At 37.7% G+C, this 71,662-nt stretch overlaps 5 protein-coding genes, 3 long non-coding RNA genes and 2 pseudogenes across 13 annotated transcripts in view; 6 read left to right on the top strand and 4 right to left on the bottom strand.

Moving 5' to 3' along the window:
- Positions 1-233: 233 nt before the first annotated feature.
- LOC126631648 (uncharacterized) lies at positions 234-4,000 on the top strand. The gene is made up of 3 exons (XM_050301805.1): positions 234-419; positions 1,223-1,453; positions 3,748-4,000. The coding sequence occupies exons 1-3, from the start codon at positions 402-404 to the stop codon at positions 3,793-3,795; spliced, it is 297 nt and encodes a 98-aa protein (XP_050157762.1). The 5' UTR covers positions 234-401; the 3' UTR covers positions 3,796-4,000.
- Positions 4,001-15,334: 11,334 nt separating this feature from the next.
- On the bottom strand, positions 15,335-16,564 carry LOC126632039 (uncharacterized). Its single transcript, XR_007626558.1, has 2 exons — positions 16,489-16,564; positions 15,335-15,631 (listed from the first exon to the last, which is right to left on the bottom strand). It is a non-coding gene; the product is annotated as an uncharacterized LOC126632039 (long non-coding RNA).
- Positions 16,565-16,580: 16 nt separating this feature from the next.
- On the bottom strand, positions 16,581-19,219 carry LOC126632094 (uncharacterized). Its single transcript, XR_007626575.1, has 2 exons — positions 19,188-19,219; positions 16,581-16,629 (listed from the first exon to the last, which is right to left on the bottom strand). It is a non-coding gene; the product is annotated as an uncharacterized LOC126632094 (long non-coding RNA).
- On the bottom strand, positions 16,581-21,657 carry LOC126631921 (zinc finger BED domain-containing protein RICESLEEPER 1-like). Of its 2 annotated transcripts, XR_007626535.1 has the most exons (3): positions 21,569-21,657; positions 16,850-17,220; positions 16,581-16,753 (listed from the first exon to the last, which is right to left on the bottom strand). XR_007626535.1 is itself a non-coding variant. In XM_050302163.1 (2 exons), the coding sequence occupies exon 1, from the start codon at positions 18,387-18,389 to the stop codon at positions 17,223-17,225; it is 1,167 nt and encodes a 388-aa protein (XP_050158120.1). In that variant the 5' UTR covers positions 18,390-18,899; the 3' UTR covers positions 16,581-16,753; positions 16,850-17,222. The 2 variants fall into 2 exon arrangements, 1 of the variants encoding a protein (XP_050158120.1); XM_050302163.1 differs by lacking the exon at positions 21,569-21,657 and having other exon boundaries at positions 16,850-18,899.
- Positions 21,658-23,347: 1,690 nt separating this feature from the next.
- Positions 23,348-28,352, top strand: LOC126631737 (UBP1-associated protein 2A-like). 3 transcript variants are annotated; one of them, XM_050301978.1, is made up of 2 exons: positions 23,348-24,968; positions 27,876-28,352. In XM_050301978.1, the coding sequence occupies exon 1, from the start codon at positions 23,491-23,493 to the stop codon at positions 24,955-24,957; it is 1,467 nt and encodes a 488-aa protein (XP_050157935.1). In that variant the 5' UTR covers positions 23,348-23,490; the 3' UTR covers positions 24,958-24,968; positions 27,876-28,352. The 3 variants fall into 3 exon arrangements, with proteins under 3 accessions (XP_050157935.1, XP_050158012.1, XP_050157865.1); XM_050302055.1 differs by lacking the exon at positions 27,876-28,352 and adding an exon at positions 26,564-27,868; XM_050301908.1 differs by lacking the exon at positions 27,876-28,352 and adding an exon at positions 26,011-26,348 and having other exon boundaries at positions 23,349-24,968.
- Positions 28,353-31,507: 3,155 nt separating this feature from the next.
- LOC126632148 (ABC transporter F family member 5-like) lies at positions 31,508-38,840 on the top strand (annotated as a pseudogene).
- Positions 38,841-47,339: 8,499 nt separating this feature from the next.
- LOC126632206 (uncharacterized) lies at positions 47,340-48,421 on the top strand. Of its 2 annotated transcripts, none has more exons than XM_050302535.1 (2): positions 47,340-47,788; positions 48,000-48,421. In XM_050302535.1, the coding sequence occupies exons 1-2, from the start codon at positions 47,517-47,519 to the stop codon at positions 48,235-48,237; spliced, it is 510 nt and encodes a 169-aa protein (XP_050158492.1). In that variant the 5' UTR covers positions 47,340-47,516; the 3' UTR covers positions 48,238-48,421. The 2 variants fall into 2 exon arrangements, with proteins under 2 accessions (XP_050158492.1, XP_050158580.1); XM_050302623.1 differs by having other exon boundaries at positions 48,006-48,421.
- Positions 48,422-49,202: 781 nt separating this feature from the next.
- Positions 49,203-49,562, bottom strand: LOC126632311 (uncharacterized protein At5g64816-like; annotated as a pseudogene).
- Positions 49,563-68,908: 19,346 nt separating this feature from the next.
- The window catches only part of LOC126632390 (probable ATP synthase 24 kDa subunit, mitochondrial), a 5,221-nt gene continuing 2,467 nt past the window's right edge, over positions 68,909-71,662 (top strand). Inside the window, exons 1-4 of one of the 2 annotated variants that reach the window (XM_050302817.1) lie at positions 68,909-69,067; positions 69,486-69,579; positions 69,836-69,980; positions 71,056-71,166. In XM_050302817.1, coding sequence (XP_050158774.1) covers positions 69,029-69,067; positions 69,486-69,579; positions 69,836-69,980; positions 71,056-71,166 — 389 coding nt within the window. In that variant the 5' untranslated portion in view covers positions 68,909-69,028. The remainder of the gene's footprint in view (positions 69,068-69,485; positions 69,580-69,835; positions 69,981-71,055; positions 71,167-71,662) is intronic. The other variant, XM_050302891.1, reaches the window with a different exon arrangement.
- LOC126632515 (uncharacterized) lies at positions 69,987-70,962 on the top strand. Its single transcript, XR_007626736.1, has 2 exons — positions 69,987-70,401; positions 70,596-70,962. It is a non-coding gene; the product is annotated as an uncharacterized LOC126632515 (long non-coding RNA).

Consider the following 71,662-nt stretch of genomic DNA (forward strand, 5'->3'; position numbering starts at 1 on the left):
CGACCCGATTCATTATCATGTCGATCCAAAAACCTGTTAATTTCGTATCGTGTCGTGTCGTGTCGTGTCGAGTTATCGAATCGTGTTAAGAATTGCCAGCCTACTAGTGCGTCAGGAAAGTGGCATTTATGTAAATGACAGACAAGAATAGGGCTAGTATCGTAAACGCATTTACAGCATGTCTGATTTGTCTGCCGTGTTGTCTTGGTACTCTTAAAGGTTTGATACACATCAGAAACACGCACACTCCGCTCTCCTCTGCTTTCCCTCTCACCAAAGCTCTCAACTTTTCTTGGTTTTCTAGTATATTTTTAATTATTTTCCGTTGTATTATTTTACATATCTTGAAAATTATAAAGGTGGAAAAGTTTTTGTGAGGATCTGAGACGAGTCTTTATCTCATGGAGGATCGTAAGGAGGTGTTTCTCTTCTTCTCTTTTTCTCTATTCGTTGTTTGGTTTCTGGGAAAATTATAAACTGTGGGAAGAAGTAAAGGATTGTTCGGGTGTGTGCATATTTAGGTTCGTTTTTCTTGCAGGAGGAGAAACTGAGAAAAACCCAAGTGGCCAATTTTCTTGACTTGTGTAAATAGCTCTGCTGTGGATTCAGAAACATAGTATGTTCTGTTTTCCTGCGTTTTCTGGGTAGCCAAACAGAGCATAAACGTTTTTTGGGCTTTGATTTTTTGTTGCCAAGGAATTGGGGGTTGTTTTGAAATTTGTTTAATTGGTTGATTAGCTTGAAATTGCTGAGAAAATTAATGAGATCTATGAATATGGTTTTAGTTAATTAATTAAGTAGTTATCGGACCATTTTCCTTGTGCTTAATTCTGGTAAAAATAACTTGGGAGTTGAATTGGTTTTTGAGGTTTCATGCTTAGAAACAGTCAAATTTATCACATTAACCAAAATCTTATAAAGTCCGCCATCCGTTGGCTTGGTCTTCCACAACTCTTTCTCGTTATTCACTTCAATAAATGGCTAAATTTTCACCTGGGTGTGATTGAATCTTTATATCATGTTTCCCTCAACCCACACAGCCTTTAATTTATGGCTCTTCAAGCCACTTTTGGTCTTACCTACGAGTGGGCGATGAGCATTACCACCGCCACATTAGTTATCGTTTGATGAGTTTGATCCAATCCATTTGCTACTCAAATCTCAAAATTTAAGCTCCTCGAACGTGAATCGATTAACTAGTTTGTTTGTTTATTGAATGCAGAAAAATGCACCATGGTTATCAGTGCCACAATTCGGGGACTGGGATCAGAAGGGGCAAGTGCCAGACTATTCTCTTGATTTCTCAAAAATAAGGGAAGTGAGGAAGCAAAACAAGAGAGATGTTTCGAGAGCCAGTCTTGGAAATGAAGAAGAGCTCATTGCCTCAAACACTGCTAAAGTGGGTGCTGTTCACAATGAACCCCATTACCATCAGACCCCCCACTCTCCAACTGTATGCTTCCTTTCCCTTTCCCCTTCTTCAATTTTATTTTATTTATTTTTGTATGGTATTTAAACATGCATTTTTTCTTTTTCTTTTCTTTTTTTTGTCAAACGATAGATTTTATTAGCTTAGATGTTAAATTAGCCACCAATGGGTTCAAACCAACGCCATCATACAAGCCTCAACTCTTTTCAACTACTGCATATATGTTAGGAATATATTCCATTCTGAGAGAGTTGAAAAAGCACTATCTCGTTAAAAGGTTCTATACATTCACCATTTCTCAAGACATTTTTTTAGACAAAGATCTCGTTTTTTCCTCTTTTTGGATGGTAAATATTTCTCAAAACATGGATTGTGAATCAAACGCATGTTTGAATTGAAATTAAGATACTGATGCAAGTTCTTTCCTTCTGAATCAGACAAATTCATATTTAAAAGAGGTTGACAATAAGTTTTTTCAAAATTGACTATACGTGGTAAATGGCCACTTGCATTAACCATGCAATTATTGAATATACAAATAGCAGGAGGAGGAGTTGGTGTCGTTACGAATTATGAGCAGTATAAAGTTATGATAGAGGCATGCATATGCTATTTCTGCATACTGAAAGGATGTGTGGGGATTGGGGAGTGGACTACCCTTTTATTAAACCAGTTGAGCCGGCAATGTAGGTGAGTCGGTAGCAACTGTCTAATATAGTATTGACTTTTCATTTACAACTTTTCTTCAATAGTGTACATAGTAACGACTGGCACGAGAAATGAATGATTAAGATTGATTCATCTGAAGAATTTTTGGTTTTGTAGTTATTATATTTAAAGAAGAAAATCACCAGATTTGGTTAAGGAGGAGAAATTTTTCAATTTGACCGGTACACGGGGTGGTACACCACGTATCACTATACAAATTGTGGGATATGTGTGCTAAAAAGTTAATAACTTAAAAAATAAAATTTCCCACCATTTCTATTAAAACACATGGTGTACCACTTGTATTCTCGTCACCACTAAAAACTTCTCGTCAAGGAGGTTCATTCTGTTTATTTTGAAAGTGATCATAATCATTAACACTAGAAGAAGCGATGATTAGCGCAAATGGCGCCTTTGTGGTAATCATTTTTTATTCTGTAGTTGATGATTTCATGACCACTTTTAGAATTAATGTTTCAAACTTCATCCCAATTTTCATACTTTTAAAATGATTGTTTTCCCATGAGGATTACTTAGAATGGATATTATTTTTTATTTTTCTTGGGGGTTTAATACAGGGTAGAAAACTAAATCATCTAAGGTCAGGATTAGAGACCATGTACACCTACTAACCAAAAAAAAATGAAAAATACAAAAACTTATTTTGTGTTTGACGGTCGCACTGTCACATGATCTTTGACAGGTCACAAGAGTAAAGCTTTTATTTCATTTGGTTTTTATTATAAGCAGGGGGCATGATTTGAACTCTAAATGCAGTGGGTTGAAGAGGAAAGTTCTAACCACCCCAGCAATCCACAAATCATTTTTAATATACATAAAATTGCTGGGATAACCCCATTAATATAGATAATATAGAATGTTGTTAGTAAATGTATTAAGGTTACACACATTCGATCATAAAAGTGGTTGCACATGCATGAGATGCTCTACCTCTAACATATTAAAATAACAGCTCATTGTTCTGTGTGTTGGAAAAAGAATTGAATGAGTGATCCAAGGGGAGATATTTACACTCAAGTCCAAGTGGTGCACATGCACCAGCTGTTTTAGGCCATATGAATTATTGTAGCACGAATATCGTACCTGATCATATCTAAACAAAGAAAATATGTGTTACTTAGTACTACGGTTTAGTGGTGTTCCTCTTCACTTGTAAGTGAGAGGTCTCAGGTTTGATTCTCGCTATAGGCGAATTTGAATCATATTCTTGCTAGCCTATTGTGAGGTTAAGCTCATCCCCTCTCCCTTTTAATGCAGATAATATTGTTTGTTAAAAAAATAAAAATAAAGAAAAGGTAGAGTAATCAAATTAGTGTGTAAATAATTATTGTGGATCCAACTTTTATAAGTCGGGCCCTAGTAAGTACTAAAGTAGTGATGGTGAAAGGAAGGGATTTGACTCAGCTACTTGATGATCAAGTGCCCTTTTCACTTATGATGTTTGGATTTGAAACTTTCTTTTTAGAGGGATATATCATAGATGGGAACGGGATTACAAATTTTGGTCCTGGTTATTGTTCACAAATTCAGTCTTTCATTTGGTTTTGTTCCGTTGTCGTGTTTTTATATTTGTTTTCTTCTCTGAACAGGCTCGACGGAGTATTTTCAGCTACTTCAACTGTTGTGTGAAGGCCTGATAATGTCTGTGCCCGGGGGATCACCTCTACTGCTGCTCCTAAGCCTTGTTATGTCTTTCATTGGTTTGTACTTGATAAGTAGTATTCGGTTCTTTTTCTTACCCTCACTTACACGCTTCATTTGACGAAATACGACGATAACGACGATGCTTATGATGTATTATCGGATTCGGTGATTGGTATTTATCTGATATTGCTTTGCTCATGTTTCCGCTCGCGGCATCTATTATAATGTCGTAATGCTGCCTTGTCCTCTAAAGCAAACCTGGCGCTTCTGATGCAAGATTTCTTTCTTTGCTGCTTTTACTGCTCTACTAATCTTCTGTTAAATTTTAGGGTTTAGAGAATCTTGAAAACGACTTAACATTAACAGAGTATCACGACTTGCATTTTTCGTGTTTATGTCTAATGTAATAATTTGATAGTGGAAGAAGGCCAGCTTTACAAAGGGGGTCCTAAAGGTAAAACCATCATCAGTTTTAACATTACAAATTACAATCACACGATTTATATATTGTGAATTGGGGAGGGAATGAAAAATAAGCCAAAGTTTTCATGCAAATACCTTCTTTTTCGAATCCTTTTTTATTTTACTTTTTTGTTTGTAATAAAAAAATTAAATTGTTGGGATAAATTTTCTAACGTTGTGGTCTATGTTATATAGGGAGACAGAGGGTGAGGCAATATAGAGAGAGAATGGATACATTGTAGAATGTTTGGGGATTGTTGTGATTTTCCTTTATGTCAGTGCCTTTAGTTATAGTAAATCAAGAGAATAGGAATAACTTGTCGTCCAAATAAGTACAATACTATAGGAAAAGAATCACTAGAATAATGGATTATAGAAACCAAATTTATTTAGGGTAAACACATTCACAATTACATAATATTTATAACACTCACTCTCTTAAGTGTGTAAATACTCAAGTAGATGCAATATCAGGTTCGACAAAGTTGAGAAAGTCCACTCGTCAACACTAATCTAGGAACGCACTAGTCTCAAACATAGACCTTGGATATGGAAATAAGTCTCACAAAACTCAACTATGGTAAAACCCAATATGGGACAAAAACCAATACCCTAAGGAAAACGGTGAGTTGGATGCAAAGCCAATTTAAACACCAATGGGACGTACACAAGAGTATGACCAGCCATGATGGGTGCCTCGTTAAAACCTAGTCATGTAGCAAAAACCCAAAGGGAAACATGCTCCTAAGCGTAGGAAAAAAGAGTACATTAAGATCAAATGAGTATACTTCGAGATACTTCCCTTGAGTTTGACACAATTCCAAAGAGAACTAACAATGTTACAACACAGAAAGTTTACACATACCAATTCCTTGTACAAGCTTCTGAAAAGTAAACTTTGGCAATGACTTAGTGAAAAGGACGGCCACTTGAGAACGGATTTGATTGACTTCAATGTTCTAATGTTCTTGTTGCTGATGAGAGAAAAAGAACTTCATCACAATATACTTGGTGTTGTCTCCTTTGATGTATCCCTTCTTAAGATGTTTGATACATGCTGCGTTATCTTCATAAATCGTTGTAAGGATGTCAACGACGGAAGAGAATTTGCAGGTGCTTTGAATATGTCCCACAATTACTCTCAACCAAAAGCACTTCTGAGTGGCATCATGTAGGGAGAGTATTTCAGAATGGCTTGAAGAAGTCGCAATTATGGTCTGTTTGGTTGATCTCTGAGATATTGCAGTGTCTTCAACGGTAAAGATGTAATGCGTTTGAGGACGTACCTTGTGCAGATCAGACATATACCATGTGTTAGCATAACCAACAAGGTAAGAATTAACCCAAGAATCGAGGGGGTGGCGACTCTACTCGAGGATTTATACGGATAGAACAAACTCAAATATGTAGTACCTTCGAGGTAATGGAAAACATCTTTAACACTTGTCCATTGTCTGCGTGTCAGTTCATTATTGTATCTCACTTAAAGATTCACAGTGAAGGATATGTTTGGTCTAGTAAGTATAATAATATGCCAATTGTACTAAGGTAAGGAACTTCTGGTTTCAAGACCTCTTCCTCATCACCTTTAGGACAGGAAGAATCTCGTTTTGCATCTAGTGTTCGAACAACCATATGAGTACTCGAAGATTTTGCTTTAACCTCATCAAAATGATGCAACACCTTCAGGTATAGTTCGACTGATGAACAAGAATACTGTAACGACCCAAAATTCTTAATTGGAAGCTAAATTCGGTGATAGGCCAAAAAAAATTAGAATCATGGTTAATCTTTACGCTATTAACCGTAATAAATTTCTTTCCTTAAAAGAAATCCAGCACAAGAATAAATTTGGGTTATTTTATGGCTGCATTTAACCGTCTTGTTAGACTGCTTACGTACCCTACGCAGGGATCAAGTCATTCGTAGTTCACCAACACAATGTTAATCCATTTTCTAAATTATTCAAGTGACTACCAATCACAAATCTAGGTTCAAACAAAGGAATCACACCAAATGCATATCATACATGGATTCAGAATATCGAAATTAGCCTAAAAAGACAGCATCAGCCCTTTGGCCAAGGGCTGCCGCACGTGGTGGTTTTTGGCAACCGAAAACCCACTTTTTCGATTAACTCCAAATTCCACCAAAATTTACAGGAAGATAGAGCTCAACAAGAGGAACAAGTTTTATACCTTCCACGAAGACCAAAAGTGGACGGAAGATGGTCAATTTGTTGATAAGGCCAATGGGTGCCCAAAGTTTCCCGGCATCAATTTATCGGCTACAGTGATCCGACGGGGGCAAAGTTGGTCTGGATTTACTCCTGGGATGATGGGCTACAAGACCCAAGTGGTGGAGTTAGCCATTGCTTGGCAGATTCACCAGAAAAAGGAAAAGGGTGGCCGGAGCACCATTGTGTTTCATTGGGTTTTGTGGCCTCACACCTCCACATACGGTGATTAATCAAGGTGGTTCTTGGTTGGGTTTTGTAGAGGGAAGTGAGAGCTTCAAGATGGTGGTCGTGGTGTCGAAAAATCCATCGGAGTTGGCCATAATCGACGTCAGAAAATAAGATGTTGTGGGAGTCAACTAGGTCGCGAATTGGGTTGGGGTTTCTGGGCCTTTTGGGTTAGTTTCCTGAAACTTCCTAATTTGGCTGACTAATTATAGAGACTTACTACTAATAGTAAGTCCAAGTGTCTAAAAGGTCTTACTACTTCCGAGGCTCATAACTTCTTCATTCTAACTCGGAATTAAGATCCGTTTGCACCTACGCGCTCATAAGGTCGTCCTCTATTCAAATATATATCAAGAATTACAATAAAATATATGAGGATAAAATACATCCTCGTATAATTACACTAACCAAATAGGGCATTTTCATCATTCCCCACTTAATGAAAAATTATACGACATAATTAATTCTTAATCCGAAAGCGGGATTTCACATTTTCCCCATTCGAATTTCATAACCATAAATCGATCTATTTCTGATTTCATCCACCTAAACAATAAATGAATCCACATAATTTCTAAATATTCAGAGTATTACAAATACCTTTTGAACGATGCTCAATCTCCAGGCCAAGACAATATCGAGTTTTCTCTAGATTTGTCATCTCCAATTCCAACTTCAAGTGCGTGGTGATTCTCTCGAGCTCTTCTAGAGTCTCAATGAGGTTCATGTCATCAACATAAATTGCAACAACCGCAAATCTGATATGTGACTTTTTAATGAACACACAATGGCATAGGTTGTTGTTCATATATCTCTGACTAGTCAAATACTCACTCAAATGGTTATACCACATCAATTCGCATTGCTTCAATCCATAGAGTGAACTCCTCGAAAGGGTGTTCCATGGTCTGAAACTATTTGATCCAGTGAATGGAAGTTCTTCTGAAATTTTCATGTTGATTTTCATATTAAGATCTCATCAAGATATGCAGTTACCACGTTCATTAGTTGCATGTCCAGTTTTTCGAAAACTACCATACTGACAAGATAGTGAAACACTATCACATCCATGACTGGCTAATAAGCTTGGTTATAGTCAATTCCAGAACGTTGAGAAAATCCTTGAGCAACAAGGTGAGCCTTGTATCACACGATGTGATTCTTCTCATTACGCTTTCTTATGCAAACTCACTTGTAGCCTTCACATGTGGAAGTGTAGGAACTACAAGTCCAAACACCTTGCATTTTGCAAGTGAATCAAGTTTGACCTGGATTGATTGTTTCTAGTTTGACCAATCGGTTCGACGTAGACATTGATCAACGAAACAGGGTTTTATGTCATCACACTGCATGCTTTCAATAACTACTGCATATTTTATCGCATCGTTGATTATCATTTCATTCCATACCTATATATCATCCAAGCTAGCATAAAGAACCAATATCTCTCGATTGTTTAGAGGTGGATTCATTTTTTCTAGGACATTTTCGTCATCTAGGATGAGTAGGCGATGGTCAAATTCACGCCATTTTCACTAGCATGTGTCGAGGATTTCCTCTTTTGAGGTTATGAATCCTTTAAACCAACTGGTCTACCACATTCTGGGTGGGAGCACTTGATTGGCTAGCCTCCAAGGTGTTAGGCACGTCCGCGAGGTGGGGCAATCCACTTAAAGAATTCATGGCATCCTTCTAGAATATGAGTTCGACGTTCGTACGCTACGTCAATCTTTGTTGGCATATTTGTAGCTTGTATATGTGATCTCGTCACTTTCGCTAGATCGATAAAAGATCTAGCAAGCGTTGAAGATCTAGGATTCTTTGCACTTTAGTTTTAGATTGTGCAGTACGAGGATCCAAATGAGACTTAGTGGGAGTCATCTATGATAATTCACGTCGTTATTCCAAAACAGTGAAGTTCTTATCTCTCCTTAACAACAGGAAGACTGCCTTATAAAAGTGACAATTCGCGTAACGAGTGTCAAAGAGATTGCATGTTAAAGGTTCTAAGTAATGAACTATTGAATGAGAATCATATCTGACATAGATTCACATCTTCTCTAAGGATCCATGTTGGTACGTAAAAGCGGCACATGAACAACACAACCAAAGACGTACATATGTGAGATGTCGATCTCGTATCTAGTGACCAACTGAAGCGTAAAATAACGTTGAGTCGTGACGGGCCTTAGAGGGACAAGCATTGTTGTATGAAGTATTGCATGGCCTCATGAAGAAATCAAAAGTTTGGTGCACATGACCAAAGTCCGAGCGATTAATAGAAGGTGTTTAATGAACACTTCTGTTTGGCCATTTTGGGTATGAACATGGGGTATATGATGTTCAACTTCAATCCCAATGGACATGCAATAGTCAACGAAGGTTTTCTATGTGGATTCTCTAGCATTATCCAGTCGAATCCACTTAATCAGATAATCAAGGTGGTGAGCCCTTAGCTTAAAATTTTGAGCTAGGAGTTTAAAGAATGCAGAATTTTTGTGGACAAGAGACATGTGTGACCAACTTGTAAAATCATCAACCAATACCATAAAATATCTAAGTAGCCGGCATGGAGGTTGAATCAGTCCACAAATGTCCCTTTGATCCTTTGAAGAAAGGTTGGAGGATCCGTGAGGATCTTGTTTTGGGATGGTTTATAATTAACTTACCCAATGAACAAGTTTGACATAAGAAATCTTGAGGGATGTAGCCTAATTTTCTGGTTAGGGGATGCCCATGTGTGACTTTGAGAATACAGCGCATTAAACTATGTCCATGATGTCTCAATCATGTAAAAAAATTGGCACAAATCAAAATTTAAAGTTCATTATGATTCTAAATTTAGGATACTAAATTACTAACTTTATACTAGCAAGCTATTTAAATTACATGGAACCAAAACTCAAAACCAACAAAATAAATTACAAATTTATTTTCAATTGACTTGCAATTTAGTAGTTCAAACTTCAAATTTCTAGTTGTTGATGAAGATTGGCCATATGGGCCCGTTCTCCTTATTGATAGTTAGCCCCTTGTAGAAGATTGACCTCTTCCCCTTGATATAGTAGTTATAGATCTGGTTGTATTACAACAAAGGTGTTAAACTCAGAAGTCTACAAGCAGGAGACTTAGTCTTGAGAGAAGTCTTCCAAAACACCAAAGTCACAGGAAAATGAAAACTCGGGGCAAACTGGGAAAGCCCGTGCAAGGTTGCAAGAGTAGGGGGCAACATAACTTACCACTTAAGATCATATGGATGGAACCCCAATCACCAAAACGTGAAACATTACCAAACTCAGAAAGTACTATCCATAAGTGCGTCACATGAACAACACGCGATTTGATTCCTTCCCAGGATATGTAGGCAGTCCTCTCTAGAACCAATGGCAACACCACCGTTTGTGGGAAGACAAGTCCATGGAGAACTTATCTCTTTACACCCCTTCATAGGCTTATCGTCAAAAGTAATCTCTGGTGTAATTTTTTACATCACATCATCTTTTCTTTAGAACTACACCAGTGATTCGATTCTCCATCTCTAAGATATGCAGGCAATCCTTCTTGGATTCAATCACACCCCATTGTCAATCAATTTTGGTCATGAATATCAAGTATCTATTTGTCTAAAATACATGTTCTTTCTTTATTTTTCAATGATGCAGGGAATGCCCTACTCGTTCAAAAATAGGGTTCAACTTTGAAAAACTTGACATGAACACAAGTCTAAAAAGTTCAAAGTTACATTGTTAGATGAACCTTCTTTAACCTCATCCGTTTAGAACGGTTAACAGCTTGGGAGACTTGAAGTGTAAAAGCACGGTAATGATTGGCGGGCTATGGGCACATGACGCCTTGACCTAGAAGTCAAATGCACCATTCGGCCTTCGAAAAGTTTAAACAACGATTGGTGTACTTTTTCTTGATACTATGTGTTTCGATGGTCATGAATTTCGTAGTGATTTTAGCACTGACATCCCAACGGGCGTGCCAAAATGTTAACCATAAGAACTACCAAGACTACATGGCGTGCAAGCCAAGTAACTAATGAGCTTACTACTTCATTCGGTTGAATGCGGGGCATGCCAACTTGATGATCGAGCTCAATTAGTGAGTAAATGAATGTGGTGGTGGTGGTGACGAACGCGATATTGACTTCTGTGTATTATGATTATGGTTGAGGAAGGAACTCACCTCGGCCTCTGGGTTCTAAAGCATGAAGACAAGGCTGCTAGTTTCTTCGAAGTTCATGAATTGTCGGCGTCAGGTTCGCCTCCCTAATTATATTTATGCAAATATAAGTACGCCGAACCGGTACCTAACTGTACGGACACAAATACTCAAAAGAGTTAAGCATCTTGATTGTAAATGTGGTTCGGTCGTCTGAATGTCAAACTCTGAAATGTACTTGCAAATATTCAATCATAAAACAAACTTGACTTTCGATGTGCCGAGCGAGGCAACCTAGTAACACCTCACTTCACGGAGAAGGCTAATGAAGTGACCTCTTCTAATAAGGACTCAAAGACTCCTTACTGGCCGAGACTTGGATAAATAACCAGCTGAACTTGAAGCAGTGTTGTTAAGACTAATTGAAGGTGCTCATCTGTCGCCTGATTCTACGGCTCCAGTGCTATTAAGACTAACTTAAGGTGTTGTCGGTTATCAACCACAGTGCTGTTAAGACTAACTAAAAGTGTGCTCGATGAGGTTAAGACGGTTAGTGTTTTCTCAAGAATGAGAGATTTCGCGTAAAGCGAAGGTTTGCACAGGGCAGATTTGTTTGTGTGTTTGGAGATGCTTTGAACGTTGGACATCCTCTCTTATTGATAGTAGTAACTTTCCTGGTATTGAGGTAGAATCCTACCATGACTAAATTTCATCGGCATCTTTCTCCTTATCAGAACTGGACTGCGAACATTCCTACCAACCCTAGGATTCTGAATCTGTCCGTCTTTCAATATTCAATCCATTTCCTTATCCTAACCAAATTCCTCAAGAATTCAAAGGATATTCTCACTACCTTGCTTTTCGAGGTCTCCTAGTAGAATCAAACCTTAAGTCTCCAAAACCATCTCGAAAATCCAAGTATCCTTTATTAACTTGAACTCGGCCGGAGCATTATGGACTAGGCTGAGATATCTCATCATGGGCCGATCAAATAGCTTACTCGGCCTAAATCCATTAATTTGGGCCTAAACAATTTGGTAAACTTGTAAAAACAATTTGGTAAACTTGTAAAATCAATTTTTTTTTTTTTTTAACAATTGGGGTAAAAGAAAGCTAAAAAGCCAAAGCAGTAAAACCCAGCTTGGGAAAACTAGCTTTTTGTCACAATACACAAGTGAAAAGTGCCATTAGATGATTTCTTCAAAATGGCAACCTTACCCTCCTTTTCTCCTTCATCCCAGTTCTAGACTCCACCTTCTTTTCTCTAGTCTGAGTGATTGCTCTCCAACACCATGCTACCCAGATTCGCTACCCCATCCTTTCCATCTCTTCCTGTTACCCAAATTCGCCACCCTATCTCTCTCCTAGTCCCCACCAAATATAAGATCCTAACCCATTCCCTTCTAGGTGATAACCCAAATCCCACCCACCCATCCACCACCCCACCTCCTAAAATATGCAACACTCTGGAAGAGGGAGCAGATACAACGGCTATGAGAGGGACTGGCAACTGCAATCTCTCTTCTGATCTCGTCAATGACATATATGAGAGGGATTGGATCGCTGGTTGATACGACGACTACGAGATTGAGGGCTGGGCAAAATGAGCTGATATAAAGGGCAATACAGGCAGGGACTGAGGCGTGGTTATGAGGATTGCAGATTCTCGACAACATATTCGTATGCAGGGGAAGTGCAATCAGCAAAGCCACGATGTCGAAGTGCAGACTTGCATGATGGCAGTTGCTTTGTTGGCTAGATAAAGAAGATGGAGGAGATGAAAATGAAGAAGATGAAGAAAGACAAAAAATGAAAAAAAAAAGATGAAGATGGAGAAAATAAGGGAGATGACACTTCTAGAGAGAGATTATTAATAAAATATAAATAATAAATAAAAATTATTATTATATTTCATCTAACACTATACCCTTTTTAGTCTTTTAAGGGGGCGTTTGTTTGCCCTCACTAACTGTCACTAGACTAGACTGGACTAACTATTAGTCCAGTCTGGTGTTTGTTATCATCCAGGACTAGTGTTAATGAGACTAGCCCGGACTTGCCTACACTAAAGGCTTCACTAAAGGTTCCTAGCGAGAGTCCCCCGAAACCATGGGACTAGCTAAGAACTCTCCCTGCTCTCTGTTTCACTCCCTCTTTCTTCTCTCCTCGCCCTGAACTTAAACCCAGAATCAGGCAAATTCGCTACTCCCTGCGCGCATCTCGTGTTTATCACCGATCTCGCAGTCGAGAGGCAATACTTCTCCTCTGTTCAGATCCTCGGCTTGCTCGACCTCTGCTCGACCGCGCCTCATCCGCCACAACACTGTCACCAAATTTCATGACGCCCACCAAAACCCAGACACTGATCAGCCAAAACCCAGAAAACAAAAATCAATTACAAAACCCATATTCTATTTTTCAAAAATGCTCAAGTTGTGAAAATGGTGGAGTTTGACGATAATAGTGAAAAGGAATGGTGTTTAATGGTCTGCAATTTCAACATCCAAAAATGGCTTTTTTTATAATAGTGAAAATGAATGGATTTTGACGATGAAGGGGAAAGTACAGAGAGTTAGAGGGAGTTGGAAAAGCAGGAGAAAAAGATGGAGAGCTTTCGGGGGTATGAGACTTTTCTAGATAAAGGGGAAAAAAGAAAAAGAAAAAAAATGTAAAAGATAAGAATTAATTATTATTTTTATTATTTTAGTTATTTAGTTCGATACTGCACCAAACGCTTCACTAAGTTAGTCCAGCTTAGTCTATTCTAAGCCAGTCCAACTTAGTCTCTGAAGCTATTCCAGTCGGAGATAGTCCGGTACAACAAACGCCCCCTAAAAGTTTACCAAACACTTGGAAAACTGTTTTTTTTTAAAAGCACTTTTATTAAAAAGTTTATCAAACACTCAACTGCTTTATTTTACAACTGTTTATTCTCACAGCACATCAAAATCAATTTTTATTTAAACACAGCAATACCAACTAGCCCTAAGGGTTGATCAAACTAGTCTTTGTTAAATTTCTAATTTTGGGGATTAACAGGTATAATAGTTCTTTCTTGATTTTTAATTGATAAATGGTATTTTATTAATATATAGTACAAGCTAACTACATTATTTTTAGGGAAATTTTATTGGAACTCATTCAACCTCTTTCTACACCCAAAACAAAAAATATTTTCTTAAAATTCCTAATTCACCCTTTGATTAAAACTGAAAAAAAGAAATAAACAAAACTGAAATCTCTTTCCACACCCAGTGGTTCTCTTCCACCTCAAACCCCACAGAAGATTCACCGGCGATTCTCCATGGAAACTTCAATTCAAATTCTTTTAGCATCATAACCGCCTTATATGGCACCGGAACGGAGTATGGATCTGGATACAGTCGAAAGCCCGAGTATAAGGCACCGAAACCAGGGTATGGACATGGGTACGAGAGAAAGCCCGAGTACGAGGCACCAGAGTCCGAATATGGATCTGGGTACGGTCAAAAGCCTAAGTTTGAACACCGCCAGCTGAATTCGGATCTGGGAATGGTCAGAAGCCGAGCTACGGTGAGGAATCTGGTTATGGCGATAAACCGCCGAGAAGCCGAGCTATGGTGAGGAAGGTGGTTATGGAGAAAAGCCATCGAGAAGGCCAAGCTATGGGCGGCCTAGTTATGAGACGCCAGAAAGCGAGGAGAGGCCGAGCTATGGGAGGACTGAGTTTGAGAAGCCGGGTTACGGCGAAGAGCCGCCGAGGAGGACTAGCTATGGAGATGAGCCGCCACCCCCGAGGCCAAGCTATGGGAGGCCTGGCTACGAGGGTTTATGTTCTTTTAATTTATTTTTACTTTTTAAATAATGTCAGGGCAACATGGAGAGTTTAATGGCAAAAATATTTAAGTTGGGTTTGAAGATAAGATAGTTGGGTGTAAATAAAATTTCCATTATTTTTAACCTATTGTAAACTTAAGTTCACTACTTCCAGTAAATAATATTAGTTCTGGAAAAAAAAAATTACATAGCATAAGATAAAGAACAAGAAGGCTGAAAATATTTTGTAACTTCTGACAAAAAAAAATACATATATTTTGTAACTTCTAGCAAATTAAGTTTTTTTAATGGAATAAATTAACCTTAAATTAGAGTATTTGGTGATTGAAGGATACCTAACTGTAGGGGTGGTTCGGTATGGGATACCATACCGAAACCGTTATCCCGATTCCCATACCAAAATTTTCGGGAATCCCAATTTCAATACCGATCCCAAACCAAATTTTCGGGAATCCCGAAATAGTTTCGGGATTTCGGGACAAATCGGGAATCCCAAAATAATTTTGGGCTTTTGGGCTTTTGGACAAAAAAAGCTAATATTGGTCCAATTGGACAAAAACCTAATATTGGGTCGAAGGGGCTTTTGGGCTTTGAGTGTTACAAGCTACAAAAATACACAGATACGAACATGAAACCTCCGATTAACAAACTATAGCTTTCTCCGCAGTTAATAGTTACTTATGTGTATCTAAAGACCAAAAATCAATTACGATAAACAAGATAAGACATTTTATGAACAGAAAATCGAGGTCAAGATTTATTCCTAAGGAAACGCCATCACATAATAAACTTTTCCTTAGAAGAGAGAGAGAACCGAGTAGTCAATTGTTGCAAACAACACAAGAAGCCGGTATCAACACTAGTGCTTGTCCTTGGGAATATCCTTTGGTGGAACCTTTGATTCCAGTTCCTTGGTGATTCTGAGAGAAAATCCATGAAGTCGTATTAAGATGCAAGACCACTAACAAAAATATACGAAAGCAGAGTACATTATTTCCATGATAATAAACATAAAACGGCATATCACAATTCATCAAGTCCTCAAGATCACACTTAAAAAATATCCCTACGCAATCATCAATGTCCACTGTCCAAGTTTGGCTGGACAATGATTTGTACACTGCACCAGTGTTTGATAACAAATCATTCTTGGTTTATCTTAAAAACCATGGACACAAAGAATAAAACCAAGTAATACGATAAATGAAAGTCTTTTATGATCTGCCCTTCTATTTGAGGGCTGATTCCAAATTATAGAAACTAATGCCCTGCTCCAACCAAAAGATCGAGACTAGGGTAATACTGAAAAGCTAAGATAAGAGAGAAAAGGCATTGGAGATAGTATCATTTGAAAGATGCCTAGTCATTTAGGTAACACAGTACATCTAAGGCTTCCAAAAGTTAACCCTTCAAACCCCCACCAAACACACATCTCTTATACAGAAGGCCAATTTTCACACCATTACTTGCTAACTTACTAAACCATCCTCTTTTCCAACATCAAGACAAAACAAACGAGAATGGTACATGATAACATCATAAATATCTGAATATAAAGCATATCAGGTGTAGCAATCTGCTGAACGTTAACACTTATCCATGTTAAGAGTGAGACAGGGTTAAGCTGAACCATTTTCAAGAAACATATAGAATTCAAACGAACTGCCAAATTAAATTTTGACTAAGTTGAGTAGCTACTTGCACACTTACAAACAATTTCATAGTTAACATATTTTACAGAAAAACAAAACGAAAAAAAGAATGAGAGGAGGATTACTTGGGCGATTCTTCCTCAAACTTGTAACACTCAAAGTTTCAAGTTTATGAAGATTGTTGACCTCTTTGGCCCCTTCTTATTAGCACTTGTAATTTTCCCCTTGATGTTGATGGTTGAGCCCTTCCCCTTACAATGGGTGGTCTTGGTCGTGGAGGTAGTGATTGATTTTGACGTTGTTGAACTTGTACTTGAGGTGGTCGAGGAGGTGGAGGTGGCATTTCATTTTCTTGTGTTGTATTCTCCTCACCTCCCAAATTAGCCATGTCTAAAACAATAAACCACAAATCATTTACATTGAATTATAGTCTAATAGATAATAAATACTAAGAAAATAAAAGATGAAATTAAATTGTTTACTTACTTCTTTCTAAGCGTTCAAGCTCCTCATAGAAACATAATTCGTCAAGGGTAGGCTCCTTGTAGAAACAAAATTCTTTTCCTCTAAGCCAATCACTAGTACACACTAAAGCCTCAACCGTTTTAGGTGTTAAGGAAGCTCTAAAAGGATCAACAACTCTCCCACCAAGACTAAAGGCATTCTCACTAGCAACGGTGCTACTAGGAAGGGCCAATACATCCTTAGCAACTTTACTAAGAATTGGTTATTGACCACAATTTCCTTTCCACCAATCCAAAAGATTGAAACCCTCATATGTTAGGCTTTGATGTGGATCATTGAAGTACATATCCACTTCATTGGCTATCTCATTTTGTTGTGCCTCCGCTCTCTTTCTTTAGATCTTCTTTGCCATCCTTGAAGCAACATTAATATCTACCATCACACTCCCCGCCCCATCATCTAGTACAACACTTGATCTTTGCTCCATATTTGAGGTAGCACTACTATTAGTACTACTACCACTACTACTACTAAGGACCACTCCCTCCTTATATGCATTATACAACTTGGTTACATAACCTTTAACCCTTACTTTCTCCTCCCTTATTTTGTCACATCCATAGCCGAGCTCTTCTAGATTTGTCTCCAACATATCAAATTTGTACCTCGGGTCGAGTGATTGGGCCACAAAGAGAATAGGATTCACCTTTTCAATGTCACCCGAATATTTGTCAAACTTGAGCTTCATTGAGGTAGCCACACTTTGCAAAGTGGCATTAGAGGCGTTTGAAATTTGTTCTTCTATCTCCACTTGCAAGGCAATCACTGTGCTAAGTATTAAGTGTGACGTTGGAGTAAGGGTTGCACTCAATGTCAAGGTGGCATCATAAATTTTTTTGAGAAAGTGAGCAAAACTCACCGACCTTTCCCAATCATCCACCTCCGGAGGACCCACCCGCTTGGCCTTTCTTGTCACCCCATCAACCTCTTTCGAGACCTCCTCTTTAAAGTAAGCAATGAAAGAGTCACACTCAAAGGCCATCTTAGAGAACACTTCTTTAAACTTGAAAGCACTATTAAGCATTTGATATGTGGCATTCCACCTTGTGACAACATCAAAAGGGATACTTGACATCCTATCAAATCTCAACAAGACACAATATTCCCTAAAAGACTCCAACCTTGCCGGGGATGAGTGTATAAACTTCACACAATTTCTTATGGCATTAATCTCCCTACTAAGCTCCGTCATTCCATCCTTAACTATCAAATTGAGGATGTGACAAGCGCACCTCATGTGCAAGTGAGCCTCATCAAGTAAAAGAGTACCATTTGACTTGAGTCTTCTTTTCATGTATGCAATAGCGATGTCATTTGCACTAGCATTGTCAACGGCAATGCTAAACACCTTGTCTATGCCCCAATCATTCAAGCAAACCTCTAGACATCTTCCAATATCATCACCCTTATGAGAAGTAACTTGGACAAAGTTTAGGATCCTCTTGTGTAACCCCCAATTAGTGTCCAAAAAATGAGCCGTGATGACCATGTAGTTTATCATTTGAATTGAGGTCCAAGTGTCGGTTGTAATACTCACTCTCAACCCCTCAATCACACTTTTTATTTTTGCCTTCTCTTCAGCATACAACTCCAAAACCGCTGCCGCTACCTTATGCCTATTAGGAAGTTTGTACTTTGGATTCAAGTCACGAATAAAATCTCAAAAGTCTTCTTGATCAACCACCCTAAAAGGCATCTCCGCTATTATAATCCACCTCACACATCTCCTATCAAGTCTTTTTTTATTGAAAGTGTGAGTGACAACCGGACCTCCCATCCTCGCTTGTGTCAATGTAGGTTGGTTCGGATCCACATTCTCAAAGAGACTAGAACCCGGGCATTTCCTCAAATGCTTAAGAATTCCCGTTGTCCCATGAGTTATAGGGTGTGCCGGTACTAAGAGTTTGCAATGCTTGCATTCGGCCATGTAAGATTTCTCCCCATTATTATCGGTGATCGTTACCCTCTTAGCATCATTCCACACCGGACTTGGACCCTTTCTCCTATTGCCCTTTTTTCGAGGAGGACCATCCCATTGTCTCACTACTTCTACTTCTTCTACTTCCTCTTCCCCCTCTTCCCCCTCTTCTTCTATTTGTTCTAATGAAATATCCTCCTCCACATCCAGATCATCATCCCAACAATCTTCATAATAATCATTATGCAAATAATCTTGAGGTGAGGGAGTGCCTAGTTGAAGGGTACCACTAGGTTGAGTTTGTTTTCGTTTTCCTAATACCGAGACCATATGTGTACTAGATTGGTTACTAGATCCGTCCATCCTAACAAATAAAATAACAATGCACATTAATATATCACAACCACAGTTCATGACACGCCCCGACCCTGATATTCCCTGAATATCAGGACCGACACGTGCTGGCCGACACCCGGGGGTGACGAAAGCCATTAATTGATACAAAAGCTAAGAATAAGAAATAAATAAGGGTTAGAAATTTGAAATACAAAGAGTTAAAAGTTTTAGGAACGTGCTCAGAGCATACAACTAAACCTAATCACTAAAAAGAATTAAGATAAAATTTAATGAATAGAGGAGTGGGTCCTACATCGAGAGGATCCAAAGATGCTGCTGCGGAAGTGTCTCCACGCCGGGATTAAGTGCCTTGATTCTAAGTCCTGAATGGGGGCGCAAAACAAAGGTGAGTGGACCAAGTTATATATATATAATAATAAAACAGTTATCAAGATACTAACCCCCAAAGTTTATATAAATGAAAACTACTAGCATAAGTAAGTGATGGATTTAAATCAAAATCCTAGCATGCCAAATATCTCAAAAATCATATATAGCGGAATATCATCGCAGAAATCAAAACAATAAACGTATCATAAATCGTCTCGTAAACGCGATGTGCTGCTAGAAAGATCACTGAATAAATGTAACTCCCGGCCCAATGCCTGCACCTCAGTCTCTGTGCCCGTAGCCAGAGATAACTCCCTCCCGGCCCAATGCCTGTCTCCGTGTCCCTCAGCCTTTCGCTAGGGATTATTTCTCCCGGCCTACATGCCAACACCAGATCCTCGCCCCAGGCGGCATAGTGTCCACTAGGTACGCACAAAATGTTACGCCTCTCGTAAATACCACTTCATAGCGTAGGTTACCGAATATCGTCTACGCTATAAAGAGGGTTCAAAATCATGTTCTAGCATCCTATCGTCACCTATCAGATAGTCTACAAGATCATGGTTTTTATAGAAAATAGATATATTAAAATATAGCTCAATATAGGCTAACAATTAATTCTTCACCAAAACACGAGACGATAAACAATATATTTAATCAACAGGCTTCACATAAATCAAATTATAAATCAGTAGGCATGCTAATCATTTATGCAATTTAATTATCAAATCATGCAAATTTTAGAAAGGGTCCACTCACAAATATTCCTTAGCAGCAGAGTCGCACGAATAAGGACATAGAATTTCTCCACTAGCAATATTACCTAAGCACAAGAATATAATTAATAAATAAAAGGATTTTTTAAAAGATTGGGTTTGAATTAATTTAAATAAGGGATTTTGGGATTGGATGGGTTTAGGGTTTTTTTTTTAATGGGTTTTGGGAACCTAGGCCTTTAGGATTAAAAGGGTATGGAAAGGGGGTTTGGGCTTAAGCCCAAACATATAACTTAAACACACACACCCACACACACACACAGGCACAAGGCCCTCGGGCCTCACTACCTAAAACAGGGCTTTAAGCCCTTGGTTGCAAACCGGCCCAAGGCCCCATTGTTGTTGGGCTAAACATAAAACGGGCTGGAGGCCCGCGGAAGGAAATGAGAAGGCCGGAGGCCTGGCGCGGGGGAAGAAGAAGGCCGGAGCTGCTACAGCTCCGGTCACCAGAAAACTGGAGCTTCAAGCTCCGATCTAGGTACGAACGTGAAGAACAAGGAGAGAGGAAGAGATTTATACCTTCCAAATGTCGTAACTCGGTCGGAGGTGACCGGGAAAGTCCTCGGGGTGTACGGGTTCACCGGAAAAGTGGGTGTGCTCACCCACGACCGTTCTGAAGCAAAAACCTACGTAACAAGGTAAGGTTCAAGCTTCTAAATCACAACCAAACCAAGAACTAGGTACGAGAGTGAGATTTGAGACCTACCCGACGGGAAAAATGGAGAAAACTCGCCGGAGCTTTGCTCCGTGCCGTCGGTCTCGCAGTGCAGGGGGAGTTCGGGACTTGCTGCAAGCCTCACCTGAGGGTGGTATGGCCTTCGCGAGTCCAGGAGGATAGAGAGAGAGGTGCGAGAGGTTGAGAGGGAGAGAGATGCACGGGAGAGTTGAGAGGGACAGAGTACAGAGAGAGACAAGAAGAAAAGAGAAGTCCCGGGGGTGAGGGAAGAGAGAGAGGGAAAAGAAGGGGTTTGGATGATTGACACGTGGCAAATGGGGGTGGAAATATCAAATTTTCAGATTATTTGGGGGTGGGTTGTAACAGTTCAGCATATATCCAAATTCCAAACAATAAATAAAATAAATGGCTCAAAAATCTGAGCAGATTCTCACAAAGATATAAGTAGCCCCACCCCCACAATCTGAGCAGATTCTCAAAAACCAGCATGTTTCTAAACTAGGAGAATATAAGTAGCCCCACCCCCACAAAGATAATACAAACATGAAAGTTGGAACCTACAAACAAGAGTTTTCAACACTTACTTGTAGCGCTTGTATGCTAAACCTTTAAAAGCTGCTCGAGAATAAATGATTCAAGAAAAACAACCTAAAGAATAATAATTCAAGAAAATAATTAGTAGAGAATCATAGTAGACTAACATGCTTAACATATATTGTGTTTTCAAACCAATATGGATACAATGCTTAACATGCTTCATGGATACAGATAGAGCCGAATTCACCAAACCAAGTGGGTCAAAGTAAAATCTCAATGCCTATAGTAAGTTCAAAGTTTACTTCTTTCCCAAATACTCTTCGGATTGGCTACTGATGTTTTTAACCATTTACCCAATTGAAATTAGAAATTATACATCTAGTAAAAGCAATAACAGCTATAACATCAACAACCAAAAGTAAGAAAATTCGTCAAAGAATGGAAATAGTACAAAGAAGTCAGCATCTTATTTGTCAATTAGCTAACTAACAGTTAATTATGTGATTAGGCTATAATGGAATCAGGAAAGCTGATCATCTAAAACATTTTGACTGAACTAAACTAACAAAATCGTTAGCAGTTAAAACTTTAAACCATTTGAAAACTTCAAAGCAGAATCTACCAACAAAAAAAAGACTCTATAACTGACTATCTGTTTACTAATCTCATGACAAAATTCATCATAACTCACTCATTCATCTCACATAAGTTTCTCCTTCTATTTCAGCATCCATTGGGAACGCAAAATATACACACACACACACTGACACACTAGATACACACACACACACACACACACACACACACACACACACACTAATTTGTTGGTCTTAACCCTGCATCAATCATAGAAGCAAAAACACTTATTACATATGTAATTGGTATTTTTTTCTACCCAATTCGAAAAATTCTTTCAAAGAATATGCAATCATTTCATATTACAGAGGATTGTTCATATTACAGAGAGAATACATACTATCATTTCAAATGACGAATATATACTAACATGCAAATGACGAATATATACTATCATTTCAAAGACGATCCCAGATGAAGAGACAAAATCGCAAAAGAAAAGAGAGAGAGCGAGAGGTGTGTGTGTAACGGTGAGATAGAGAGATTTCAGAAAACTAAATTAATTACCTAATTTGGGGTGAGAGTGAGACTCAGACTCGGTGTGGTGGTGAGACCATGAGAAAGATCCCCAGTTCTGTGACCTGACCTGTCCGTGAAAGACAATCGCCCTAGAGAGAGAGAGATCGCGAGAGAGAGCGGTGGTTGTGTGGTGAAGGAAGGCTGGAGAGTCAAAGACGAGAGTATGGTGTGGTGGTGGGCCGGTGGCTAGTCGGAATTCGACAGTATGGTGAGGGACGACGTTGGTAAGGGTCGGAGGCTCAGGGCTGCGCTTCGAAACAAATGAACGGAGGAACTACAAAAGTGAAATGTGATCTGACCTAAAAACAAATCAACAACACAGATTAAATCCAAAACAATAAACGGTTGAAATAATTCTCTTATAATTAAAAAATTATATATATATATATATTTTTTTTTTTTCGGTTCGGTATGGGAATACCGAAAAAATGAAATGCAATACCGAAGCCCATACCGAAACTTTCGATTTGGTTTGGGATTACATCCCAAAACTTTCAGGAATTTTGGTTTGGGATCGGAATTTTTTTGGTTTGGTTTGGGATTTTTTTCCAGCCCTACCTAACTGTACACAAAAATTGAAATTTCGACCAAAAAAAAAAAAAAAAACTCAAAAATTGAATTAGAGATAAGAATGTTAGGTTGGAATACGAAAGTACCCCTAACCTAAGCAGATGAGGATACTTTTACCCTGCATCTCTCTCGATTCCCAATCAGTTCCTGCGTTTTCACTTTGGCGCCTGTAGCAGCTCCTCAAAGAAACCCTAACCCTAACCCCCAAATCCTCTCTATCCACGACGCCTGCACCCCTCCTCTAATGGCGAAAAAACGAAAGCTTAGCTCCTCCGAGCCCTCCGAACCCACCAAAAAGCAACAACAGGTCGTAGTTGAGGAACCCAAACCCCAAAACGAACCAGCAGAGGAAGTAGTCGAAGAGGAAGAAGAAGAAGTCGAAGAAGAGGAGGAGGAGGAAGATGAAGGAGCCGACGAAGACGAAGAGGAAGAGGAGGAGGACGAAGAGGGGCCAGGCGGTGAGTATAAGGAAACCGGTAACATAACCACGACGTCCGCCTCAGCCGCTTTGGATCAGGCCGGTGCAGGTGATGACGAGGACGAGCCGATCCAGAATCTTCTAGAACCATTCACCAAGGAACAGCTTATCTCCCTGCTCCTCGAAGCTGCCGATAACCACGGCGACGTGGCGGATCGGATCCGGAAGGTTGCGGATGAGGACCCAATCCACCGCAAGATCTTCGTCCATGGTCTCGGATGGGACACCAACGCCGAAACCCTAACCGGTGTGTTTAAGGAATACGGTGAGATTGAGGATTGCAAGGCTGTTTGCGATAAGGTCTCTGGTAAGTCCAAGGGTTACGGTTTCATTCTCTTCAAGACTCGTTCTGGGGCCCGAAAAGCCCTAAAGCAGCCCCAGAAGCAGATCGGTAATCGGATGACTGCATGCCAGCTGGCGGCGATTGGCCCTGGCCCGGCTCCTAACGCCGCTGCTGGACCTGTGGCAGCCCCGGCGGTTCAATCCCAGTCGATGTCGGAGTACACGCAGAGGAAGATCTACGTGAGCAATGTTGGGGCGGACTTGGAGCCCCAGAAGCTTCTTATGTTCTTTTCTAGGTTTGGAGAAATTGAGGAAGGGCCACTAGGTCTTGATAAGTTGACCGGGAGGCCTAAAGGGTTTTGCTTGTTTGTGTACAAGTCGGCAGAGAGTGCCAAGAGGGCTCTGGAAGAGCCGCACAAGAATTTTGAGGGCCATATTTTGCATTGCCAGAAGGCCATTGACGGTCCAAAGCCGGGCAAGTCTCAGCACCAGAACCAGCACCACCACAAGTCACATAATTCCAAGTTTCAGAGGAATGAGAATTCAGGTTATGCAGGTGGAGCTGCATCAGGAATGGGCCATTTGATGGCACCTGCAAGTGGGGGGATTGGATTTAATCAGGGGGCTGCTGCAGCCCAGGCATTTAACCCAGCTATTGGGCAGGCACTGACTGCTTTGCTTGCAACACAGGGAGCTGGCTTGGGGCTGACAAACCTTTTGGGGACTTTTGGAACAGCTCCGAATGTGAACCCAGGTGTTCCTGGTGCAGGACATGTGATGCAGGGTGGATACGGGAATCAGGCAAGTATTAGTCCTGGGATGATGGGAAGCTATGGAAATCAAGGTGCAATGCAAGGTGGCTATCCTAACCCGCAGTTAGGGCAAGGTGGTTCAGGAAGGGGGCAGCATGGCGCTGGGCAATCTGGTGGCGCTCCGTACATGGGGCATTAGGTGCCCATGAGGTATAACAAATTCGCTCTTTTACTTGGTAATTTGAGTCATCCTCATCCAAAATAATAACAAAGTCACTCATATATTTATTCCTTTTAGCTAGATGGCAGTAAATTTGGCATTTAGATTGATTTTCAAGAACCAAATAAGTGACTTTTCAATTGCCTATAAATTCCACCACTATGTAAGGTTTGTTAAAATTGCCCAGCTGATGCTGGATCTCTTTATCTGGGAGTCGGCACAAACTAAAATTGAAAATTCGGGGTGGGTTAATTTCAACCCTTTGGTATTTTCAGGGTTCTTCAAGACCATACAAGTAATTTTCTCTTGCCTTCTTTTGAATTGAAAACCTTGGATTCTTCCCCTCTTGAGCTATTTGATAGTGTCTGGTGCATGCTTGATACCTTGGCTTCCAATTCTATTGCAATTCTATTTCTGTCAAATATTACAGAAATTTCGGGGTAAAGAGTCACTAATGAAAAGACCGTGTGGTTTTTGGCATTCCTGTTCATAGACCCTATATGTTTTTGCATGGATCCTGCTATAAGTTCACTTTTTGAATGTACTTGTGTCATGCGTATGTTATATCAATCTGAGTATCTACTATTGTGGTTTGATGCAACTTTAATGCAGACATTTTCTTTGTGCTCCATTGTACCACTCCAAAGTTCAAACATACAGATGTCAAGCTTGTGCTCATGTTAAACCATATTCTAAAACCTACAAAACGAACGCTTATGAGTTCTAAAGCTTATTCTTTTGAGTGATGCATTATCTGAACAATGTTTTCAGAATTGTTATACCATTTGAAGGCTCCTTTATTTTCTTTTCCCAAGCTCCTAATAATGGATCTCTCTGAAGTTCTTAAATTTAAGTGTTTTGAATCATCTGAGTTTGTGCAGCAAGTTCATATTCCATGTATAATTTAAATGTTGAGACCAGTTTGCCTTTTGAAGTTGAAATCTAACTAGTATTCCCATTAAGGGGATTTTGGGTGCTAAAATCTTTTATCTCTTCTGAAATTCTTTTCACATTTTTTTATTAAATGTGCAGATCCCACGTAGGTGCAACAGTCTTTTTGTACTGGTCTGGTGATTCTTCTGAAGTTTAAAAGGAGCTGATGGTTACTACAAAGAGCAGAATCTTAAAACTTTCAAATGATATATCTGTTTTCCACCCCTTTTCTGTTTTTGCGTTTTTAAAGTAGTGTAGTTTTAGTTTGATTTGTTTAAAAGCTCGAGTTTGAGAAATTACTTATAAACCTATCTGTATTTTATGGAGTCAGCAAGGTTGAACAAATTACTTTTTTAATTTCCGAAATCCTGTGGATTAAATGAACTTGATTTTGTAGGTTTTTTTTTCACTGCAATGCTCATTGTTAACTTTGCTTATCGGTGCTCTTTATTGTTTTTCTTGGTTTTGAGTAAATTGTTTTGAATCTAGGGCATCTTTAATTGGTTTTTCTAAATTGTGTTTTTGTGAGTTGGAAAATGGTGCTGTGTGAGTTGTGATGTTTCGTGTGAAACATGTTTGGGCACCATCAAATCTCAGACTATTATCTTTAGATGATAACATGATTCAATTGTTTAATGCAGTTCTTTGGCAGGTATATTTGATGCAGGTGCTGCAGCAGTAGTTACTACTACTACTAGTAGCTGCATAGACAATCTTTACTCACTAGTGTCTTGATTTTTAAAACTTGTCACAGACCTTGATGGCTTTTGGTCAAGGATTTTTTGAATTTTCGATGTCCTAGTTTCTGAAGAATAGTTGAAGTATGCGTTTGTGATGAAGTTTTCTGGAAACTACGTTCTCTTTGGGACTGAGTCACTGCAAGAGTTACTAACTGAAATCCTAATACTTGAATAGCAGTTTTGTGACACGAGATGCTGACTTGTTAAAATGGGTTTTCATTGTATTGAAAATTAGATTTTGACAAACGTGTTTTAAAACTTGAACTATTTTCAAACAGTAGATCGATTATCTATCGATTAATCTTTTAGAGTTTTGAAGTAGGATTTGTCATCAGTTTCAAGGGAATGTTTCTAGTCTATGGGTTGGTCATTTCTCCATGGGTCTGTGTAGAGCTTGTAGCTGAACTTGTGGCTTTATCTTTGTCGATTAAGGCCATAAGCTTTGTGGACGTCAGTATTGGTGATAGTTATCAGGAACTAATTGCGATAGGCTTCATGGGAGGAAGGCAAAAAATTGCAAGAGCTAATTGAAGAATTCATACAACTATAGGCCCCATTGATTAAAGCAGCTTTTCGCCATCTCAGTCCCGGTTGTTAAACCTGAAGGAGGATGTTGTGATTGATCCGTGGATCAGCTGCAATTCTGAAGATGGTAACTCCACTTTTAATTGCAATTCCCTGAATTGATAATTCTTGCCTTGGAGAGTGAAGAACAAATGATGTTGTGAATCGAGTGTTGGTCAAGTGACTGAAGCAGGCGGCCTGTACAGACGACGGGAAGTCGGTTGCCTGGAATTGGATTTCAAATGCTTTGTTTGAATAGGTGATTGAACTCGCGTTTGAGATCAAATCCGCGAGCTTCTTTTGTCACCGCGCCGTCAGAAGTTGTTTTCACAAAGGTGATTTCTGAGTTGAACGGCGGCGAGCGGCACTGTTGTTGGGCGAAAAATTCCGAGGCCGATTGAATTGAAGCGACAGGATCAAAGCAGTTGTTTAAAAGGAGGTTGGATCTATATGATGCTGCTTAATGGAGGTCGAATGGAAGGGAAAAAACAAATGAATACGGCTTTTTGTATTTTAGTTTGTGTTTTTGAAAACTGGCTCTACCAAACACATATTTTTAGTTTTTAGGTTTCTAAGTTATAAAATTTGTGTTCAAATAGAGTACTAAATGGGCTCTAAAACATTTCTCAAATTAAATTTGAGCATTTGACTGATTTGCAGGTGGCATTATCTAATAATAGGATGGGAGGCTTTCAATTTCTCTGAAGAACCTGCCCTCAAGGAATATGTGTACCCCTAAAATATTTCTGTTGCAGCCGCGCGCGTTATCGTTATGTTCATTTTTCCTGTGGCTGCAGATGATTTGTTTTTGTTGTACTTCTTACCTTTTCTTGGGTCCACAAAATAAAAGCTACATTGTTGAAAACGAACCCAGATCCTCTCTAGATCCCAAAAAACTGAGTCTAAAAATCAAGTGATTCAGGTCGTTGAAATTTGATCAATAATTGTAGTTGTTGGATTGAATTTCAACAGCTCATATCACTTGATCCTTAGGCACAGATATTTTGGATCCAGAGAGGATCTGGGTTCGTTGAAAACAACAACGAAGAGATGGATGTGTTTTCTACGACAAAACTTGTACTTAGACATGTACTATTTGGTCCAGCTTCAATGCAACATAGCATTCAGTTATGTCAATTTTTTATTCGTTAAATTTGATTTTCATAATTATTAGGTTTTTTATTTTTAATTTTAGTCATTTTTTTTTTTGTATCAGTCACCATTGAAGAAAAATTGGTGGTATTTAGAAAACTCAAGGTTTTGCATCCATAATTTATGAGAAACTTCGAAACTTAACTTGTTTCATAAGTTATCAACTTTTAATCTCCTTGTAACGGTTGTTTTAGGGTTCATTTGATAACTATTTTGTTTTAAGTTTCTAGTTTTCACTTTTTTGAAAAATGAAATCGTGTTTAATAACTACTTTTAGTTTTCAGAAAACTAAAAACTAAAAGTGAAAATTGAAGGCTAAATTTCGAACACGCTTTCAAAACTAATAGTAGTTACCAAACAAGATTTCAATTTTTAGTTTTAAAAAAGTGAAAATTAAATACAAAATGGTTATCATATGGGTTTCCAAGAAAACCTTGCTTGTTTTTCTCACTTGCTAATGTAGAGTGGTAAACCATTTTGGTTAGAAGAGTATTTATCTAGAGTCGTTTATTTTTTTAGGTCTTCATTCCTTCTTATGAAAAATTTCTCAAATCCAAAATAGTTTAGTCATTTGATTATTCTCTTGAATATTTCTGATTGTTTGCCAACACCACTGTTTTGTTTTTGTTGTTGTTATCATAGTTAGATACTTAAACAATTTCGAATTTAAATGAATTTTTGTACGAATGATCTTTGTTAATGCACAAAATCAGTGAGACTTTGGAACAATGTAAAGTGTCAAGTTTGTGGCCTTTGCTCGATTGCTATGATCACCTGGTATGAATAATATGTAAATAGATAGAGATAGGGAAGCAAATACAAGATGTATATGGTTCACCCTAAGTATGATTACGTCCACAGAGTAGAGGAGTCCTCATTAATAGTGAAGGGTTTACACAAATACATAAGTTTAAGCATAATTATCATCAGTGGGTTCTTAATGATTAGTTTAAGTACAATAATGACATTAGGGATTAATTGTACGAGAATGGTCTCCTTTTATAGTTGAGGAGAGAGTCTTTAGCTTTTGTTCGCGGTCGATATGAGACTCTATGAGCTTTATTCTTATGTTGACATGTGTCGCGTTGTGATTGGCCTCCTGGTTGGAAGGAAACCCTTGTGCTTCGGCAAAGGTGCCTCAACATGAACCCCTCAATGGGTCCTCAAAGGTATGACGTTGACCAGTATTCGGTAGTTTCAGGATTAGTCAAGTATGGTACAAACGGTGCTCCCTTAAGTTCCCGAGTGAGGAAAGCTTCTCGGTTGAGGACTTGACAAATCCAAGTCACTAAGTAATCACGAAACTTCTAAGTACCAAGGTGTAATAGCATGTAGTAGGAGTCCCCCAAGTCTTTGGGCAAGGAGAGTTGTCGAAGGAGGTGTCTTGCTAGTAGCCAAGTTGTCAAAATAACAAAGCTTCGTTTGTGATATCACATATCCATATATATCTCAACCTGAAAATATTTCAAATTAGTCTGAACTTCGCAAAGGCCCAACTTTTTTATATTTTAGAAGCCCAATTCTTTCTTAATTCATGTTGAGAAGTAGTGTTAGAATAACATAGAAATAAGGCCCAAGTTTAGAAAGCCCAACCCCTTTCCCCTTGCTCCAGCCCAAATTTAATGTGAGGCCCAAGGGAGGGGTGGCCCGTGCCTATTTTCTCTTTTGTTTCTATTTAATTGCTAAGCCCAAGGAAGGAAAGGCCTAGTGAAATAGAAACAAAAGTGAAAATAGGCACGGGCCTCGTGAAACAGAAGCAAAAGTGAAAATAGGCTGCTAGCAAATAAGCACCGGGCCTATCCTTCCTTGGGTTTAGCAATTAAACATAACTAGAAACAAAAGTGAAAATATGCGTGGGCCACCCCTCCCTTGGGCCTCACATTAAATTTGGGCTGGAGCAAGGGGAAAGGGGTTGGTCTTTCTAAACTTGGGCCTTATTTCTATTTTATTCTTACCCTACTTCTCAACATGAATCAAGAAAGAATTGGGCTTTTTAAAAAATAAAAATGTTGGGCATTTGTGAAGTTCAAACTAGTTAGAAATATTTTCGGGTTGAGAAATATATGAGATATGTGATATCACAAACAAAGCTTTGTTATTTTGATAACTTGGCTACTAGCAAGACACCTACTTTGGCAACTCTCCTCGCTCGAATACTTGGGGGATTCTTACTATATGCTACTACACCTCGGTACTCAGAAGTTTCGTGATTACTTAGTGACTTGGATTTGTCAAGTCCCCAACCAAGAAGCTTTCCTCACTCGGGAACTTAAGGGAGCAATGTTTGTACCATACTTGACCAATCCCGAAACTACCGAGCACCAGTCAACGTCATACCTTCATGTACCCACTGAGGGGTTCATGCTGAGGCATCCCTGCCGAAGCATAAGAGTTTCCTCCAACCAGAAGGTCAATCACAGCGCGACACATGTCAACGTAAGAATAAAGCTCATATAGTCCCACATCGACTGTGAACAAAAGCTAAAGACTCTCCTCAACTATAAAAGAAGATCATTCTCCTACAATTAATTCCTAATGTCATTATTGTACTTAAACTAGTCATTAAGAATCCATTGATGATAATTATGCTTAAACTTATGTATTTGTGTAAACCCTTCACTATTAATGAGAACTTCTCTACTTCGTGGACGTATTTAGACTTAGGATGAACCACGTATATCTTGTATTTGCTTTCCTATCTCTATCTAATTACATATTATCCACACCAGGTGACCGAAACAATTGGGTGAAGGTCACAAACTTGATACTTTACATAATTCTAAAGTCTCACTGATTTTGTACATCAACAATCTTCGAATGAAAAACATAAAAAGAGCTGTTTATATTATAAAAGTAAAATTGTGACTGACATTGTAGTAACTTACTAATTAGTTAGCTATTGAATGCTATTGCTTGACAAGATCCATGCATTAGGTTGTAGATAAAATAAAGAGTGGTGCTATCTACACCTCTTTTATTTTTTTGTCATCGAATTGAACGAATTAAAGAAGATCAAAATTAGAAATTAACAATGAGTATCTGAGAGATATAAATAGATGTGGATGGCGCCACCCAATAAAGAAACTATATATATATATATATATATATTATTGCATAATTGTAAAACTTAAAATTTTCATTTGGTGATGATCTTTGTTATTGTTCATGGTATGAACCTGAGAGTTTCTCTCACTGTCAGAATCACAGACTCACAACAAACCGAGACAGAAACTCTTCCCACCAAAACCAAGCATGGAATTGAGCTCTAAGCTCCACCGCCTCGACCTCCGCTCAACCTTCCTCAGCGGCTCAGCTCCTTTCGACGCCCCCGCCACCGCTCTCACTTCCCGGCTCCGCTCCCTTTCAAATCCGATAGCTTCTCAATCACTTAGAGCTAACAACAACACTAACTCCATCAAAACCACTAGTCATCTCCACAAACCCACAACCCCAATTCCTAAATTTGCAACCCCCTTATTGGCGGTGGCCGTCGAAACTTCCGTAGCCGAAACCACCGACAAGGACGATTTCGAGTCTTTGTTCTCGGATAATTCTAACAACGAATTTCAGAACAGACGTGGTAAGAAGAATTCGAATGATTCCGGGGCTTCCAGTATTTCTTCCGGTGTGAAGCTCGAAAATGTCCGAAAGAGAATTATTGCCGGTTTAGAAGAACCCAGATGAGAATTATTGCCGGTTTAGAAGAACCCGATTCCGGCAATGTCATCAAGGCCAAAGCCAACATGAAGATCGCGTTTTTGAGCCAAGAATTTGAGGTTTCGATGAGTAGGACGGTCGAGGAGGAGTTTATGAGTGCGTTTAAGGAGGAGATGGAGGTGGCTGGGAAGTTGGAGAAGGTGCAAAAAGGGTTGGAGAGTTCCGTAAATGATTTGGAGTTGATGGGAAGGCTTTTGGATGAGTTTGATAAGCTTCAGAATAGGGCGCAGGCGGCTGACTTGGATATGGTGGATTCAAAGATAAATAAGCTGATGCCGGAACTCGGGTTTGCTCTAGAGGATACATATAGAATGATAGCCTCCTTTAGCAGTGGTTGGCAGATGAGGATGTCGCTTGGGAAGGTTTTACTTCAGGTATATGAACATATATCCTTAGTACATGGTACATTTTGTTTTGGGTTATCTCTGTTGGCGGTGTAGAAAACTCAACCATAACATTGATTATTGCTTGACGTATGCAACAATGTGGTATTACCGCAAATGGTGTGAGGAAAAATTGTTAACAAGGAAAATTGCGAACTTGAATTGGTCTCATACATGTAGCATTTGTTTCGTGTCAATAGGCATAGCATGTTTAATGTATCTTACGATGTAAATTGATGTAGTTGTTGATGGCACACCATTTTTTATCTTCAGGATCCAGATTTACTACTCTTGGATGAGCCTACAAATCACCTTGACCTTGACACAATTTAGTGGCTCGAGGATTATCTCAATCAGCAAGATGTGCCGATGGCTATCATATCTCATGACAGAGCGTTTCTGGATCAGTTATGTACAAAAATAGTGGAAACGGATATGGGTGTCTCCAGGACATACGAGGGAAATTACTCCCAGTATATTCTGGCAAAGGCAGCATGGATTGAAACTCAAAATGCTGCTTTGGGAGAAGCAACAGAGGGAAATCGAGCAGACAAAAGACTTGATACACATGTTGGGTGCTGGAGCTAATTCTGGTCGTGCTTCTTCTGCTGAAAAGGTAAACTGAGGTTTACTGGACTAGAGAATTGTGCTGTGCCATTATAAAAGGCACTAAATACACCAGTCAGACCTGAACAGTCAGTTGGATTTTGTTACTTCGATTTCTCAATTTAACGAAATGGAACTTAGCTGCTTTAAATTTCTATTTTCAGTCATGCTTGAGTGGTGCGAAAGTCTTTCCAAAACAAACCGTTTCACTGACTGTTCTTTCTGTAGGCTTGTAGTCTGTCTCGTCCAAAGGTTCTTACCAAACTGCACTTTAATGTTTTTGAGCCAAACAAACTAGATGTTGCATAAATTCTGTTAATTTAATTTTCTATACCTATTAAGTTTCTTGTTTATGATATTCAATAGAAATGTAAAACAAATATGATTGTGGGTTATGATCCTAATTTTTTTTAATTGTATTTTATGTATATGCTCTCTATGGCGTGGTTTTTAATCACTTCACTTCCCACTTCGATTCTTTATCTAACATTCTTTTTGTTGTCAAAAACAGAAGCTGGAGAAACTTCAGGAAGATGATCAGTGGAAAGGCTGTTCCAGAGGAAACAAATGAAGATCAGGTTTCCTGAGCGGGGACAAAGCGGAAGATTTGTTGCAATGATTAAGAATCTGGAATTTGGCTTTGGGGATAAGGTGAGTTGACATACGTTGCTAATAATAAGTACTAAATATTTTTTTTCTTTAAACTCGTCATCTGCAAATTTGATATTTCGCTGAAGAGAAATGAGACAAATTGTATATATTACATCAATCTGTGTTGTGTACCAGGCCCTACTTAACAGGGCAAATCTTACAATTGAAAGGGGAGAGAAAATTGCGATTATTGGCCCAAATGGTTGTGGAAAGAGTACTTTGCTGAAACTAATAATGGGTTTACAACAGCCAATGGCAGGTGAAGTTGAGATTGGTGAGAATAATGTCCTACCGAACTATTTTGAGCAAAACCAGGTGTGTTACTGTTTACATTGATTTAATTAATATCACGGCTTTTCTAGGTTTCATCACATAATTTTTATTCATCTTTCTCAGAAGTATTTTGTCTTCTTTTTTCTGTTTTAATTACTTTGCCAGACAATATTCTGTGTTTGACGTATATTCATGTCTTTTTAGGCCGAGGCACTTGATTGAAATAAAACAGTGCTTGAGACAGTAGAAGAAGCTGCAGAGGACTGGAGACTTGATGATATAAAGGGTCTCCTTGGGCGTTGTAATTTCAATCTGATATGCTTGATAGAAAGGTTTCCCTGTTGAGTGGTGGCGAGAAGGTAAAATTTAACAGGCTTGCAAATGATATTTGTCGGCTCTTTGTACACAAGTATTTTCTTAAGCAATTGCGTTCCTTGTATCTTTTTTTTCCAGTGAGGCATTGACTTTAATGTTTCTATAGGTTTGAATTAGTTTGTGTTTTTCGTTCATTCCATGTTGCATTTAAATACTTGTACGAGAAGCCTGCACTTTACATGGAAGTACACATGTCAATATCCAAAACAAATGAAGGGCATGAAAAAATCGATTGAGTTCTGAACAAGGTGAGGTGAGGATTTTTAACAGTTTGTTTTGGTGAGGAGAAGGATAAGTATTATGTGCCTACAAGAAACTAAGTGGGTTGGTCTTAAGGCAAAGGATCTAGAAAACTCAGGTTTTAAACTTTGGTATTCGGGCACAATTAGAATGAGAAACGGTGTTGGCATCATCGTGGACAAGACCTTGACACAAGATGTTGTAGATGTCAAGAGGGTAGGAGATAGAATTATGGCAATCAAGATTGTAATAGGACAAGAACTCATCAATGTGATTAGTGCGTACGCACCTCAAGTAGGGTTGGATACGAGTTTGAAGGAGAAATTTTGGGAAGATCTTGGAGACTTGGTGCAAGGAAATTGCTCAGACGGGGAAGGTATTTATAGGAGGAGATTTAAATGGACACGTGGGCAAGGAGACAGGCAACTATAGAGGTTTTCATGGTGGCCATGGTTTTGGGGAGAGAAATGAGGATGGGAAAGCCATCTTGGATTTTGCAATGGCATATGATCTCTTCTTAGTCGACACCTTCTTTAAGAAGAGATAAGAACATGTGATTACCTACAAGAGTGGATCGTCAAAAACACAAATAGATTTTATTCTAATGAGGAAAGGGGATCGTATAACTTGTAAGGATTGCAAAGTTATACCGGGAGAGAGCTCGGCTAATCAACATCGCTTGTTAGTGATGGATGTACATATCAAAAGAAAGAGAAAAAAGAACAAGACCTGGAAGTGCCCAAGGACTAGATGATGGAATCTAAAAGGAGAAAAACAAGCCATTTTCAAAGAGAAAGCAATTACCCAATGCGTGTGGGATAAAGAATGGGAAGCTAGTCAGAGGTGGGATTCCATGGCTAATTGTATCCGAAAAGTAGCAATAGAGGTATTAGGAGAGTCTTAAGGGCTTTGCTCCACACCAAAAGGAATCTTGGTGGTGGAATGAGGAGGTACAAACAAAGGTGAAGGCTAAGAAGGAATGTTGTAAAGCCTTATACAAGGATATGACCGATGAGAATGGTGAAAGGTATAGAATAGCGAAGCAGGAGGCGAAGAAAGCTGTGAGAGAAGCTAAGCTAGCGGCTTATGACGATATGTATAAGCGATTAGATACCAAAGAAAGAGAGTTGGATATCTATAAAATAGCTAGAGCAAGAGAGAAGAAGACAAGGGACCTAAACCAAGTGAGGTGCATCAAGGATGAGGATGGAAAGGTTCTTGCTATAGAGAACGCAGTTAAAAAGACAGATGGAGAGGTTATTTTCATAATCTTTTCAATGAAGGACATGAAAGGAGTACTTCTTTGGGGGAGTTGAGTAACTCAGAAGAGTGTAGAAACTACTCATTTTACCGCCGAATCAAGAAGGAAGAAGTGGTTGTAGCTTTGAAAAAGATGAAGCATAGAAAAGCAATGGGCTCAGATGATATACCGATCGAAGTGTGGAAAGTCTTGGGAGAGACGGGTATAGCATGGCTCACAGACTTTTTCAATATGATTTTGAAAACGAAGAAGATGCCAAATGAGTGGCGAAAGAGCACTTTGGTGCCTATCTACAAGAATAAGGGCGACGTACAAAATTGCATGAACTATAGGGTATTGAGCTAATGAGTCATACAATGAAGCTCTGGGAGAGAGTCATTGAGCATAGATTGAGGCAAGAGACACGGGTTTCGGACAACCAATTCGGGTTTATGCCAGGGCGCTCAACCATGGAGGCAATCTATCTCTTATGAAGATTGATGGAAAGATATAGAGATAGAAAAAAGGATTTACACATGGTCTTTATAGATTTGGAAAAAGTGTATGATAGGGTCCCAAGAGACATTATTTGGAGGATTTTAGAGAAGAAAGGAGTACGAGTAGCATATATCCAAGCTATAAAAGATATGTATGATGAAGCAAAGACTACCGTAAGAACTCATGAATGACAAACCAAAAGCTTTCCCATAACTGTAGGGTTACATCAAGGCACATCCTTAAGTCCTTACCTTTTTGCATTGGTAATGGATGAGTTAACGGGACATATTCAAGATGATATTCCTTGGTGTATGCTTTTCGCAGACGATATAGTGTTGATAGATGAAACTCAGGAAGGGGTAAATGCGAAGCTTAACTTTTGGAGAGAAGTGTTGGAATCTAAAGGTCTTCGCCTAAGCCGATCAAAGACAAAATATATGGAGTGCAAGTTCAATGCAAATGGAGGCCCAAATGAATTAGGGGTGAGGATCGGAGATCAAGAAGTACCAAAGAGTGACCGCTTTTGCTACTTAGGATCTATCTTGCAAAAGAACGGAGAATTAGATGGAGACCTCAACCATAGAATACAAGCTGGATGGATGAAGTGGAAGAGTGCATCCGGCGTGTTGTGTGACCGTCGTATGCCATTAAAGCTCAAGGGAAAATTTTATAGGACGGCAATAAGGCCGGCGATGCTGTATGGCACGAAATGTTGGACGGTGAAGTATCAACACGTACATAAAATGGGTGTAGCGGAGATGAGGATTCTTTGTTGGATGTGTGGCTACACGAGAAACGATAAGATTAGGAATGAAGATATCCGAGGTAAAGTAGGAGTAGCCGAAATTGAAGGAAAGATGAGAGAAAATCGGTTACGGTGGTTTGGACATGTGCAAAGAAGGCCTACTGACGCTCTGGTTAAAAGATGCGACTACAGGATAGAGGTCCAGGGCCGAAGGGGTAGAGGAAGACCTAGGAAAACTTTGGAAGAGACTCTAAGAAAAGACTTAGTACTTGGATTTAACGGAGGACATGACACAGAACCGAGTGCAATGGCGTTCTAGGATTCATATAGCCGACCCCACTTAGTGGGAAAAGGCTTTGTTGTTGTTGTTGTTTTCACTTTTGTTAGTCACGCCTTGCCTTTTGCAAGTTCATGGTAAAGCCGTCAACTCTGTTAGTTCTAGACGAACCAACAAATCACTTGGACATTCCTTCAAAAGAGATGCTTGAGGTATGTCTCACATCTTTCTTTTCATTCTATGGAATAAGTTATTTGTATTACTTCAGCATCACTTACCTGCAATATTACCCATAATTGTTTCTTTCAGGAGGCAATAACGGAGTACAAGGGCACTGTCATTACAGTTTCTCACGACCGATACTTCATAAAGCAAATAGTTAATAGAGTAGTGGAAGTTAAAGGTTGCAAGTTGCAAAATTATGCAGGAGATTACAATATAAGCATTGTTTTTACCCTCCGTATGTTGGCTTAAAAGTGTGTAGTGTTTGGATTTATCTGTTTTCGTTTAATTGACTCAAAAAAGTAAATGAGCTCAACTTTAAATTATTTTGGTATCTTGCAGATGAGCCTCAACCAAATGATGATTGAGGAAATATTTAATTTTGTAGAACCATCAAATTGATGACACCCGGGTTGTAGATACCCTTTGTTATCGTCATAGGATGATTATAGAACGAAAACAGATACCCTTTGTTATCATGTGGCAACAAGGGATCCTTTTACTTAATGATCCCATCAGCAGTTGTGATCACATTTAGAGAGTCTAGGGTTCATCCAAAAAGTAAATCGATTATCCAGTTGGTTATTTAATCAGTGATTCTGACCATGAAATTTTACGACGTTCAGTATTATCTAGAGAAGAATCTTGATGCTAGGGAAAGAGAGCTCAAGCGCGAGGCAGAGATTGAAGAAAAGGCTCCTAAAGTGAAAGCCAAATCAAAGATGTCTAAGGTAAGCATTCTTCCATTCCATAATGAAACCTTAAGCGGGTGATATGTTTTAGAGCAGCAATCTGAGCCGGATCTGGGCTCCTCTGTAGGCTGAAAAGGAAGCTCGGAAGAAGCAAAAGATGCAGGCGTTTCAGCAAGCAAAAGCCAAATCAAAAGGAACAAAGAAGGCCAAGAGATGGAATTAAGTGAACAACAACAACGTATAATACACATCATCTTTTAAACGGTTCAGAACAACCTGATAGACTTTGTCAAGCTTGATTATAGCTTGCTTAAGTTTAAAAGAAAAAAATTTGTTCGGCTCGTTTGTAGCTTCGGATGAAATTTTAGGTGGTTGTTATATATCATACAATTTATTATTCGTGGACTGTCCAACATTTTCTTAGTGCTTTAATTTGTGGGTAAGGTGCGGTGAAGTATCCGACAAGCCTTATGCTAAAAAAAACTAGATTATAGCCTACTTAATTAAGTTTCAAAGGCATGCAAACCAAAAATAATATACAAATGTTGTGTTTCCATATGTGCTTACATGAGACAACAATTTGAAAATTGTATGCATATATCATTAGTGATATTGTTAAATAATTAATATTTGGCAAATATATTCTTATCCTAATTCTCACATGCTTATTGTTGAACAAATATATTCAATTTTTTTACCTTAATACTCAATTTCAACATACAAAATAAAATCTTTATTTGAGACAACAACCGAAATTGTTTTGTAAGAGGCTGCTTCTGAAATGTTTGGATGGATGAAAATCATTGTGGAAACACTACTATGGAGTATAATGTTTTCTAGTTGTTTATATATATGAAATTAGATTAGTATTTTGTACAAAGAGCATGAAAATTTGGAAATAGTACGGATAAGTTTTATACTTTTGTATTGTCTCACTTTAAGGCTTGTGAAAACACCCAAAACTGGTGGTTCTAATTGTTTCAAAGCTTCGAAAACAAAAGTCCTTGCAATGTCACCCCATAGCGTAATGCTAACATCTTTTTTCCTAAGTGAACATATATTAAGAAAATAAAAAAAGGCTTTTAGATAAGGTGTGTGATATTTTAAAAATGTGAGATGTTTTGTTAACTTTTTTACCTGATATTTTGAAGGTTAAGTTTGAATATTGTTCAAATCTCTCATTACCAATCATTTTTTTCCTCCAAGACTTTGCTGCAGTGATGCGTCCCGTAACATCTTGAAATCTGACCAATTGTTGTAGTTAGATTAATTGAAATGCTTAAAAAGATATTAACAAACCGATATTACACTTACATACATTTTTTTTAAAGATATGTAGAGTTACCTATGAGAATGTCATATCGATCGATGTGACAAGGCAATTGAGAATAATTAACTAAGTGGAACCAATGTAGAGGAATGTGTAACACCTAATAACTCCTCAAAATTTGTTTTTGTATTTAAGAACACCTATGCGTCATGAGAGACAATCTTGTACGACAGTTTACAACTACCGACAGAAAAGTGTGTGATTTCATAAACATGATTAGATCTTATTTTTGGAGCAACAAACTCATTTCACGGGGGCTTGAATGCATCTTTCTACACAACTAAAAAGTGATGAAAAAAAATTAGGACGATAAATGTGAACACTACATCATTGAAAGTTAGAACTATAATTCATTTTAAATTTTTGCCATCTATTGAGGCAAAATAAAAAGTTCAGTAAATGACTTAAGCAAATATATTTTATAAGTTTCTTATTCATGTATAAAGTGAATTTAACAATTTGCACACAATTAAGATTGATTAATATATTGTTATACAATAGTTGAAAAGTATAATTTAAAAAAACTTAATTCATACAATAGTTGATTACTTAATAATAACTACAAACTGGAAAATAATCATAAGACATCCGTAAAACAACTTCTGTAAAATTCAAATTGGTAATCTTATATTGGATTTGTTAAAGTTGTAATCTAAATAATTATCTCAAATGTTTAATCCTTTGATTAATCAGTAGGTTTTAGTAAAAAGTAATATACATTATCAATTAAAGGGTATAATAGTAGGACCAAATTCCTATGCATGCCAATGTTGAATCTGTATTGTGGTACTAATTATTAAGCAATAGTTTGAGGATGCATTCCAATAAAATAAGCAACTATACAACAAGGAATATGTATGCATTTATTCTTAACTAGAGGAACATTGATAAACCTAAGAAGAAAAAGTCATTACAACATAAGTACCATATGTAAATATGCTCAAAATTTATAACATAATATTTGCTTACCATAATTCCTATGTTGAGTAACTATGGTGGCAAGAATCAGCCGTCTTTAGTCTTGACGAATTTGTACCAACAAAACAATTAACACTTTCGATTAAGGACCAAAGTCTCACATGTTAAGGGTAGTAATGTAAATGATGCTAAGTGAGTGTTGTTAGAGTTGTTGTGAGAAGTTTGTTATACCTTACTTAGTTAATAAGTTAGGTAGTTATCCTATATGTAAATCATGGTATATATACCAAAAGTGTAACATTATTCAAGAAATAGAAATTACAATTTCATTTCTCTCTTTTCTCTATCTCTCTTATTGGATCTCTCTCTGAACTTTAACATGGTATCTATCGCCGGTGTCTAACGACCTCTGACGATCCTTCGTCTCCCTATGTTCTCTGTGTTCTCTCTACGCTACCAACAATGGTCGTCTCTCCTCCACCTCTCTCTAATTCTACATCGCATCCATCTCCTGCAGATTCTTCCGCCTCAAATTCGTGCCCTAATTCGGTCAATTCTTCGATCACAATTCAGAACATTGGTTCGCTTGTCCCGATCAAACTGACGACTACAAATTGGATCACCTAGAGTGCTTTATTTTCACCAATCTTTCGCCGGTACAATCTCACTGGAATGATTGATGGTTCCATGGTGGCACTGCCTAAGTATCTTCTTAATTCTTCAGGACATTGCACTTCGACTGTGAATCCTCAATATGTGACGTGGTTTGAGAATGATCAGAACATTTTGATCTGGATAAATTCGACATTCTCGGATTCTCTGATCCCTTACACTGTTGGTGTTACCTCTGCTCGTGATCTGTGGGCAAAATTGGAGTCTCGCCTTGCGACGACATCTCAATCATTCATGAACTTCGTTCTCGCCTTCGAACAATTACTAAAGACGATTCCACTACGGCTTCTTATCTTCAACAAATTGAAGAAATTACTGATGCTCTTGTGACTGCTGGTGCTCCGATTGATGATTCGGAACTTATCTATATTATTCTTCATGGATTACCACCTAAATATGATGCCTTTATTGATACTATTTAGTTTCGTCTTGGTTCAACCACTATTGATGAGTTACACGGCTTGTTGCTCAGTAAAGAGATTCAATTGGCAAATCGCAAGAAGGTTTCTCCATTAGCTCCATTTCAAGCTTATAATTCCTCTGCCGGCATTCTTCCTACACCACTCGATGACTCCAATTCTCAGGCGTATTATGTTCAACAGAGCTCTAACTTCAATTCTTCACAAGGCCATGGCATGGATCAAAATTTTTCTAACCCTAGAAATTTTCAGTATCGCCCCAATAACTCTCGCTCTTACAACTCTCGCCTGAATTTCTCTCGCCAAGGTCAACAGAAGAATAATCGTGGCTCTAGATCCAATTTCAATAATTTTACCAGAAGAAATTCATGTCAAATTTGTCGTCAACTTAATCATGAGGCCATTGATTGTCCACATCGTATGAATCCTAGTTATGGCAACAATAATTCACAGACAGCTTTTCATGCTCACACTTCTTCCACTGCTCCAACATGGCTTCTTGATACTGGCTCCAGTTCTCATATGACCAACTGTTAAACAAATCTTCAAGGTCCTAAATCCTACAATGGTCCTGAGCAGATCTATATTGGCGACGACAAAGGTTTGCCTATTACTCACTCTGGTTCTTCTAGTCTTCATACTTTTACTCATACATTTGATTTGAACAATGTGTTGCATGTTCCTGATCTGAAACAAGATTTGATTTCTGCAAATCGATTTATAGTTGATAATTGGTGCTCTATTCATCTCTATCCTTTTCACTTTATTGTGAAAGATCTCACTTCGGGGAAGGACCTTTTTAAAGGCCATGTCAAAGCTGGATTCAATCCCTTTCTTGCACCCTTTGTTGCTGGAAATCATCATGCTTATGTGACCAATACTAAAGCTTCTCAGGGCATCTGGCATCAACATTTAGGCCATCCCTCATTCAAGATTTTAAATAAACTAGCTTTAAAGTCTAGTATCTCTCTTTCTGATAGGATAAATAAATTTGTGTGCTCTAGTTGTGCTTTAGGTAAATGTTCTCGAAAATCATTTCCTTCTGTTTCTTGTAACACAAGCAAACCTCTTGAGCTATTGCACATTGATGTATGTGGTCCTGAGCCCATTTCTTCTGTCAATGGACATTAGTATTATCTTTTCTTGGTCGATGATTTTACTAAGTATTCTTGGTTCTTTCCATTGAAGTACAAATCTGAAGTTTTCAGTACATTTGTTCATTTCAAATCAGTGGTTGAAAACCTGTTGGGATTCAAGGTTATTACTGTGCGATCTGACTCTAGTGGTGAATTTGTCAATCATAACTTCTCTGATTTCTTTAAAACACATGGGATCTCTCATAAACTCAGCTGCCCTTATACTCCAGAACAAAATGGTGGTGCTGAACGAAAGTATAGGCATTTGATTGAAACTGCCCGGACTATTCTTGCAGCATCTCAAGTTCCTTATCTATTGGGTTGAAGCATTTTCAACAGCTTTTTATCTCATCAGTCGAGTGCCCACTGGTGGTAAACCCTCTCCTTGGGAAGATTTATTTCATAAACCACCAGATTACATAACTCTCAAGGTTTTTGGTTGTAGGTGCTTCCCTTGGTTAAAACCTTACACATCCTCTAAGCTTGATCCTAAAAGAAAACCTTGTGTATTTTTGGCATATAGCCTAAATCACAAAGGCTATAGATGCTTGGATGCTCACACTGGGAAAATTTATATTTCCAAACACGTAATCTTTGATGAACACACATTTCCATTTCATCATAACCAATCCAATGTGAGTCATCTTCCTCCAGTTCAACCTATTTCCAATTCCCCATCCATCCCAACCTCATTAACCTTTACTCATTCCTTTACACCTTCTTCATCATCTGCTTTATTGAACTCACCCTCACAATCCAATTCCTTATCTACCTCACCTACTCCTTCACTTTCAGATCCCTTACTTACCTCTTCCCCTATTCACCCTCCTCTTCTTATCACTAATATTCATCCTATGACCACTAGGTCTAAGTTTGGCATTTTCAAACCTAAGGCTTTTTTAACAACTAAACATCCTCTCCCATCTCATCTATCTCCTGATTACACACCTTCCACATATCTTCAAGCATCCAAATACTTGCATTGGAGGCAAGCTATGCAAGAAGAGTTCAATGCTTTACTTCAAACTGGTACATGGTCTTTGGTACCTCCTGATTCCCTCAAAACTTGGTAGGGTGTAAATGGGTTTTCCGTATTAAAAGGAAGCCCTGAAAAGCCCGTCTTGTTGCTAAAGGATTTTATCAGCAACAAGGTCTGGATTACAATGAAACCTTCAGTCTGGTTGCAAAACCAGTTACCATTCGCCTTCTTTTAACCTTAGCAACTAAATTTGATTGGTTTATCAATCAGTTAGATGTTAGTAATGCATTTCTGCATGGAAATCTCAATGAGTCTATTTTCATGGTTCAACCTCCCGGGTTTGAAGATCCTGCTTAACCACAACATGTTTGTAAATTGCACAAGTATCTGTATGGCCTAAAACAGGCTCCCAGGGTTTGGTATGCCAAGTTAACAGCTGCATTACACTCTATTGGATTCTTTGGCTTTCAAAATGACCATTCTTTATTTTTTAAGAAAGATGCTTTAGTGGTATATGTCTTGGTGTATGTTGATGATATTTTAGTTACCGAACAAGATTCTGCAGCATGTAAAACTGTGATTTCTCAACTCTGTGAGTTATTTCCTGTTAAGGATTTGGGATCACTTCATTATTTTTTAGGCATTGAGGTCAAGCGATCCTCCAAGGGCATAATCATCTCTCAAACTAAATACATTCTGGATCTCCTCAAGAAGGCACACATGGAGGGTGCTAAACCCTGTGTCACTCGACTAAGCACAACTAAATTGGACCACTCTTCTCCATTACTGTCCAATCCAGAAGAATACAGATCCTTAGTTGGAGGGCTTAAATACTTAACCTGGACTCAACCAGATTTGTCATTTGTAGTAAATCTTGTCTGTCAGTTCATGCAATGTCCACGAGATTCTCATTTCCAGGCTGTTAAACGCATTTTCAGATATTTGAAGGGCACTATTTCTCTTGGTCTCTGGTTTCCAAAATGTTCTGCACCTCTTAGTATTCATAGTTTTTCAGATGTAGATTGGGCAGGTTGCACTATTGATCGGCGTTCCACAAGTGGTTTCTGTATTTTTCTGGGTGATTCGCTTATCAGTTAGAGTGCTAAGAAACAACCCACCATGGCTAGATCATCAACTGAAGCCGAATACCGATCTTTAGCTACCAAGTTAACTTGGATTTGCAAATTGTTAGTCGATATTGGTCTTGTTCTTCCCTGTCCTCCTCAACTTTGGTGTGACAACATATCTGCTATATCTCTTGCTAAGAATCCCCTTTTTCATGCTCGAACCAAGCATGTGGAGATTGACTACCACTTCATTCGGGAGAAAGTCTTGGCAAATTCTATCACCGTGCACTTTGTATGTACATAGGACCAAATTGCAGATATTTGCACTAAAGCATCATCCAAGGATTAGTTTCTTCTTCTCCGAGACAAACTTTCTCTTCGGCTACCTCAGCTTAGTTTGAGGGGGGATGTTAAGGGTAGTAATGTAAATGATGCTAAGTGAGTGTTGTTAGAGTTGTTGTGAGAAGTTTGTTACACCTTAATTAATAAGTTTAGTAGTTATCCTCTATGTAAATCATGGTATATTTACCAAAAGTGTAACATTATTCAAGAAATAGAAATTACAATTTCATTTCTCTCTTCTCTCTATCTCTCTTACTGGATCTCTCTCTGAACTTTAACATCACGCACTCACGAAGAGGGGGGGGGGGCAATGGATCTCCGATACCTAAGTAACTTTAAAAGGAGTTGAAAGTTTAGGGCTTGTAGTGTAGAGCTTACTAGTGAATGGTAGAGATGACGTATTTATAGGAAGTGGTCTGTCATAGGGTCAGGGTTTCCCTACACATAGCGGCTTTCGATTGGCCAAGGTAAGTCATCTGGATGGATGAGGAAGGAACAATTTTGAGATATTAGTTAGGAGATAATATCTTAGAGTTATCAAGTAAGTATCCTCGATTGATGGTGATGAAGATTCCTTAGGTGTTTGAGTTGTTCTTCAATCAGGAATGCATTAAAGATAGGGTTAGGTGATTAATCCTTCTTTAATTCCTTTGACTTTTCCATGGCACCATCAGATGAACTTGATGGAGTCGTAGGCAGCTACTTGAGCCTCCAGGGATATTGAGCTGCGCGTGGGAATATTTGAGAGCCTTGTCCATCTAAGGAGGGCAATCTTGTCTTCTTTGGGAGAAGGTCATGTGTCGTCTTCTGAATTTTTGTGATTATTTTTGCTCCACAATAACTATTTGAAAATTATTAGAAGAATTATGCATGGTTATGTTAAAGGAAATCTGCTCAGCATGTGATTATATATATAATATGAGGTATAAAGTATGCAAATTACCGATTGCTCAGAATAGTTAGCAATTGCTACTAACATTAATTATAAATATCGTGGACAATATGCAACGTACCTTGATTCATTGATAGATAAATGCATTTCACTTATATATCACTTATTATAAGTTGAAACAAACAATAAGAGCTCAAAGGTTTCTAGAGATTAAAGTTGCAAAATTTAGTTTCTAGAGTTTATTGTCTTTGAAAATAAATGGAGGATGTAGAGAATGAATTGTAGTAATTATTTCTTCCAGAAATCATCTCTATTTAAATGATTAGGTGTCCTTTCTGAGTCGGTATTGAAGCCATTCGAAACTATGTATCATTTGGTTTACACACCCTTTCTGAATTGGTACTGAAGCCATTCAAAATTATGTATCACTTGGTTTACAATCTTTGTTAAGAGGCCCCACTTCCCACTTCATATGAAAAATCTCTTTTCAATTTGAATTGACATTCAAGCCTTTAGAACATGTTTCTAAAGTCTTTTACGAGGTGGGCTGGTTGGGATATGTTTTTGACCAATTAAAATGGACTTGAGTTCAGTCATTTGTTTGTTGTGTCAAAATGTGAAATGGACAGAACTGGACATGATGAGTTATTAATCTATAATAGAGTGAGATATCTAACTTATCCTTATACATGAGTTATAAGTTTTGTCTTACATATCCCTGCCAATCAAATTTTCCCTAAAACCCATTCTCATCCTGCCCACCAAATGGCCCTATGAGTTAGCTAGGGAGTATTAACGTTTAAAACCAAATGGAGACCTCTATACCTTCAAAAAGGTACCGCAAAATTAAATTTTGTAACAGCATTGACGGTTTGTTCAACTCCACTGAGATATCATTAGCTTTCATTGGTCGGATCGGCGTTGGTCTATCACTTTTCAAATTTGATTGTTTTGTTTTGAAAATATTTTTTTAACACCAAAGTAGGTAAATGTTCAAGGATCCAAATTCAAACTCGGGTGAATAGTGGGGAGCATAGACGTTCTAACTAATTTAACAACACACACGTTTGCAGTTCCAAGTTTCATTTGATACTTTAGTACTACTATTATTAGTTCAAGCATCGCATTTGGACACAATTCAAAGTTTAGGCTCCGAAAGGGAGGAGCAAAAAACATTAAATCCATTACAATGAGACTTCACAATGGGACTTGGATCAGAATAATATGGTAGAGATCCAGAAGATTAGTTATAATTTGTAGCTGACATTCTTTCACAAAGTCAATTTAAATTGCAAGCCATAAATTACTAATGCTAAATTACTGTCGTATTATTACATGTCAACCATGATTGACAAGTTCAAATGTGGAATCCTACATGCAAGAAACTAACCCCACGTTAGCGTAAATATCAGCTACAAGCCTAGAAAAAGTTCAGATCTCAAACAACCCAATTGATCTCCTATTATTTTGGTAGCATGGACAGATTTAGCAGAAGAACAGCACTCTTTCTTTTCTGGTTCATCATCGTCTCGCTCCAGATTCCAAAAATGATTGGGGAAGCGCAACCGGAGGTTGAAAAGAATGAGGAAGCAGATCAGCAAACTGTTTTTGGAAGAACAATGCAAGATACAATGTCTATGCTCTATGATACAATATCTGTCCTCCAAAAGTCTCATCAAAATGCATGGGACAAAGTTAAAACCATCATAAACGACATGCAGTTGCAATTTTCCCCTCCAAATTTAGAGTAAGTTTAGTAACTTTTAATATCCAATGCTTTCTATCATTATTATCCAATCTTCCCAAACATAACCTATTTTCCTTTTCTCCAGCGATTCTCGAAAAGTTTTATACAAAATGATATTTTTCAATATAATGTTGAAAGAGGTTCCAAATCTTGTTATGATCCAAACTAAAGAAAAATAGAAAACAAAGGGGGTTTGTGAAGTTTTTATCAGTTTCAGGGGCAGAGACAAAGCAAATGCAAAGGGAAGCGAAGGCGATGATCAAGGGATGAGAGAAAAAGTGAAAGAGGCAGCACAGAAGAGTTTCAAAACAAGCAAACAGACAGTGGAGGAATCGGCTATATCTGCGGGCGAAGCTGTGAGAGAGACGGTGCATAAGACAGAAGAAAAGGTAAAGGAGACGGTGGCCTCTCCGCATGAAGAGACTCCTGCTGCTCATGCAGAGCTTTAATAATCATTTTTGTTTAATGCTTAAATTAGTCTAGTTAAGGCGTTTTTGGCTTAAACATTTCTATCATTCATTGTAAACTTGTATAAATATGCATTGATTCGGTTTTATACTTCAGCAATCAGTGATCTCATGGGAAGCTATTCGATCCATTGATGAATAATAACCTTCTTTCATTTGTTTGTTATATCGAAAGGTCGAACCATTGACCATCCTAATCATGTAAGTCATCAAACACAGCCACCCCAATCGGAGTCTATTAGTTGACGGCCAAGTGGTGAGAGTAGGTGGGTGGAAATGCGTTAGGATTAGACCAGATCAAAAGTTCGTTTGTCTTCCCTTGTAACAAAAAGAAATTAAAAGTTAGGATAAAATCTTCTAAGTTCAGTGTTATTTCCCAGCGGAAGTCCAAAATTTCGCATTGCCTGCTGGTGCATTTTGGGAAATCAAGAGATTCATGTCTTCAATTGAGAAGTTATCCTAATTACATCCCCCGAGAACAAGAATTTCATTAATTCCATTATCGGTGTGCAAACAAAAAATTAAAAACAGAAAAAACTAAGGGATAAGCCACTCACTGTCCTCTAATCCTAAGCGATGCATAAACATTGGCACTTATATGCTTGTGTACCTGAGATCAAGTTACACCCGCTTTAGCTGTCTGCTATTGCTACTCAAGCACAATACCAAGCGATGCATGACAGCTTCTCCAAATACCTAAATCCACATCAGTTGCACGCTTAAACAGAGGGAATATGTTGAACAGAAAAGGACATTGCAAAGTAATGTGAAAAGCCAACGAACGAAGCTTGAGCGATAAAGCAAAAATTATTAGTCCATGCTAGTGATCTTAAAATAGATACCAAGTCAATTACAATCACATTCTCCGAATATTTTTCACGAAAGGGCAGTAGCTGACACTAAGTAACTCAACTTCTAATACGCATTTCCTTTTTAGATTGAAGCTACTAAGAAGAACTGGAAGAACAAAGTTTAGGACATTCATTCTGGCATCTCCAAAGGCAGATGTCATTCCAGTTAGGTACTTGATGTTGGTTTACGCAAACAATGCGTGCACATGCATCCAGATACACCGCACACAGTAACACAACTATCAGGAATTGGATACTTCGAAAAAGCACCAACCTTTTTCAGCATTCTCTTTGATGTACACACCCTTTCACAGACGAAAAACTCATCAAGAACTCCTCTCTCCCCCTAGCACTCATTAATCTCTCTTCTTCAGCACGCCTTTTCTTCACTCAAAATGCTTGTCCTGCAACCACCACAGGGATAGCTGCTAAAAGGGACTACCACACTTCCACCATCATCAATTCAAGGCCATTCTCTTCTTTAGCAGTCTTTAACATACACGTGGGCGGATCCATATAAGGACCCAGGAGGTCCCGGGACCCTCTGGAAGCCCAAAGAAACACTTATGATCGACCTTCGGGACCCTCCAACAATTTGGGCAAGTGCAGCGGAGAGGCTTGTTGCCTCCATGGATGTGCATGCAACAATGCTCATCACGAAGAAGAAGAGGTTTCTAATTTTTGTTTTAAAAGACCTAGCCGAAACGACAACATTTTTTAGCTAGGTAATTATAAAAGATTTAAAAACTAAAATATCTCTGTTTTTTATACAGATCCCGAGATTCCCAAATCCCAGTCCTTTCCAGTATCCCCAAATTATATTTAAGAACTCGTAACCCCAAATCGTCGCAACCTCCTAACTTTAAACTCGAGTTACCCCATCCCCCAGCACCATTTGCTGTTGCTGTTCCACCACCTCTAGCTGCCTAATTTTATTTCTTCCACATTCATTTAAGATCCACTCCTTCTAGGGGCCTAGAAGACTCACATAGGCATTTTAAACTTTCTCTTAGCCACAGTCAAGCAGACTCACCAGCTTGGAGCCTGGAACCCTGGACCTCCCTGTTTTTGTATTTTGAGAGCTGAAATTTGTGCCCTTACCACTAAGCCACTTAATGTGGTTGATTAATTTTGATTATTCAATGAACCAAATTCAATAAAAAATAGTGATATGGAACAAACTAGTCTAATATTTTTTTTTTTTTGAACTTTCATCTTGGGACCCCCGGATCTTGAAATCTTGGATCCGCCATACATACGAAATACAAAAAAACTTAGTTCACATTTAGTCATCATTAGATTGTTCGTATGCGCATTCTTTATAAAAAATTTCCAAATGTCACTTTTGGCCTAACTAAAACCAATATATATGTAACTGAAGTCAAGAAATTTAGGACATGGTGAAAGAACCTCGAGCTACATGTAAAAACGATTTTTTCCCCGAAAGAGGGAGCAAGAAAACTGTAAACAGAAGTTTAATTTCACCAATGAGATTTCAACAGGAAATGCGATAAGGAAATCAATTCACTGGTTAACCTCAACACGACTGCTAAGAGCCAACCATCACAGTTGAAACTTTCTGCAGTATATCATTGGGGAGGTGATTTTCATGTACGCCTTTTAGCTTCTCACACACCTATCTTTATTTCCAGCCATTGAATGAATAAATCAAACGGAAACAACTGGCATGATCAAACAGGATCAGTGAAAAGCTTAAAATGGTGTGGTTAAGGAACATTATACCGACTATCGTAATGTGAATAGTTTGAAATCTCTCTCTCTCTCTCTCTCTCTCTCATTATCCACACAGAGAGAAACAAACCAAAATTCACACACTGACACAAAAGTTTTCTGGGGTTTAAACCCAGAACCATAATATTATTTATGCAATAAAGCAATGCAATTCGATCTCCATAGCAGATGTTTTTCCTTTACCAATTCACACACCAATTAACAAGCAGATGTTTTTCCTTTACCAATTCAACACACCTATTAACAAGTATCAAAAAAATAAATGGAAAGAAATAAAAACTCCCAGAGAGCCAGAGGGACATATTTTCTTGCCATATTTTAAGCAGAGCAAACATATCTTATCAGAACCATGAGAATGATGAATTATTCAAAATTGTTGAGACTTAGACGGGAAGTTGTAATATGAATTGAAAATAAAATTTTAATTGTTCAAAGTGGTAGATAATATTGTTTTTTTGGGTTTTTTTTTTTAGGGTTTAGAAGACGGTTCTGGGTTCAGGAAGCATACCTGATGATATTATGATTAAGTTCTTATTTATTTATTTATTTTTGTTTCCACTTTAATATTATGGCATCTATAGGGGTTTTAACAGTTTACCGACAACTTAGTCGTATAGAAAATAAACTTCGTCTGTGTAAGTTTATCTTACATTGTCGATCCCAAACCCGAATAAAGGAGGAGGGGGAGGCAGTGGCGGAGCCACTAAAGAACAACGGTAGTCATGGGGCCTATCCTGCAATTTTTTTTCCCTTTTCTATGTATAAGATATAGCATAGCCTCCTTTTATTTTTGGTAAGTTTAGTTGCAATCTTGAAATTCATGGATTTGTGATTCTCTTATTCTAGTTATAATGATGTAGCTTCTTCAACTTGTTAATTACTTCACGTTCATCTTTGGGCGGAGGAGATTAATTTAGGTCGAAATTTTTGACCGTGGTAATTGAATCTAATTGTCAGGATTTATCACTTACTCTAAGAATATTGGATGATATTTTCTTTGTTGGCTTGAACTTCTAGTCCATCTGCTCTTAAATATTAGTTGGATTATGTGACTATATGGTTGATGCGGTATGAGTATAATCTACCTCTATCTTGCATATTAACCTAATGGTTGATGCGGTATGATATTTTTCTGAGTTGAGATAAATAAATCGAAATACAAACAATCTATCTCATATATTAGGCATTAAAAAATAAAGTTTCATATTTGTGAAAGGCCCCCCGTGATGTAAGATCTTGGCTCCACCACTGGGGGGAGGGAGTCAGGTAGTCGATAGCCGACACCCCTATTTTACGTTGAATCCTTATGATAATGAATCCTGAACGAAATTATGGAAGAGTACATTCGGCTTGTGTGACCATTGTATGCCACTAAAGCTCATGGGAAAATTTTATAAGACAACAATAAGGCCATCAATGCTTTATGGCACAAAATGTTGGGCAGTGAAGCATCAATACGTACATGATAAATGATAAGATTAGGAATGAGGATATCCGAGGTAAAGTAGGAGTAGCCGAAATTGAAGGAACGATGAGAGAAAATCGGTTATGGTGGTTTGAACATGTGAAACGAATGCCTACTGACGCTCCGGTTAGAAGATGGGATTATGGGATTGAGGTTCAGGGCCGAAAGAGTAGAGGAAGATCTCGGAAGACTTTGGAAGAAACTCTAAGAAAATACTTAGAGTACTTGGATCTAACGGAAGTTGTGACATAGAACCGAGCGCAATGGCATTTTAGGATTCATATTGATGCGTAAAATAACTAAACACACAAATTAACCCTCTTGTTGACAATTGTAGTATGGATAAGTAGGGATCGTTCTTAAACCGGGGATTAGGAGGGATTGCTAAAACACTCTAAACTGACTCAAATCTGTAAAACAAAGTTTAAAATACTAAACTAGACTCAAAGAATGCAAAACTAAACTCTAAAACACTAAAACAAACCAAAAGACTCAAAACAGCAAACAAACACTCAAAACTGCCTAAAAACCACTTTCTGGGCAGTTTTGGGACTCTAACACAACTTGGACGAATTTTGGTTTTCTAATGACCTAAAACACCTAAAAACATATTCTAAGACAAGTTCTAGTTAATATGACTCAAAGAAATAAGATGGGGTTGATTTTGGACGAAAATAAATAAAACAAAACAAGAACAAAGTAAACAGATTTTTAGACAAAGTTAAGTAAATTGATGGGTGATAGATCAACTAGAGGGTTCTTCTCCACACATGATACACTTGCATTCAACTTTGATTTCCAATTGCTTCTTTCAATGAATTATGAATCTCAACGCCCTAGGTTAACTGTGATAGCACTTTTTTAACCTTCAAGTTTTCCTACAGTTAGTGAATTGGATGGGAATGCACATGCAACAACTCAAAACATTCTCTAAAAGTCCCTTACGTGAAAAGCACAATAAAGGTACAATCAAAGATCATTAAGCTTCATGAAAACTATAAGCATTGACGAGGCAATTGTTACTATGAAAAGCATGAAACGTTTGCCAAGAATTCACTTAACACGATCGTTTATAAGCGACCTCCACTACTTGCAAACATAAAGTTGTAACTATTAGGTGAAACTTCCTTATGTTTTAGCTTCAAATTCCTGCATGAAAACTAAGTTGGCCACCTTAATTAACACAAAAAAATAAGTCATCAATCAAACGGTTAAGCAAATTGCATTCACAATTCATGAAATAACAATTAGACGTACTCAATTCATCTTGCAAGCATAATCATGGTATTGAATAACCCCCTAGCCAAAAGGCTTAGTTCCTCATGTTCACAAAACAAAGGAAAACAGATTTATACATTGTAAATATAAGAAAGAGAACACCTAAATATTCCAACGATTCGATATTGAACGGCTAGAATCTTCAAGTACTTCTTCTTCCTCTCCTTTGTTGCGGCACAGAGACTATGGGAAGGTTTTTGGGTTATTGAATGATGTAGAATGGATGGGGGACGTATGGAAGTGTTTAGGGTTGATGGGTGATGTGGCTAGGGGTGATTTGTGGCAGAAAATTGGGTGAATGGTGGTAGAATGGTGCGGCTGAATGTGGTAGGATGTTTCTGGCGTGAATGGTTATTTTCTGGATGTTTTGTGGCTGCAAAAGAGGAGTTTATTTTAAAGGGTTTTGGAAATTAAAACCCTAGGTTAATTAGGTAAACAGAAATTAAGTCTAAGGCTTCTAGAATTAGGAAACAAAATCAGAAACTTAAGGGAAATTAGCTAAAAGGTGCGGCTAGGGTATGAAACACAAAAGGAATGTGTTTTAATTCAGAAAATAGGAAAGAATCACTCTCCCTTGCACGGCAAGGAAGAGGAAAGGTCAAGGGAATGCGGCTGTGATGTGGGAAAGGTTTAGGGAAAGGTTTGATGTCCTAAAACTGAAGGGGAAGTGGATCCCTTGCACGGCAAGGGGATGGAGGATTGGGAAAGGTGCGGCAAAGGTCCCTAAGAGTTCTAGGGCCTTTGTTTTGTGTCCTCAAATGCATATGTAGTCCTCAAAGTGGCTGGAACATGAGTACTTTTAGAATTAGGAAAGGTCAAACCAAAATAGGAAACCTTGGCTTAACTTTCCTACTTCAAGTAGGAATCCTTGTTGGAGTAGGAATCCTTGTTCTTCTAGGAATCCTCATGTGATTAGGAATCCATCTTCAATTAGGAATCCTTCGTTGATTAGGAATCCTTGGTCGATTAGGAATCCTTGGTTGATTAGGAATCCTAATTTCTTCAAGTCTTCAATTCATCCATTCATTTTGCTCCAAAAGGCTCCAAATTACATCATTTTGCACACTTCGGCTTTGGAATCTGAAAACACACAAAAGTGACTTTAAACACTAAAATAACTAAGGAAACACAATGTAAATGCACGAGTAAGTCGCATAAATATGCTCCTATCACATATAGCCAACGACCAATGACGCATCCACAAGACAACAGTAGTGTCTTATGTCATATGTCAAATGACTACTTTGCATTATCACAACTATTGAGCTTTCATATGACATGAATACAAGAAATTTTGATTAATTGTGCTTAGTGAACTCACTCTCTATTGAGCACCAACTACAAAATGAAGTGCCACTAGCAAGGGTCAAATACCGTCGAAAAAGGCATTTCGTCATCACAAATACATATTTTTGACAAAAAAAAGGCCCTCGTTGGGCGTCGGAAATTGTCCTATTGAAAATATTTTAATTCCGATTAGCCGTAAAAATACTTCATTTTTTACGCACACGACTCGTTGTTACTAGTTATCTTTGTGTAAGAAATGCATTTTCAAAATGACAAATTTATTGTATTATGAGATGGAAATGTGATCATAAATATTTATATAGTTGTCGAAATTATTTTCCAAACGACGACATATATTTTTTGCAATAATTTTTTTTCGACCAAACAACTGTGTTGGAAAATCTTTTTCTAACAAAATAATCTTTATTTATGAGAGTGGAAAATTGTCACAATTATGATTACTGATAATTCCAGGTTGTCAAAAATACGTAACAACTTGTTAAAATAGGCACAAAAACATATTTGCGATGTTCAAGTGTCTTCGAAAATATGTACTTCCGATGGTGAAGCTTTGTCAGTTACATATTTGCAATGGCAAGTTTCATCGGGAATATATATTTTTGAAATGAAGCTTTGTCAAGAATATATATTTGCAATGGTGAAATTTCATATATATTGGCGAAGGTGAATTTTCATTGGTAATTGAATTATATATCAAAATTAAAAAGATGATAAACGTAGGCGTGTAATTATTACTAATAAATTAACTAAACCATAGTATTAAATTTCTAAACATCCAAACGAGATTATACATAAAGATGACTAAAGTTTAGTGGGACTACAGAGGACTCGCCCTGACTAAAACCTTCACCAGAGGGTCTTAGCTGAAGCCTCTGAAAAGCACATGACTGACTAAAACTGTGCTTTTCTTCGACCAAGGACTCATCTGCTTCGCTTCGACCTTGACTCATCTACTTTACTTCAACCTCGACTAGTCTACTTTTCACAATTGATGATGGACCAGGATCATAGCCGGATGGTCTTCATTGAAACCCAAATCTCAAAAGATGGTGTTGGAACCCAATTCACGCACCTCTGTGGACAGGGGTTGAGCACAAATTCGAGTAGACCTAAGCAACTTGAAAAACAGTAAAACAACTGTGAGTAAACCTTGGACTAAGGGGTGTGTTGGCCAAATACTCTCTGACAATAAAGTTAGTGAATGATTTTTAGACCCAAGAAATAGGCAATAGAATTGAAGTTTATAGATTGTGTTACCATATATGAACCCTAGGTAAGTGTATTTATACCATGGGAGAGAGACCTTTTTAGATAGAATCCTCGTTCTAAGCTGAGAGAATCCTAGAAGATATCTAGTAAGTAGATATTACATCATCTGAGGAGTTGTGATTACTTGTGGCACACACCTATCCTTAGATTGCAGAGACTCCAAGACTTATAGGATTGATGAACAAATTATATATCTCGCAAGTGCAGGAAACGATATGATAGTATAACAAGCAAATATGAGTGTTGTATCCACAAAGATTTGTATAGTCACCTAATTAAGTCCAATTATGCAGTACCCACGAGAATAAAAATAATGAAAACAACTAAACTACAAAATTCAAATAATTAACCAAAGAGAAGTTGATTTAAGATCAAGTATTCTAAAGTGTAGTAAATTAAAAAAAAAATTTGTGTAAATAATTTCTACAAACAATGGTTGAAACACTAGGTATCTGACTTCACCATATCAATCCAATTCTATGTCATTAGATAACTTAGTAAGAACAATTCAATTCAGGTTCTAGGGTTCGTTCTTTCTTTATTATGATTGTCTGTTAGGTATCCGGGTGTAACCAATTACTTTTAATCATCAACTTAACCATGGCGTCTAGTCTAAGCCAATAATCGAAAATCCATTAAGTACAAGAAGAACAAAGAAAACCAAAAAGTGTCGCATCTACATCAACAACAATTCATTCATCCAATATAGCTATCTCAAGGCTAGCATATGGCATCTACTATAACCTTGTCTCATACATCTAAAATTTCTTATTAAAGGTAGTTAAACAATAACATGAACATAAAGAATGATTTAAGCATAATAAATGAAACTAGAAACCTTTGAATTGATAAAAGAATAAAGTTAACAAAGACATAGAATCATCATGAAGGCTACATCGGATCCCTAGTAAAGAATTTAGTTACCCATAACCATCACATTATAGAAAGTCATAGTTATGAAAATCATAAGTACAAAGTCTGAAAAAGATATTAAAAAACCCTTACAGAACCCTTGGCATTTGGCTTCCTCCTTAGGTCAATAGTCTAAAAACAATTTGATGAAGTCGGTCCCCCCTCTACAATGCTGCTGCTCATCCTCGTTTAAATAAACATAAAAGGAAAAATAGAGTTTAGGTTAGCCTTTTCCGCATTGTTGAATTCCAGCCCAATTGGAGTCCCAATATTATTAGACTTCGGTTTCCTAAATCAAACTAAACTTCAATTATTCAAAATCCCGTACAATTCCTAAACTGACCTTCTCGTACTAAAACATGTATAATTTCTTCTAGAAGCATCAGAATCACGATCTGTAAAATTCTGCCGAAACTAGACATCTAGAGATTTCCGTACTTATGTGGCACAACACCCAGTTCATCCTGATGAATTTCTAACCACCCAACGAAAATGATAGTTTTGCGCAGCACCTTCCAACTCCAGTTATAATTTCCAAACATCAACCATTAAATTACAGATTGAACAAATTAGCATCTGATGATCTTTGGAATACTTCTTGACTTCAGTTCTTCCCAGATTTGTTCCTTTTTAGCCTTAAAATCACCAAAAGACTCCAAAGTCTTCTCTACGGTCCATTGTCTACAAAATACGCACTAGACACATCAAACAACCAATTTCACAAGAAAACATAGAACAAAACTTAGGAAATAAGGGCAATATAAATGTATAAATATTGTGTTATCAAATACTCCCAAACTTATCTTTTGCTAGTCCTCGAGCAAAATTGAAACACAACACAACTAAAAACTAAAAAAACAAAAAGAAGAAGTTAATCTAAGCCACTTTTGTAGGGAATCACGATGGCACTCAGCATGTGCCACAAGCCTTTAAACCCCTAGGTGTCCCTAGTTGGAGGAGTTGTGTCTCCTAAGGGTTTACAATTTATGTTACCCACAAATGTTTTACTACAAAACAAAGTTGTTAAAGACATCACTTCCATAAATTAATGAAAACCAGCGTATGTCAATCACACTTCCAAAACTAAATTTATGCCTTTAAAAGCCAGTACACCACATGAAAAAATATGTAGCCGGCATCTCAAGCACTCAAGCCATTCAGTGTGTGTACAAATTCGCCTTGACTCTAATTCTCATTTGGATATCTCTCAATTTTCTCTCGAAACCTAGGCTTTCACTCTTAACAAGCATATGTAATGAAGTTATGTAAAGGGAATCAAAATATATTCACATATGAGTAATATTAAAAAGAACGGCAATTTCTAAAAATAGATCTCATGAAAGGAATCAAATACTAAGAACATAGGTATTTATCTTCACCATTAAGCAAGGCTTCCCCATAAATCCATTAGGTCTGTGCTATGGTTGTAATGTAAGGCTAGGTCATTTAGTGGTGGAAACATGCATAGCCTAACTTCATCTCTATAGTTCCATCTAACCCAATGGCAAAAATACCCAACAAAGAGAAAAGTTATTTAGTATCCAATGCAAATTAGTGTTTATGAGATCATAAAATTCAATGAAAGAATTAAAAAAAAGTGTTTAAGAGTAGAAACAATCAAACACTCTCAACAAAAGCATAGACTCAAAATCTCACAAGGGTAGTCCCCACTATTTCTCCACATCATCCGAACATGGACACTTTATCCGCCAAAACACTTGAGATATGGCAAAATGAATGAGTAGAAGTGTGATAAACAAACCTCCTAGGCAACCCTTTACTAAAGGTAGAATGATTTAGCACATCATATACATCGCCAAACATCAAATAATTCTACCACCAAATTGTTGGTGAGCGACATCTCATTCCTCTTGCTTATATTTCCTGATTGTTGGCACCTATCACAAAAATTATATGAATCTTTGAATAACGTAGACCAAAAGAAATCAAATTGCAAAACCTTAAAAGTTATCTTTTTGGCACCAAAGTGTCCTTCGTAATTAAATTCATGGCTGAATTCTAGGATACTCTGATGCTCACTTTGTGAAGCATAACGCCTTATTATTTGATCAAGACAATTTTTAAATAACCAAGGGTCATCCCAAAAATAATGTTTAACCATAGATAGAAATTTCTTCTTTTCCTGCGAGGTTAGATTAGAACAGATAATATTACTAGCTAAGTAATTAACAATATCTGATACCAAGGCTCTTCTCCATGGACTGAAAAGAGTTGCTCGTCAAGAAAAACTTCAAGAATGGGTGCGACACCATCTTAATTTTGCACTTCCTGGCCATCTGCTTCCATTAGACGAGAAAAGTGGTTCGCCACCACGTTTTCGCTCTTTTTTTTCCCTGATTTCTAAATTAAACTCTTGCAACAATAAAATCCACCTAATCAATCAAGGCTTGGCATCTTTTTTTGTTAGCAAATACTTAAGAGCAGCATGATCAAAATATACAATAACCTTTGACCCAATTAAATAAGAGCGAAACTTTTCCAAAGCAAGGACAACTGCCAATAGTTCTTTTTCTGTGGTGGAATAATTTAACTGAGCATCATTCAATGTGCAACTAGCATAATAAATAACATGAGGCAAGTTACTTACATGTTGTCCAAGAACCACACCAATAGCGTAATCAGATGCATCACACATTAATTCAAAAGGAAGAGACCAATTGGATGACATAATAATAGGAGCCGGTGTTAATTTCTTTCTTCAAAGTATCAAAAACATCATGGCAGCTTTTGTCAATATTACAAAATAGTATCCTTGGCTAAGAGATTACATAGGGGACGACTAATTTTTGAGAAATCTTGGATGAAACGCCTATAAAAACCTACAGGACCAAGAAAACTTTGCACATCCTTAATAGAAATCATATGGGAGGCGACAACTTAGCAATTAAATCAATTATTGCCTTGTCTACTTCAATACCGTTATTAGAAATAACATGGCCTAGAACAATACCTTGCCTTACCATGAAGTTGCTCTTTTCCCAGCTTAAGGTTAGATTTGTCTCAACACATCTTTTAAGCACTAAGATAAAATTATCAAGGCAATTATCAAATGAAGTGCCAAAAAAAAAAATCATCCATAAATACCTCGATACGTCTTTCAATCATGTTAGAGAAAATTGACATCATACATCTTTGGAAGATGACAGGGGCATTACATAGGCCAAAGGGTATCCTGCGATATGCGAAAGTACCAAATAGGCATGTAAATGTCTTCTTCTCTTGATCTTCAGGTGCAATTGGTATTTGATTATACCCTGAAAAATGATCAAGAAAACAATAGTAAGAATGACCGGCTAAGCGTTCAAGCATTTGATCAATAAAAGCGATCGACGACCTTACATTCACTACTACAAAACAAATAAATTTAGAAAAAAAAAATAGAATAAACAAATTCAGGGGACACACAACTAGAAATAGTTAGATAGGACTTTAAGACAAATCCCTGGCAACGGCACCAGAAACTTGATGAACAAATTATATTTCATGCAAGTGCATGAATCGATATGATAGTATAGCAACCAAATATGAGTGTCATACCCATAAAGACTTGTAAAGTCACCTAATTAAGTCCAATTATGCAGTACCTACAAGAATAAAAATAACAAAAACAACTAAACTACGAAATTCAAATAATTAACCAAAGAGAAGTTGATTTAAGATCAAGTATTCTAAAGTGTAGTAAATTAAAAAGAGAATTTGTGTAAATAATTTCTAAAAACAATGGTTTGAAACACTAGATCCAACTTCACCATATCAATCCAATTCTATGTCATTAGATAACTTAGTAAGAAAAATTCAATTCAAGTTGTAGGGTTTGTTCTTTCTTTATTATGATTGTCTGTTAGACGTCCGGCTGCAACCAAGTACTTTTAATCATCAACTTAACCAAACTCATAGATGCAATAATCGCATTGTCCGCAATTCCAAATTTCCACGGTCTCACCCTCTCGCATATCCAATTAGCAGGTTTGTAATCTAACTGATAATCTACTTCGTAGTAGTACTGTAGCAGTGCACACTGTGCAGTTTGTAAGTTTGTATAATTAAATTATTGTAGTATTGATTTAAAGTGAGTAGTTTGTATAATTTGTGCAATTGGAAAATTTGTATAATTGAATTGTTGATTTAAAGTGTGCACTTTGTATAACCTATATGATTTCAATCTTTTCTTTGAAAACAGAGAGGCAACAATTTGAATCTATAGTCTAAGCAAATACGAATGCAATTACTGCTTCGTTGGTTTGATTACAAATAGGCAAAGAGTAGTAGAATTATATGTTACAAATGACATGTTTTTTGTAATTTTTGATGTGGTTTTATTTTGTTTATTTTTATCATTTTTAAGGAAATATGAAGAAATTTGTGCACCATATGTTGAAGAACTATGTTCCATGCAGCTAGTTGATAAATCTTGGATGCAATCTGGGAGGTCATTAGAAGATTATTTTAATAGACTTGAAACTTTCCTTGATTATGCATATAGATGTCTTTGGCAGAATGATTCTAAAATTCTTGCAGGTTTGCTTTGCAATGGAGGACGAAGGTCGACATATATAAGGATTTAAACAAGTAGTGGTATTGTTCCTTTACTCTTGTTAGCAACAATGGTGTAATTGGAACTGTAAAATTCACGCGTTTCAACTTTTTTAGAGATCTTTGACAAATTTACCCAAGATATTCGAAAAGTTGAGATTGCGTTTGAAAAGTGTCAACAAACTTTATTCAAGAAAATCCGGCTTTTGAAATTCGGAGAGCGATGCCTCTTTGATTTTTTAATAAGTGGACCTGTTACCTTTTCTTTTATAGAGGCATCAATAGTGTTCAAAATGCACGCTTGAAAAGTTGCTGTCTGTAGAAATTTTCCGTTTTTGCATTTCTAAGATTTCAATTTATCTAACCTCATTTTCCTTTATCATTTTTGAAAATGGCTTGCCCATCTGATCTTCGTTTCAATTTGAATGTTGTGGAAGATGTAAACATGTCTCCTCAAGACAATATATGGGCCCCATCCTTCTTATTCACTAATGGTCCTCTTATGGTTAGGGACTTTGTGATGAAGAATGACATAACTGCTACAGTGGTAGCTGGGAATCTTCTCACTCCCAAGGATAACATGATACTTTCAAAACGGTCCGATGAATTGGTTGTTCAAGACTCTCTAGCTTTCAATGTTCAGTGTGCGAGCTCTACATCCAATATGGGGCAACATCTACTTGCTCAAACTGACCAAGTCGAATCATTAATGGCTGAGGTGGCAAGTCTTAGACAAGAGATCAGAGGGTTCAAGAACAAAAATAGAGAGTTGCACATACTTGCAAATAATTACTCAACGAGCATGAAAAGAAAGCTTAACCAGCTGCAGGAATCCAAAAGTTGGATCCAAAGTGACCATCAGAGGTTTGTGGCCTTATTCCAAAGGCACCAATTGCCTTCGTTGTCTGAAGTTTTATCAAGTATTGAGGCTCCAAATAATCAATCTCCGATGCCTCTTCATTCTGGAGTTTCACTAAGTACTGAGGTGTCACATGATCAATCTCTAGTGCCTCCCCCTTTTGGGGCTCTGCCAAGTACTTGAAGCTTCACATGATCTGTCTCTAGTACCTCATCCTTCTGGGGCTCTGCCAAGTAATGTATGTATAAAAATTTCCTACCTTATGCCTGAAAATTTTTATTCCAGCTTGTTAGATATAGAAACCCATGGAAATTTATGGTTCCATAATCAATAAATAAATGAGTAAATGATGAAATATTCCAGTTCCAAGAATATAAATCAATAGATAAGCTTCTTTCATTCCAATATATTGTGCTAAATACAATAAAGCTGATACTTCACTAAGATGTGGTACTTCTGGACCAAATATCAATTCATTTTTACCCTCACGAAGATAAATGATCTTAGTGTCTAAATATTGGTTAATCAATTGAGTATTCAACTCATAATCTTCAATCCATATGGTTCCTTAATATCATAAACATCATGGATAATATTTGTGTTTGTATATTGTTCGATCTGTAGCTTGAGACAATATTTCTTTCAACACTTTATAATATTTCTAGACTATTCAAGAGTTCCAATCTAATATCATCAACTCTTGCAAGAGATTTAGTGTGTTGCAGCAATATCATAATGATAGTACTCACTAAGGCAATATATACCACCCATTGGTATTAATTACATAATTTATACTTTACCCTTCCGAAGGTTACTTCAAGCAACTTGAATACTTCAGGGATTTTCTACACTTTATGACACATTCTCCTTTTATAACTTATACAGAGCAATATGCTCCCATGTATACTTGAGGGATTTAATTATGGAGATATGATGTGGGCGACCCACAACCCTTCATATATAATTCCATTCATATGAACTCATTTACAGGAGTATAATTTCAGGTTTCAATTAGTAACCTTGTGTGTCATATTATGTGAGTGTATTTCACTATATTACAAATGCTCATATGTAACCTCCTTGGTTCAACATCTTTTGGTTATTTGTATTATATACATATATATGGGTCCATTTTTTCCACGTTCTTACAAAATTGTAATGGAATTGTCTTTCTCCATTTTGGCCAATAATTTTCCTTTCGTCGATGTAAAAAAAAAAGAACGAGACTCAATATCAACATAGCTCATTGACGAATTTAGTAGCTACATGTAAAAACCAAAATTACCATTGGTTATCGTCAATACGTGATCCCATATTCTCATGTGCATGCGCATGCATAAAAGCTTTTTATTTCTTTGGATATCCATTACCTCTTCAAGGGCATTACACTATCTCTTCCAGGACAGTCATTGTTTAGAGAATGGGAATCATAACCTCATCTTAAGCATTATAGAGCTTAGATTTTAATCTCTATTTCCGGGAGTTGAGTCATTAGAACCTATATGCCTATCATCAAGACATCAACATTCCCATATCCGCGGATTGTCCTTTCTGGGATGTGTATCTATGCGGTGACTGTCATGCTTCCGGCATGCAACAATTATGCTTCGAGAATGCAATAGTTTAGATTCGTCTTCTTTCGAAAGATTGAATCTTTGGAGTCTGAAGGTCTACCATGCTTCAGGTGTGCAATAGATAAATCATTTGCTGTCACATTATTTTTTCCAATAAGGAAATCAATTATTGTAGGCACATTTGCAACTAATATGTCACATCCCGGCCCAGGCCCTCACCACATCCCGAACTTGACTCCACCGTAGCACGATATTGTCTACTTTGGGCCTCCACCACGCCCTCACGGTTTTGTTTCTGGGAACTTACGCGAGCAGAACTTCCCAGTGGGTCACCCATCATGAGAATACTTTGACCCCTTTCTCGCTTAATTTCGGAGTTCCTACGAAACTCGAAGCCAATGAGCTTCCAAAAGGCCTCGTGCTAGGTAGAGATGGAAATATACATATAAGGCTTACATGATCCACTCCCTTGGGCGATGTGGGATGTCACAATCTAGCCCCCTTAGGGGCCCGACGTCCTCGTCGGCACATTTCTGGCCAGGGATTGGCTCTAATACCAAATTGTCACATCCCGGCCCGGGCCGCCACCACATCTCGGGCTTGACTCCACCGCAGCACGATATTGTCTGCTTTGGGCTCTAACCACAGCCTCACGGTTTTGTTTTTGGGAACTCACACGAGAACTTCCAGTGGGTCACCCATCTTGGGATTGCTCTCGTGCGATCTCACTTAACTTCAGAGTTCTGATAGAATCTGAAGCCAATGAGCTCCCAAAAGGCCTCGTGCTAAGTAGAGATGATAATATACATATAAGGCATAGAGGATCCACTCCCCTGGGCGATGTGGGATGTTACAATCCACCCCCCTTAGGGGCTCGCCATCATCGTCGACACACTTCCAGCCAGGGATTGGCTCTGATACCAAATTGTCACATCCTGCCCCGGACCCCTAACACATCCTGGGCTCGACTCCGCCATAGCACAATATTGTCCGCTTTGGGCCCCAACCACACCTTCATGGTTTTGTTTCTGGGAACTCACATGAGAACTTACCAGTTGGTCACCTATCCTAGGATTGCTCTCATGCGAACTCGCTTAACTTCGGAGTTCCAATGGAACCTGAAGCCAGTGAGCTCCCAAAAAGCCTCGTGCTAGGTAAAGATGGAAATATACATATAAGGCTTACAGGATCCACTCCCCTGGGTGATGTGGGATGTCACAATCCACCCCCTTAGGGGCCCGACGTGCTCGTCGGCACACTTCCGACTAGGGATTGGCTCTAATACCAAGTTGTCACATCCTGGCCCGGGCCCGCACCACATCCCGAGCTCGACTCTGGCGTAACACGATATTGTCGGCTTTGGGCCCCGACCACGCCCTCACGATTTTGTTTCTGGGAACTCACACGAGAACTTCCTAGTGGGTCACCCATCATGGGAGTGCTCTTGTGCGCTACTTGCTTAACTTCGGAGTTCCGATGGAACCCGAAGCCAGTGAGCTCCTAAAAGGCCTCGTGCTAGGTAGAGATGAGAATATACATATAAGGCTTACATGATCCACTCCCCTGGGCGATGTGGGATGTTATATAATATATATGATTTTATCACTTTCATTACATCACTAAATGCATCTGGCATTTGATTGGTATATCGTTGCATCATTTAATTATCCTCACCTCATTTTCACATTGATTGCTTCATAACTCAAAATAAGACAAAATGGGTACATCCCATGACAATTCTTGTCGTTCTTCTGTGACGGTCTTTTATTCCCGTCGTTCTTCTGGAACTGTCTTTTCTCCACCCAATGGTGGGAAAAATTGACTTATCAAAATGACAATCCGCAAACCACGTGTTAAACATATCCCCGGTCAAGGGTTCCAAATATTGAATGATAGATGGTGAATCAAATCCAACATAAATTCTCAATTTACGTTGATGCCTCATTTTATTACGTTGTGGTAGTGCAATAGGCACTTAAATAACACAATCAAAAACTCATAAATATGTAATGATTGGCTGGTGCCCAAACACGAGTTGTACTGAGAAGTATTGATGGTTGGCAACAGGTCTCAACTGAACTTAATAATACATCATGTAAAATGGCATGTCCCTATGTAGAAACTGGCAGTTTCGTTTTCATGAGCAGAGCGCGTGTAATCAATTTCATACGCTTAGTAAATGCTTCTGCTAAACCATTTTGATTATGAACATGAGGAACATGATGTTCAACATCAATGCCCAATGACATGCAATAATCATCAAAACTTTGAGATGTAAACTCTCCAGCAAATATACATGGATTATATCATCAATTTACATGAATCAAGGAATTTCTAGTCCTTCTTTAATAATCTGTGGACTAAGACTCTTATGGCCTTAATTACAATTAAGTTGTGGCATTGCGGCACTTCAAACTTATAGTACTCATCAAGGAACTTCATCTCCAATCTTGAAGAACAAGGGACTTCATGACCAATCCTTTTACATGATGGAACTTTGGGTCCAATCATTTTATATGTTGAGGATCAAGAAACTGCATGTTTGATCTTATCAAGGAACTTCAAATCTTGTATATAGCCATCATAATAAAAAGAAGTACAATAAATAAATCAAATCATTAAGCGGTAATTTCAACCATAGTAAATAAATTACTTTTAAGTAAATAAAGCGTGTGACAAGGGCTTTAATTCAGCATCATTCACATAAATAAATCAAAACTTTAAGCAAGAGGCAGTAATTCCAGCCACAGTAAATAAAAGCAATAGGTGGTAATTCTAGACATGGTAAATAAAAGCAATAATAGAAAAAGGGTGATAATTAAGTCTCCATCATTTTTGTTTTCCTTTCTTTTTCTTTGTATGCCACTTCCTTTTGTTTCATCCCCTTTATTTTATTTTATTTTTACAACTCTTAAGTCCTTTTAGTTAACCAAGAAGTGATAGTAGTAATAAGTCTCAATTTATGTCACTCCTCAGGTAAGTTTCGAAAGAATTGAAATGGTTCCCATAAGTTTTGGAGTCAAGAGTAGTGCCTGCAACTTATGAGAAGATCAAACCGTTATATTTAGCTCAAATTTTAGTATGATATGGATAAGAGGATACCGAACAACTTTCGTGAAGAAACAATTTTGATCTGAGCTATCGAAAATGGAGTTTCGGTACTCATAAGATGATTGTTTAGTTTTCTGCGGAATTGGAAACTGGGTTGGTGTTTCAAACATTTGTGATGATCGCACTGCTAAAATTTTCTAAAAATTTGATATGTTGTAGATACTGGGCTGGCGAACAAATTTCATGAAGAAAGTATTTCAATCTGAGGTCGGCAAGTTGGAGTTCAGAGGTTGTTTACATGGCCGTCAGATTTTCTACGAATTTTGAGTCTGTACCCTTTTGCTTCTGCAAATGATGATATACAACCATATAACAAGATATATAATTGCTTCAAGAAAATCAGTAGTACAAAGATTTGAAGATGAAATGAAAAGATTTTCTTATCTGTGAGATTCCAGCTGACAGAGGTGAGAGGAAGGTAGTGCTTCACCAGATTTATGGCGTTGTGCTTTCCACTGACACGAGAGATTATCGTGCTGATAACATGTTGTAAAATCGGCCGTGTGTGCAGTGGAATAAATGAAACAAGACGCAATATTTACGAGGTTCCTCTATAGTCAGTGTGATTTGAGTACGTCCTCGAGGCAGCTTTGGTGCTTTCATTTATAATCTGGAACAATAAGAGTACAAAGATAACTCTCTCTATTCTCTCATCTCTTCTTCCTCTCTTTTCTCTCTTGTTGATGTGGTATCTTCTTACACTTTGGTCTTCCTTATATAGGCAAATGAATAGGCAAGTTGACAAATCAAAACCTACCACACTCATGTTTTGGTGTCTTCATCATGTGCTTCTTTGTTTGAGTGTTAGACAATGTTTAGAGGGATGAGTTGTGTGATGAGTGGTAGTGGGATGAGTTGTAGTTGGATGAGTGGCCACATAAAATGGCCATGAATTCCAACATGCTAAGGGCTGTGTTGCCATCTCGGAAGTTGTCAAGTGCTTTTGGTTGCTAAAGAAATATGATGAATGTTACCAATTTGACCTTCATAGTATGTACCACTAAGTGGTTTGATAATCAACGGTTGAATCTTGTTTATAGAAATCTAATGAATGTTTTCACCAGTTTAATCCTGTATAAACCTGTATAAACGAGTAATATGTACCATTATAGCCAAACTTGAATGTTGGATTTTTGTTTAAAAAATCGTCAAGAACTTGCATATCACGAACAAGAAAAACTTCAGTAAAACCAAAATACTAGAAGTCTCACACTTTTGTGCAAAGTATGTTACAAATGACCTTAGATAACGCATCATATTGTAGAAAAACAAGAGGAAAATGAAACATCGTATGTACACCTGTACAATTTTTTCAATAGTAAATCTATAAACAAATATAAGGTAATAGAAAATTGTCATTAGTACTTTGGTCCAGTAATAATTATAAGTTTAAGATCACGAATTCTACTAGGTAGTGTTATTCACACAAGTATTTTTTATCTTTTACACACCTATGTTGATTTTTGTTCATTGATATTTTACAATTCATTCGATATGTAAGAAATAAAAATAAGTATATAAATAGCGCCACCTGTTATACTATTTTGAATAACGAGTTTGATATTTGATTAAAGTCAATATGATTTATAGTCTTAATTTTTTAAGAAAAATTATAAAATAAAAAATAAAATAAAAATGGTAAAGCATAGTGGCATTGTGGTAAAATACCAGCAAGTACGCCTTCAGGTGAGCATCCAACGGTCCAGATATAAGGGAAAGGAACTCGTTGTCTCTTCCATTCTCTATAGTGCTCAGAACTCTGTTAGAGGCCTCAGAGCAATCAAATACAAACCCTAAATTGAAATCCGAACAGGAAGAAGACGAAAACTGAGCTCCGATCATGGCCTTCTCTTCCCGCCTCTTATCCAAATCCAGGCAGGTTAGTCACTCGATCCTCATTTCTCAAATTTCTTTCTTTAAGAGGTCGCACTTGGTGCGATGGCAAGTCCTTTCGCCCATGAGCGGTAGGTCTCGGGTTCGAGACTTGGGAGCAGCCTCTCCATAAATGGGGTAAGGCTAGTGCACTGGGTACGACCTTTAGTTGTTTGCCTTCTGAGAAAATTAGGGCATTTCAGGTTAGGAATTTCATTTTTTAATTTTCTTAAATTTATTGGTTATCAGATCAGATGGTGTAGTTTGTGATATGCTATAAAACGATTGAGCATTTTTATTAATATTAATTTTTCAAGATCCGATAGATGATGAATATGTGGAAAGTTTCGGGGGCTTTTAACACTGGATGAATGAAAGCCAGGGATTCATGGATTTTTGTATTAATTTTCTTTGTAATGTTTCAGCTGTGTGGCAATGGATTCATTCTTCAACAGGAGCGCGTTATTCCGGTCCGCTACTTCGTTAAGGAAGCAAGTCGCCCCGTGCTAAAGGGTGATGGTGAGTTGAAATGCTTGACCCTAAAATAACAACATTGAGAACAGTGGGTTGCGCTACGTTTTTCACAAATTTATATGGGTTTTAATATCAGTGCTATACAATGCTAAGTTCCAAACTTTATCTCTGGCATTTTAGTGCCTTTTAGATGGGATGTGTTTATGGGCGACTGGTTATCCATTGTTGATTTTATATATGTCTTTCCTTTGTCATTATTGATGACACCTTACTAAAAATTTCTTGCGTTTGAGGGGTAAAGAGATGCTGAAGAACATCTTCTTGGATGTTAAAAAGAAATTTGAGACAGCCCTTGGAATACTCCGCAAAGAGAAGATCACCATTGACCCAGAGGATCCAGCTGCTGTTTCTCAGTACGCCAAGGTCATGAAAACCATAAGAGAGAAGTCAGTTTCTTTAACCCCTCACCAGTATATTTCATGGAGTAATATGATTGCTTTGTTGTTTTATGCAGATGTGCCTATTTGTTATCACATTTAGTATAAATTCGCATTTCGTGACAAACATATAAACACAAGGGATGGCAGTGTTATGTTTCAAGAATGTACATTATATTCAGTAGTAATCTTTTTGTGTAGTTTGTACATAATATACTGCTACAGTTTACTGAGGAAAGGAGTAGTAGGTAATGCAAATAAGGAAATTGACAGGGAGGAATGGGAAGGGAGTAAAGGGTATTGACAATCAATATTTGTGATCAACAGTGAAGGAACCTGAACCATAGCATATATAACAGAAATGAACCCCTTCATAAGAGTAATCCCTTTCATTGAAAGGGATTCATTGTTCAAGGCACTCTTCAATAAGGTTTAGTAATCCAAACCATCTAGTTTACAGATCTCCATCTTAGAATCATCTGTACGAAAAGTTATTGAAATCCAAATTCATTTGACCAATTGATTATCATCATGAACATTTAGTTATATTTGGAGAAATATTGTGTTTGTATATTATTTATGCTATGGTTTGTTGAATTTTGGATTTCGGTGATTTTTTGTAAGGATGATATTGAATGAAGTCCTAAAAACTGAACAGTTTGGATCATCTGATTGCATTGAAGGTTTCCTTTGCCTTTACATGGATGAACGTGCACTAATTTGTTTCTGATGAAACTTTTGTCATTGGTGGGAGTAAATCATCAACCATTTTGTGAGATTGACACTTGACTAGTTCCAGGCTAGCTACCATTATTAAATAACAGAACTCTGTAATTCGTAAGTGCATAAATTAATTTTAATTTCCAAAATTTTATAATGTTAGTGTAGATCTCCTTTTATATTGTTAGCCCTTTTATTTCCATTAACTTCTACTGGTATTACATGACTAAGAAATGTGGATAAAATTACTATCACATTAAAGGAGGGAGCTTATGTGCCGTTTTGTGTTTTTCTTCTTTTAGATGCCACCTTTCATTGTTTTAACTTTTTTGAAGTGGTCAGTAATGCATTGTGTGTCTTGCAGGGCAGATTTGTTTTCAGAATCCCAGCGCATTAAACACACCATTCAAAGCCGAACACAAGATATCCCAGATGCTAGAACATATCTGTTGACATTGAAAGAAATTAGGATCAAGTATGTGCTACTCTGTCCATCAAATTGTTGGATGTCCATTGTTATAATGGGATTAATATGGTTTTTAATCTATGTGCTTATACTCCATGTTGTTTCTGTTATTACTCATGAGGTCGTATTTTAAAAAATAATTTCTACCAAGCTTAGTGTGATTATCAATTTAGTGATCTCAAAGCAGCAACAATTATCTTAGCCTTTTGACCATCAGAAGGGAGGTAGTGTCTTTAACAATGAAGAAGGGTGGTTTATGTGTAGTGAAGTTTTTGTTAAGATACAAATCACTAAATGGTTGTGCAGCCTTATCGTGTAAGAAACATGCATGGGATTCAAGAGAAGGATAATACTTAGGTACTCACTTTCTGATTTGGCGCAATCAAAAGATGCCATGGGTTCCTTGTTTTTCAAAGTCCAAGAAGAATTAATTAACATGTCTATTATTTACTAAAACAATAAAATATGTGTTAAAAATTTCATGCCAAAAAGTGAGTACCTAAGT

The sequence above is a fragment of the Malus sylvestris genome, chromosome 1, assembly GCF_916048215.2.
Source record: "Malus sylvestris chromosome 1, drMalSylv7.2, whole genome shotgun sequence".
NCBI lineage: Eukaryota > Viridiplantae > Streptophyta > Magnoliopsida > Rosales > Rosaceae > Malus > Malus sylvestris.

Coding starts and splice junctions, on each gene's coding strand:
- LOC126631648 (XM_050301805.1), top strand. Junction 1,454..3,747: donor AGACCCCCCACTCTCCAACT/GTATGCTTCCTT, acceptor TTCTCTGAACAG/GCTCGACGGAGTATTTTCAG.
- LOC126631921 (XM_050302163.1), bottom strand. CDS start 18,389: ATGATAAACTACATGGTCATCACGGCTCATTTTTTGGACACTAATTGG.
- LOC126631737 (XM_050301978.1), top strand. CDS start 23,491: ATGGCGAAAAAACGAAAGCTTAGCTCCTCCGAGCCCTCCGAACCCACC.
- LOC126632206 (XM_050302535.1), top strand. CDS start 47,517: ATGGACAGATTTAGCAGAAGAACAGCACTCTTTCTTTTCTGGTTCATC. Junction 47,789..47,999: donor TTTTCCCCTCCAAATTTAGA/GTAAGTTTAGTA, acceptor AGTTTTTATCAG/TTTCAGGGGCAGAGACAAAG.